Genomic DNA, 72,089 nt, shown 5'->3' on the forward strand with positions numbered 1-72,089 from the left:
GTGCATTTTGCCCCCCCCCCTTAGTATTCTGTACCTGACTGTCAGCATTAATACCTCATATACAAACAGAAGTTGAAGAAGTTGTTGATGCCCAAGATCATATGGCCAGTTTTAAATTTTATAAAAAGATAAGATAACTGCTTGAAGGTAAACCTGATATTTTGGAAGAAGTTTTCCAATATTTTGTTGTTCTCTTTGAATTTTGTTGCAGTTACAGCTGGAGATTTTTAGAGTTATTTAGATGAGGCATTGGAATTTGAATGCAGTGTTTTTGCTGCCTATGCGTAATACAGTGTATAATATGAATTGTTTGGTGGGAGGAAATACCACATCGGTAAACAAAGGCTCGCAGAGCTGAACTCCTTGCTCAAAACACATTTCCTGTCAGTGCTGAAAGGCACCTTATGTCAGGAAGGGGTACCAAGTATAGCTCAGTTTAAAGTCAGCTTTAAGAGACCCCCAGGGTTACTGTGTGCGTAAGCATTTTGTGCCTCTCAAATTTAAGTAATTATAAAGTTAACCTGTGTGGTCCAAATAGGGATTGAACATGAGGCCCATCTCCCCCTGTTGCACACTGACAAGTGGTTCTAAACTGTTCTGTAATATGTCAGAACTCAGTGATTTATGGATGAGCGCAAGGTGCTAAAGAGATGGCAACCACTGCCCTGGGAATCAGATATTTCAGTTGTGAGGCTCAGCCATTAAAAACTACACAACCCCACTGATGGCCAGCATTGATATAGGGAGAGCTGATCGGAGAAGATCAACAGATGAGAAGGAGTGACACACCCGCACGCAAAGCAGATGGAAAATGGTGGCCTCTGAAAATGGCAGCTGCACAAAGAGGAGCAACTCAGCAGTTCTGCCCAAAACCGCATGCATTACCCTAATGAGATTTTGGATTCTATTTATTCCAGATATCTAGCGAGCAATTTAGACTTCAGGATTCAGGATCCACAAGGCAGGTTCTGTAGTCCCCAAAAAATGCTTGGGGAGCAATTTCCCAAATTGTGTCATAAATTTTAATGATGTGGGGAGGCTGAAATTGGATTTTCTTCAAGACAGATTCCTGTTTAATATTAACCACAAGTATTCACTATTTGGCTGCCCTATTGAAAGAGCTGAGGACAAAATTTTTTAAGCACCTAAAGTTTCTCTGTGTGTTTTCTGGGGGCGTTTGATGTCAGCGCACAATGTAAGAGGATTTGATTACTGGTAGTTGTGTGATTCATGAGCCATGGTCACTGAAGTGTGCAAAAATGTTTGGTAACAAAGGGCGCTGAGGTATAATTGTGTGCCTCTTTAAAAATGTGCTCGTAAACTTTTAAAACATTTTATTGTAATGGAAGTTTGAGTGTTTCAGAAATCTTCTTAACGGGAGTACTGTTAATTGCTATTTGTGCCCTGTCGTCTGCCTCTGTCTTTAATTAGTCAGTGGTCTTTAACTTAGGTGAAACAAAGAGTTGTGGAAGTGTAGTGTTTTCCATGTTTTTGATGATGTACCTGCCAAAATAGTGCTATAGTGTTCAGGTACCCTACGTTCTCACTACTCAGTTCTGCATGCACGTCAGATTGATTGACGCAATATAGATTTATTTCTTCCACAGAAAAAACACTACATCATGCTGAGGAATTAATATCACATTAATGTTCAAACTCATGATCAAATCGAAGAAGGTGAAAAACCAAAGTATTCTTTTTTTGGTGAACAATTTCTAAATCAATGTCTATGTCTCCTTCCTTTTTTTGCTGTCAATGTTCACAATTAATGTGACATCAGCATTTCAAGATTGCTTATTTCTTTTGGGAAACTCATAGTCCAATCAACAGGAAGTTCTACACACAGCTCAGCAACCATATGTGGTTGTGGATGCCTAAACAAAACTTTCATCACGCTGTAAAACATGTAATCCTTTCCAAAACGACCAGAGATTTACACAGTACACTGTAAAATACATTGGTGTACGCAGAGCTAAGGCAGTCAGATTAGCAGATAAATAAGCAGTGCCCTCTAGGTGTCAGCTGCAGTGGGCTGTGTGGCTATTTCTGGGGATGTGCCTGACAGCCAAGTCGTCTGCCCTAGAGGACATGAACTTTGTGTTTTATCACATACAGGACAGCAGACCTCACTGTCCCCGCAGTGCATTCCAAAGAAAGGGCCTGTACCCCCACAAAAGAGGATGCATTATGTTTAGAAATCCATGCCTTCATGTTCATGCTTTCATTAAAAAAAGCATCAAAAAAACATATGCATGTTGTTTGTGCAGACTCTGCTCTTTTCTCCTCTTTCTCCCCAAACAAGCATGCTTGTGTTGTTCAACAAGAAAGGTTACATCCTATTTAGTGGCACTGCATGTCATTTCTGTGGAACATACAGATAAACTGCTGTGGCTGTTCGCATCACAGGAAAGCATACAGTACACGATACAGTTTGTGCACTTTCTGTTCTGTCCTATGAAGTCATTTTACGCTCAGAGAGAAGCCGCTTCCACCCCTCCACATACTGTTGTCTGGAAAGAATGAGAAAAAGGTAACTGTCAATAAACCACTCTGATGTTTAATTTTATTTTTGATTATTATGGTTTTTTCCCCCTCATCTGGAAAGTTCCCCTGATCTCAGCACAGCTCTGGAGCCCTCTGAAGCTGGGCGCTAAATTAATGATCTGTTTGTGTTGGAAGCTCTTTCGGAACACACACACAAAAAAAAGAGGTGAAAGGACCTGGGCAGGATGTGAATCAGATCATGGTCTATTGCCCTCGCCTGCACGCGTGCACATGTGCATAATCGCTTTGTTTTATGGCGAGTGAGTGAGAAGACGTTCCCGTAAAGCATCGCCTCTGGAGTAGGTGTGAAACGGAATGTTTGATTATGCCAGCATTCTACCATGAGATCACAAGTCAGTTACCTGGATCGATATTCAAATGTTTTTGAATTAACAGAAAACTGAGGAACAATCTAATTGTGTTTCTTTCTCATCAGTATTCATGCAGGATGCACCTAAGAACCGTGCATAAACAAACTAGGAATTCCTGGATAGTACTAATTTTCTTGTCTGAAAGTGTGAGTGTATGCAGATCTGTTTGTAGTGAGTTATTATTTGCACAGAAGGAAGTTTTATACAGTTTTATAAAGTGCATAGAGTTAAAAAACAGAGTTTTAATATTTGAATGTTGACCATAGGAAGTATAGATTGTCACAGTATCAAATCAGCTAAAATCGTATCTTTTCTCTGGAGGCCTATGGTTAGGGATGACAGTGGAACAAATATAGATACCCCAAGATGAAGTTAATATTTGAAATCCCAATAAGTGTGAAAGTTAAGTGAACTGAGATATAAATTTGAAAGAGGAGAAGGAACTGAGAATCAGTTCCTGTTTCGATTAATTCAGTAAACATTGCCTCTGCACAGAAAGAGAAATGCTTTCTATATTATATTATATCCATGTACATCTATGGATTGCAAAATTAACATGAACCGTGGGCAGTGTCACTACTCCAGGTCCAAGGCCTCCTTGTCAATAGAGTGAATCCATACGTTTAGGAGAACCACAGTACAGGAGATGGCAACATTATGGTTCCCCCAAATCCACTCAAAGCTTCTTGTCCTTGATAGTGTATTTGAAGTATGTCTGGTAAGGACGTCCTCTCCACTCTTCAGTAAACACATTGTAACTGAAACGGTCACCAATCTGTCCACCAGGTGGAATTTACAAGTATTTTTAAGCAGAGAGGTTTCATCTAAGGAAGACGCATACAAGAAAAACAAGAAGCCATTTTTTTCAATGCCTGTATGCATTTCCTTAAGCTTTTTCAGTCCCGCTGCCTGTTTGTCTTGGCTTCCGTTAGCAATGCCAGAGAATGCAGCACAATGGAGCAGCTGGGGGAAGCCAGACTGATGTCCCACATCTGTTAAAAAGCACAAAACGTCTATTTTTGGGGGGCTCCTACATTAGCAGGGTAGTCAAGAGACATGTATACACATGACCCCCTGTTGGAGATAGTAAAAATCCAACTATAAAGAAAGTCTTTCATACCACATTGAAATTATTATTACTGATCATTAGAATTATTGTACTGTTTTACTGTTCACTTCAGTCCCTTGGATTTGCTCGAGAGGGAAAGAATGATCTATTCCCAAAATTTTGGGCAGTTCAGTAAAAGGAAATAAAACTGGCTGACCACATTTATAGTTTACTGTACTAGTGATTTACACTTGTGGTGCCCATGAAGTATTATGGCTGTCCACTGCTGGCCTTGCACATTGTGTGTCCAAAATGGTTACTGTCCGGTGGCCGCCAAAATCCTACTTCAGTAATAGTGAGCTGTTGGCGTCATGGGTCTATGCATTATGTAATCCCCCAGTTGGCTTCCACAAATGGAAAAGATGTCAGGAAGTTTCAAAGACCTACGCCATTACATACTACTGTCCGTGCGCTGCTTTGAGCTGAGGGATTACAGGATGGTTTGTTTTACCACTGGGCGGGGGCTATGTCACCCTGCCTCCTGAAAGTCTCACGCCCCTCCCACAGCAATGATGGCGGTGGCCAGAGGGGCCACACAGTGTCCTCTGAAGTTAGTTACACAAACACAGACGCACATTGTGGACACCGTAGAACTAAATTGGAGGCATGCAGTTATACAGCATGCGATTGTGTGTATGAGACTAAAGTTTCTCATATGCATTTTTTAGAGAAATAATATACCCCCTCCCAAAAAACGGACTTCAGCTGAACACAGAATATATAACATCAGCTTCAACTCCAATTCCTCTCCTTCCTAAAAACACATCTACTTTCACTGATATGATTTCCACCTTGGTTCCTGAGAAAATGGCCCAACCTACTTGTAGCAGCAAAAGGCTTACATGTATGTGCATACATTTGCAAAATGCATCTGTACTCCTATCTTCTTTTTCCATCAGCTGACATGTATGTTTATTTGCACTCTGCCTTGAGACAGTGTTAGGTTATGCCCAACCGCAAAGCATTGCTGCATTAACACCCATTATGGTGAGGTCACCAACCTGAGGTGGATTGCACTTCAAGACCACTGCTCTGAAGCAGTGGTGTCATTCCTAAATAAAACTGCACGTGAAACAAAAAAAATAAGTCCTGGATGGTGATCTGTTATTGAGCTGTCTAGTGCCTCTGTTTTCCTCAATGTTTACGTTCCTAACTGGCAAAAAGTGAAGTTCTGTAAAATATTTATGATAAGTTGCTGTTTTACAATCAGCTGATCAGATATTGACAACTTCAAAACATCTGTGTGATGATCATGAGTTGGGATATTTTAGGACGTGTATTTGTGTTTTCTCCAAGCTTCATTTGGACACACATAACAAAAAATAGAGAAAACGTGTCTTATAGGCCTCACATTGATGCCAACCATATGGAAATTCACTGTTCTCATGCTCTTTCTCCACTATTATGTAGGAACAAGATATTTCTTACATACTTCTCATTTAACAATGATCTGCCATGTAAAGGTGTTCTAAAAATACCACATTTACAAATGTTACTTAAGCTGAGTCTGGGAAGCTCAGCTTTTGTTTCCAGAACACACTTGAATGAACATATGGACTAACAATTCTTCTAAATGGCTTTATAATTTCATATGCTTTCATCTCATGGTGAATAAGAATAAATTTGACCCCATCTTTGTCAAGGTTGGCTCCGTTGAAGCAATCTCTTTCATTAAATGTTATAGCTTGTGGAGTTGTTTATACGGATATAGGTACATCCTTGTATATCATGCGTGTTGAATTCCTCTGAGTTAACTATATATAGTTAATTGATATGTTATTTTTATGAAGTGTAATGTGTATCTTTTAGTTCACTAAAAGTACACTGCCACTGTACTTATCTGTGAAGTGCTTCACTTGAATTGATTCAAGAAATGTCTGTAAATGGGGGTATATGTAAAATGTAAGCTGTAAGTTGCCCTGAACATGATCATCTGCTTAACAAATATATTCTGTGTTGTATTATGCTGTGCACATGTCTTTCCCTCTGCACAGACCACCATCACTCCAGTGTCTGAGGCTCAGAGGATTTAGGAAATCAGTACTGTCTGAGGGGCACATTGCAGATGGCAAGAATTTCCCTTCAAATGACTCCAATTAAAAGCAAATGCTGCAGAGCTTGGCTTCGGTGAAGACCTGGGTTTGCCCAAAACACTGAAATCAACAACTTTATTTCATTATTAAGATGCTGCATGCCAGTGGAGGGCAGTTTGACAGAACAGATCTGCTGACACTCAGCCATTTGTCATAACAGCACTTCACGACTCAAACGTAATATAAAATCCAGTGTTTTTCTAAAGGGCCCTTGTGTTTTGCATGCAAGAGACTTGTTTTCTAGTGGTAGAACTGGCAGGAACTGAGGTATCAACATGCTCAAAAACTAATAAGTGAGAATTAGTATTTTTATTGTTAGTCATTGTTACATGATTTTAATAAATGACATGCTTCCTGGCAGTACTCATGACAAAATGCTTTGAGTTCATGCATTTTGAATAATACATCATAGGGTAGGATTAATGCAGGCATAAATATATGTAACTTGCTTGTGAAGCATCTAGGATTTTATTGCCTTTGCATTCCTCATTTCCACAAGTTTGTCCGGCTATTGTTGTTACATATATTTATCAGTCATTAATGCTGCAGTCTGTACAGAGAACATGTGGTATGTTGCATGTCTTCTGGCAGTAATGAAGATTTATTGAGGCTCTTGATTTTACATGCATACTGCCAAGTGATCACAGTGACAGTTCTATATATATATCAAAGGAAGATAAATGCAAAGATGGCAGACACTCAGGAGAGGGAAGGGAAGGGTCTCCTCTGTTGAAGCAAAGGGACCGTGTTGCAGCTCTGTCAGAGATCTTGCAAGAAAAGCTCGCAAGCCTTCCCCTCTTTTTTTCCAGGCTTTGTAGTCATTCATTTGCATTTTCGTGGTGCTCTTGAGCTGGTGAGCATGACTCACTTCATCGGATCCGTGAGTGCGGTTTGGACCGCGTCTCCCAGCTGCCGAGACGACCACATGCCGCCCCCCGCTCAAAAAAAGGGCCATCTGCTTAACATTTCTAGAGCGCCCCAGAATCTGGGAGGGAATTAAAACACTGCAAATGTAACACCTCACAGTCCAGGGATCATTCATTCTACCGCATGGCAACAATTTCCTTGCTGTACGCCAACACTGGACTGGACTGGGAGAGAAAGCAGACTTTCGGATAATACTACACCTTCCTATGACAAAAAAGACCACAGACCACAAAAAATAATAACCAAAAAAAGTGTGATTTTTGTATCCCTGAGTTTGGACTAATTTGAATGACAGTCATTTTCTGTAGCCCTTGGCGTGGTCATGGGGCTAAAATAGGGCTGGGTGATATAGCCATCGCAATATATTGAATAACTATTTTTTGTGCAATAACAGCGATCCCCAGTATGTGGCATTAGGTTTCTTCCCGTATTGTTTTCCCCTTAGTGACTCCCTGATGGGGGAGCACACCTCCAGTTTTCCGATGCCATGTGAAATGCTTCCACCACTCGTATATTCAGTGTTGATATCATAGCAACCGCACTATGCTGCTTCCATGTGGCATTTTGCAAACATAATCATTTATTCTAATTACACGATTGGTGTCGATTATTCTGTGAATTATTTGTTTTATTGTTAATCAAGGAGGATAAAGGGGAACAGGTTGAAAGTAATGATAGATTTAAAGGTAGTGTTCGGGCTTCACCTGTTTCCAGCTCACCCGCCCCCACTGCCGGAAGCATTTCACTGAACTTTGGAGGTGTGATCCTGCATCAGGTATGACTAAAGGGAAAAAAAACACGAGAAAGGGAAAAAAAACACGAGAAGAAACCTACCGCTAAAAATAGCTATTCGATATATCACGATGGCTATATTGCCCAAGCCCTAGGCTAAAATGTAGTATAATGTGTGTTAAATGGACAAGATTCCAAACATGATCTGTTATAGCCTGGCTTGCTGATAACCAATCAGATAAAACAATAATAGAAACACTCTGCGTTAGTCTGCTCATGATGGATGATTGTGTCCCTTAGAGACACAGCTGCAGCTGAAAAGCTTTGGATGGGGGGAGGTGGTGCGGGTTATCTGTCAAGGGAATCTAATTGCAGGCTTACAGTGAGGCTTGTACTTAATGAGCTTGTTCAGGCTGATTGAGGTGTAGAGATGACAAGTGTGTCTGCTCAGGGAGGATGATAAAGGCAAATATTAGAAGCGGTGATTGCATCACAGCTTGGGATACAGACTAGCTAAAGGTCAAGGGTAGTGTGCGTTTTGCTTCCACTTGTGGCAGTAAACACCATGGTTCATTACCTGTGCAGAAACCTTGCATTCTGATATGATTTGCCAGAGCTGTTGGACACCAAATACGTTCCTGTTTTAGATGTTCAAAGCTGACTTTAACTCCTGCCACCAAAATTAGAGCTGCATCACCCTCCATACCTAACCCTTCTGAATGCAACATCTAACACAGATGCCAAACCAGTATTCACCTGTGAGAGTTCAGTCACTGTATTTGTTACTAGGATCATGTTACACAAATCACTGCTCCGATTTATAGCTTTTTGTAAGTGTTTTGTATTATTAAGGTATTATTCCTGGATGCAGATTATGGCTAGCATCCATGAATCCCTAAACTTGTTGAAACTAATGTGAAAAGAATATGCATATTTCAAGACTTATATTTGTACAATGATCACTTCATCATACTTCCACATAGGTCATCATTGAAGACTAATGTGGAAAGTGAGGAACTCCCACTTACACTGCTCCCTAAATATCACAGCCTGGATACAGAGCGTCCAGACCAACAACAGCCCAAAAACTCTTTCTGCATTTATTATTGGATATGGATGTTAAAGATGTGAATTTGCTTGCTGTTTCAAAAGCTATTTTGCATTCAGATGGTTGCTACTGGTTGCTACCGAAGCACACAAGTGCACTTCAAGCAAACAGCTATTCACAAATGCTGAAGAATTAGCATCCTTCTCTGTGTCTGTACCAGGTGAGATACCTCTGAGATACCAGCTGAGATACCTCTGTGACCCATGAGGAAAATAGGGGAACAGCGTGCCACAGGGCAGATTTAAAACAGCAGCAGGTCAGCACATTAGGATGCGAAACGAAATAACCACTGTTGTTATGATGCGTCATCATTAGTCCGTTCTATCATTTCTATATTTTGAAGCAGCCTCGTTTTCAGAGATGAAGGACAGAATCACGGATTGATACTGCTGCCGTGAGTTTCACACAGAAGATCAACATTTGTGTTTGAATGCAGCTATGAGAGTATTCATACACTTTTTTTTCTTTTGAAAGTTGAGGCCCTGTCGCTCCACTGTGGCGCTGGTGTGGCTGAAACAGAGGGAGGGAGAAAGAGTGGGGCCAGGGATCCCTCCTCTCTTTTGGGCTTGGCGCAGTAGCTGGGGGCTGAAGCACTGAGAACATGTTGAGCTGGAAAGCCCATGTCAACAAGGCCCCCAAGTGTGCAAGCTGTAAAGCGAATGGCGCAGAGAACTTAGAGCTGCCAAGCTTTAGAGCATTAGTGGTAGGTTCTGGGGGATCCCCTTGGTGAGGAAAAAAAACCTCCTCCAACTACCATGGAAACAGGAACCCCACCAGAAGACAAATAAACGTCAGTGAGGCTCCAAGAGCAAAACGTACCCATTCCTGAAGAAAATGTAAAGAAAATGTAATACTTTAATCAAAGGAGTTTCTAATTATAGCCAGCCTTGCGGCAGTGCCCTGTGGATTTGGTTGGGGTTATTAATCTTGTGCTTGTCTTTCTCTTACTTAAGTTAACACTCTGTCTTCAATGCTCCAGAGGCATGATTTGCTCTCCTCAAATAGACCGACAAGGCAGGCTTGCATATATGGGACATGCACCACTTTTTTTCCTATGAGCCGGCCAAATTAGGAGCCAGCTGAAGCCTGTCTGTTGACAAAGGTGCTAACACAGAACCAATGCTTATTGTGGTGTGAAAGCACACAGTATTCAGTCAGAGTTTCAGATACAGATCAAGATTTGTGTGTGTGTGTGTGTATGTGTTTGTTATAGCACATTTTGTGTGCTCAGCTTGATTGCAGCATCCATCTTTGCCTCTCCCCTACTTCCTGCGTTAATCCCTGCCACCCTCCATCTTTTCCTGGGAACATGACATAGGAGTGCAGAAAGTCCACCATTGCTTCTAGGGGTTTTTTTTTCTTTCTCATAGCTCTTTACTGCCTTGTCTTCCTGAGAAACACAAACAACATTGAAACTGGAGAAACAAAACGGTTTTGTCACTGAGCTAAAATTAGCCAAGCCCCTCACTCCCACTCCCCCATCACGAGACCAGACTGGCTGCAGTGCCTTGTGGGACATGAGAAATGACCTTATTTCCACTGCGGACCAGCTTACTCTCGCCTCAGAGGATAACCGTGCATGTTTTGTTTTCTGTTTCCTTGTCTGAAGGCATCTCATACCATGAAAGTGAACTATTTTCTGGGGCAGATAAAATCAAAGTGATGATTATTGTTCAGAACACAAACAGGCACGCGGGGGAAAGGGAAGGGAGTATACTGGGCTTGGGGCGAGGCTGAGGGTGGGGGGGTAGGCTGGTTGGTGACGAGGATAAAATGAAATTGTTCTGAATTTTGGTGCCACTGTGAAGTGAGAGATCCAACTTAGAGATAGTATGGCGAGTTTCAAGTCATGAACAAGTCATGAACAAAGTATTAAATCAACATGGGTAAAACTACTTATGGTGGCCATATACTCATATCAGTCACCTCCCATGTCAAAGTGTTTAGCAACCATATTCATGATGATTTTGATTTAGTTTTTTTTTCCACAGAAATGCCATGTTCTAAAAAATCACTACAAGCCTACATATTCTGAATCCCAAATTCTACTCTTTATGTAACTCAGAATATAATAGAGGGATTTCTTATGGCTTCTATGAGGTTGTTCACACCACGTAGTCGTTTGCAGAACTATATTCTTTGGATCTATGAAGATCATACCTTTTGCTGTTCCACAGAAAAGCCTCAGCTTTTTTTAGACTTATTCAGGTATTAGTTCTTTTGCGACATCGTTTAAAATTGTGTTACATAACTTTGAGAGCGCAGTGACCTGAAGGTGCCGACAGAATTAATTTTCGTCCTTTGCTCTTTTGCGGTTGATTTATCGAACACTGCTTGGACACATCTTCCATACCATACAAGGTGGACTTTTAAACACAGAGACCCTGCTCCAATATTTCCACCCACGCTGTCACTTCATGATGTTGATTTACCTTATATACCAGCTCTTTTCATGTTTGGGGTGTCAAACGATATGGAGAAGTGCACTCGCTGTGATTTGTAAGTACTAACACCAAACAATATATCTCTGTTGCTTAATTTTTCTTCTGGACCTGCATAATCTCATGCTTCCTTTGTAAGTGCCTTGACTGTCCCCCATTGGCTGTGTCTAATGAATCTTGTGGTCACAGTTCTTTTGTCATCACCTTGCACCAGCCCAGTTCCATGTCCCCGTTTTCACACACATGACCTTCTTGGACAACTGTCAGTCGCTCCTCTTGCTGCAGTACACCTTCTTCTTCCTGGGATCCCCATGAGGGACTGAAGTTAGTATGATGTAGCTCATGCATGTTTCTCTTAACGAGTATTGGTAGGGATAGGCCTTTACAGTAGGCCTATATATGCTAAAAAAAAATTACTGTCAGATCTCATTATATTTAGCAATGTTTTCATGTTTATGCTCAGCTGTATTATTTGTTATTCTGCACTTACACTCTTGTTCTTCTTGTTGCTCATGTGCTAAGGATTTAAAGTATCTTGCCATAGTGGCATTGTTAGTTGCTCTAGATCTAGTATCTGCCAAATAAACAAGTAAATGAATGAATGAATAAATACAGTTTTCTCCAAGGACTTGGATCAACTAGGGAGGGCCTGAGCAGTGTTCTGCCCTGCTTATATCAAACTGGAATAGGGTCTAACATCTGACAATACTCTCTGGACACAGTTATAATGACCTGAATTTACTTACTTGCTGTTGATCAGGTAGTGGAAGCTCACATTGAGTTGTTAAATGCCATGAAAATGCCATGATTGTATAGCTGGTATGTAATAAATCCTGTCACTTGAGAAATGAGCTTTTATCGTTAGCCTGATCATGTCTTACACTTACAAATAAAAAATAAAACAAATAAAAATACAAATAAAAACGGAAGACATGCAAATTACATTGCAACTCTGAACTGATCATCACAAAGAGCAACTCCTCCACGGTTTTGTCCTGTGCTCATACTAGACATTAGATTTACTACAGAAAGTTTTGCTGAAAGCTTTTGCGTGTCAGTGCTGCTGCATGGTCTTTCATATGTCTGCAAGATTACTGCTGCAGTCACAGTGAAAAGGCCAGTATTTACACTGAAATCTAATGTATTTTTGTAAGAAGGTGTCACACAATGTTACGTAAGTGTTCAAGCTTACATAGCTGGACACCAGATATGCCCAATTAACCTTTTCAATGATGCTTTCTTCTGTTTTATCCATTGAAGTCATAGTTGGCTTCCCCACAATGCCATATATCCCTTCTGCAACACAAATGTGGTAAAGAACTTAAACACATCTGTCATTCTCCCCTCCCAAACAGACAAGACATTGACACTACAACTTCCAAGTAGTTTTTTTCAACTGGAAAATTCTCGCACAGCTGTTTTACAAAATAAAAAAGCTATAAAAATGATGTCGAAAATGCCAAAATGCCACTCATATTAAACAGCAGGAATGAGATCCAGCCAATCTGCTGCTCAGAAAATGAGACTCTCACTGGAGGGGATGATCTCATGGTAGCTCCAGTGTCGGCCAACATGGAACGGCTTCTTCAAAGAGTCGGCTTTTAAAAGGAAGAGTGAGTTGGGGACAGTTCCCCCTTCATGCTGGATTCAAACCCTTGGCTTTAAACCTATTGAAAACAAATCTTTCTTTGTGGAAAAAATACAAGTTTGAATCTGTACGTCCGCCTCTTAAAGTATATGTTGCTCTGTTGTGGCTCACCAGACACTCTTGAAAATTCCCTTTTTAAGTCCCAATGATTTCTGGGGATGGGGGGTGGGGGTGGGGGGATCAACAGACCAGACAGTTTCGAGGAAACACAAAGCAGTCTGAATACGGTGTCAGTCCCTCTGACAGCCATGTTTAGGAAAATTGTAAGTTTGCAGCCAAAAAAGTTAGGAGGTTTAAAGCTTTGCTCAAACTTGTGACAGCAGCTTTGTTTAAAAAGTCTGTCTGCTTCTTGAGAGATTGCATTACCAGGGGCCGTAATTCAGTCCAAGAAGCCCTAACACTAATCTGTCAAGAAGACAGCAGGTTATAGGCTCATTAAGAATGTGGTGCTGCTGAAAAACATGCAACGTAGCATTGTACAGTACAGAGTTCTGTACTTGCAAGGGGTGGCGCTAATGGGAACCCAGATGAGATATGCAAGATGCCTGATCACCTTTCTGCATAATTTGTCTCTCTTCATGAGTAGGGCTCTGCCAAAACCAGTGTTTTGGCCATGTGAGTTAAGGAAAAAAGAACTTTCTCAAACTTGACAAAAAGTTTGTTTCAGTGTGGTGCAAATCCCCCCTTGTGCTCTGTCTGACATTCCATCTGTAGAACGGCACCATTCCTTGCTGAGTCTGCAGGTGAAGCTATTGTCTCCTGGCTTCTCCCTTAGCAAGAATGGCTCACTGTGAGGATTAAGTGCTGTCCAGAGCCTGAAAGGCAGGTTTGCTATGGACAAAGACCAACAAGGGTGCGTGTGCTGCTGGGCTCAGAAAAATCAAGGAACATTTCCACATTTATTGTTCACTGGTGCGGGTCCAACCTCTGTAACTCGTATAACGATTAAATGCATTCAACACTGAACAATGACAGTGAAACTTCTTGATTCTGTTTTGCCGTTGACTTCTCAAATACCAATGAGGCAAAAACATTGGCACCCTGCACGAAGTCCCACAATAACTGCAGAATATGCAAATGACACCATACATGCTTTCACTGACTCTGATGGCAATGGGTACATAACTGTTGTATGTAGTTAAAGAATGGTAATTATGATGATCACTGCCTCCCCCCACCCCTGGGGGCACTCATTAATTCAGACCAACAATTCTAACATTCTAAACACTGTAGTATTATCAACATTATTTTGCCCACATCAACCTCTGAGGAAATCCTAATGCAATGTAAAGCATTTAGAGCTTTCATAATAAAAGTAACAGTGGAATAGGGAGGAGAATACAATGCGTGTAACAGCAGGCAAAGGGCCGTGCTGATTTTCAGCACTATATACCTCTGAGGTGGACAGGCTGGGGATTTGGCCCTCTCTTGGTTCTCCACTCTGATATTGTGTACAGACTTAAATGTCTGCTCTGCATTTGGACAGTGGAGCTGTGCACCCTGTACATGCAGCAGCTCCATCTTTACTGTGCTGTTTGTGTACAGTGTTTTTAAGTAGGGCAGGTTCGGCTCCATTTGTTTAATTTTATACGGACACATTTAATCACAGACTTACCATGTCCATATATTGTGACCTCTCTGTTCCATTCCAGTGTAGTCAGAAGACTTAGAGGAATCAATATACTCTTCAGTGTAGATGCATAAAGGGGTATTGTCTCCTAGAAGACTGCATAGCATGTTTTTTCCTTCAAGATATTGTGCCTTGTGAGTTTCTGTGGGAAATGGCAAGGAACGGCAGGACTACTGTCAACAGAATGGTTTAGATAATGGTCACAAACTTGCAAAAGAAGAACAGGGCCCTTCTTCTGCCTGTGTTCTCGAGCCTGAGTCGACCCTGCTGCCAGCAATGTTTACAGGAATCTCCTAGAGAATTTCAGGACTGTTGCTTGTGATTGTTATTTCATTGTGGAGGTTTAATTTTATTCTGTAGTTTTCCACAGTTTTACTCTAGGAAAGGTCCTTTTGATGCAATTTTAGATAATCAAGGATTTAGCTGGTGCATTCTTTTTGGTCTGAGGACAGACTCTGGGGTAAAAATGTTATTTTTAACATTATTTTGTTCATTTAATTTTCGTCCCCTTGTACCTTTTGTGACTATTGATAGGATGTTGGTCACTTGAAATTGAGTTTTAATGTCAATGTTACTGTGCTGATATTATTAACAAATTGGTTAGCTCATGAGCACGTATAAAGTCCGCTACTAAAATTCATTGTTGGTCACTGATAATCGCTACTACAAGCATCCATAAGAGTATGATGATGTAGGCGAAATATTTTGTCAAAATATGGTACATTTTGTGAGTTAAAAACTACTCCCTCCATTCAATTTCCATTCTCAAAGTACCCAAATCTTATTGGATTTTCATTATCTCAGTAGTAAGAATAATCCTTGAAAATGTCATTGAAAGGTCATGAAAAATATAAATCTGCTTTTCGGTTGGAAGTAGGAAACTTTATGTTTTTTCGCTAACCAAGTTGCACTGCATGCTTTCAAAACACTGCCTTCACAAATAAATGAAAAAGGAGCAGCATTTTTCACTAGGATGTGAATAATCTCCTTGGACACTTACGCGAGGAAGCTGTTCTCAGCCATTAAAAATGTCTGCGTGTTTCCAGTGGATGTCTTGACAGAAGCTGATTTAAAAAACGTGTGATGGCTGCAGACAGACCAAATGGCTATGGTTGGGTCCCAAAGCGTCTAGGGAAGAGCACGCAGCAGAATGGTGTGTGGTAACAGAGTGAGAGGAAGCGGCGCTGTATCAGTAAGGTGGCACAACGTGTCAGTCTGCATTACTGCTTTTCCTCCTTTGGCAGCTGGCTTCATCAGCAGGCGACCAGGGGGGCCTGCGCTGGGACTAAGGCATTTCACTCCACCAGAGTTCCTGGAAGGCTGCCGAATGTTCGGAAAACCAGGTCTTCCTGCTCACAGATCGTGCCCCCCCTGAGCTTAGATAGCGCTATCAGAAGTGGGACTCCAGGAAGGCATACGGCGCAGTCCTTTTTTTTCACAACATTGCTGGGACTGGGCCGCTGAGGGTCAGCCAATGCAGCAATTTAAATGCAAACCTTAGACTGGAGCAGTGAAATGACAAACAGTGCTAAATGACCTATGTGAGTTTGCTGGCTAAAATTCAACCTAGAGTTCACATTGAAAGATGGCCTTTGTTTTGTTATGTGATAATCAGTGCTGTTATGAGCCTGTTGGCTCAGGGTCCATGGGGATGACCAGCTGGCCCATGCTGCTTTGCCTGGGTATATGGCAGAATACTCAGGGAGGGGACCTTATTTGTGGGCTCTCAGGGCAAAAAGTGGTGGTGTGGTCAGGGCAGTTTGTATCGAGTGTGGGGGTGGTGCATGGAGCTGCTGTAGTCATAGGGTGGGGGTGCTGCAGCCCAGCGAGCTAGTAGGCGTAGGGTGGGGGGATCTGGGGGTCAGCGTCTGACTGAGAAGGGAGGGCTACATCAGGCTGTTTGGTTGATACTGTGGGGCCTCAGCCTGCAAAATGTCAGGGAGTTGCTATACAAATTCCATTATATCCAGTGGGGGAGTTAAGTCAACATTTCATTCATTTTAAAAACATCTACAGCTCTTACGATTATTCAGTCAGAAAAGGCACTGGCACTGTTTACAGTGTAAGTCATTTGAAATTTTAAGAGCAAATAGTTCAATAAATTGTCCAGTATTTGACAGAAAGGTTTGCACTGATGAAAATGCTGATGTATTTGTGTTGTCTTTTTCACAAAAACTACGATAATGATTTTTTTCACCAGTTTGAATGCAAAGCTGGTTCAAAGTTAAACTATATCATGACACTCCTTATGCTGTAATTACATTATGCACTCTTTCTGTTCAATCAAAAAAAATACATATACACCTATATTCCATGTGCTTTGTACATAGAAAAGGATCTCTGTCATATGAATTCTATGAAACGTGGCACATCTATTTCAAACGCTGGTGTTGACTTAGTTGACAGCAAGTGGAACAGCTCCTCCATATTTGCAAACAAATACTGGACATTATATACCAACCTGATCACTCCACTATACAAATAACACCTAGTCACCCCCTCCCTATGGTCTTGTATGTTCTGGTCAAGCCCCCATCTGGTTAAGAACCCATCCCATAGTGGACAGTGGAGTTGCTGGACATCTCTTATCACACACGTCACATTAAGGCACACATTAAGTCATTCTGTTTCTTGTGTATTACTGTATTATAAACACTCTAGATAAGAGTTTCTGTTTCCCACGTGACAGTCCCAGTTTACAGCCCTCACTGGTCAGTTTAATGTGAGAACTGTGATAATTCTCCATGATTAGTGTGTGTGCTGGACGTATCATAGGGTTGATCATGCCTTAATTTTATAGACGGCCTTTGCAGCGCGACTGTTTTGTGTCTGATTTTGGTTAATCACATGTTAACATTGTCTGCCCTTAATCTATCAATTGATCATTGATCATCATATGACTGTCCTGGGGGGAGTGTGATCCAGCTTCTTTTGTGAGATGACCTTTGAAGTTGAAGGATTTTTTAAATACTCATGATTAAAGGCAGATACACAATCCCAACAATGCACTAGTATGTGTCGTGCAACTCCTTAAGGGGTTGATATCTAATAAAGAACAATGGTCATATTTTAAAACGTTTGGGGAGGTCTTTCTTGGGATTTTCCCCCTTGGCAGTGATGCCCTGGTTCTTATCATCTTACTGTAAAACAATCAAGACACACAAACAATTCAGAAGCCAAAAAGGAAAGGTCTGTGACGTGTCACCATGTGTTTATCTTTGTCCAGTGATTTTAAAAGAGCCTCTTTCCCACTCGAAACCACCCTTGCGTGTGCTTAATTGGGGTAGCAAAGGAAAAGTGCCGATAAATTGCAAAAGAGCCAGATGATATCTCTTTTCTGCCTTTTGCTAAGGCTGTCAGCTCCTGCTTGTGACTCATAGTGTCTGCTGCTGCTCCATCAGTATGTTTTCACTTTTCATCACACTTGTTTTCCAAAACTTCCTCTGCACACTGTTACTGGAGAGTGCCATTTTTGTGTGTGCTGTTTGAAGCTGGACAGTGGATTTCTTTGAGGAGGGAAGTTAGCTGTCCTCCACTGTGTGATTTCACTTTCCTTTGTGTGCACAAGCTGCATCATGTGTGTCATTTTGTGGGTCATAAATTCTTTTGGACTCTTTAACACAGTAAGCTCTGCCCAAGAGTAGGACAGTTGGCAGTACTTTTTTGCAGCTGGATGCTAAGCTGTCCTCCCATCATAAATCTGGCTCATGAGATGACATCACCTGAGGGTCTTCCGTTGGCTTTTCCTCGGCGGGCATCGGAAATTCGCCAAAAAAAGACACATACATCTTTCCTACCACCACCCAGGGTCAAGCGTCCAAAAAAGACACAATAGCCGAGCCTCACACAGAGCACGCATTTGCTGTCCCCTCCCGGAGGCAATCAGGCCAAGAAGTCCGAAGATGCTGGTGATGATGGGTCCGGTGCAGTCTGCCAAGCCTCCTCAGACACAGCCCAGGTTCAGAAGGCAGGAAACAGATTGAGAGGATCCCGGCGGTCAAGGTTGAGCGTAGCGGAGAACTTCCTCTTACATACGCACGCACACACACACACACACACACACAAACACATACGCGCGTGCACACACACATGCACACGTACACACACACACACACACACACACACACACACACACACAAACACAAAGAGTCGTTCCTCTCATGACATGTCCCTAAAGGCAACAAACATTGAATTTATCCCCATGCTTTCTTAATCTTGCCCTCACTTGATCCTTAATAAACTCGCCTGTAACTACTAAGAGATTACATGTGCATACTGATGATATTCAGTGGCAACATCAAGGGGATTTGAGTTCCACCCTAAAAATCAGAATAATTGGTTCAGTGGCCTTGAGCCTGACTCATATGTCCTGATGTTGGAGGGTTCAGTGTTTTCCTCCCAAAAATGGTATTCCAACAACAATTTTAAAGAAGAATTCTGCTGCATCCATGTTTGGTATTCAGCGTTTTGGAGCAGCACTGGGTCATTGACCCTGCAGTGTACTGGTGGTCCTCTGCAGTGTTTATGTTTTTAAGCCTCATGTCATGCAAATCAGGGCTATTTCTGACCTGGATACACCTCATGTATTTGTTGTGCTGATAGTGAATTAGTTTCAAGAAACTAGTAAACAAAATGTATTACAATTGTGGTCATAATAAAAGTGCTGTGTGTGTGTGTGTGTGTGTGTGTGTGTGCGTGCGTGCGTGCGTGTGCGTGTGCGTGTGCGTGTGCGTGTGTGTGTGTGTGTGTGTGTGTGCGTGTGTGTGTATGCACGCTGGCTTGCTGGAAAGTGGCTCTGTGGGAAGCTAAAAACACCTCACCCATGTCAGAGTTTCCTCTTTTCTGCTTGTACTGATGTTTTCAAAGAACCCTTCCTGCTTTGATGCTTGATAATTGAGTCTCAAAACTTAAATATTTTCTTTGAGAGACAAGTCTGACAGGATTTCTTTTCACAATACACATAAGACTCACTTCCTATTTTATTTTCCTTATTGCGACAAAGTGAAGATAAGACGTTTTGAGATAACAGCTGCCTAACTGAGTTGGAAGGGGGCACCGGATGGCTTGTTGTAGTGTCCGTAAAATCTGCATGAAGCATTTAAGCCACTCTCAAGCCAAAACCAGATACGGATAACTGTAGTACCATAGCGTTTCCATTGTGGTTGTTTAGTTTTGCAGGAAGAAGTGGAGAAACCAGTGAATGGTGACAACAAGGCAGACCCTGCCTGACTCCATGCTTATGAACACAGAGAAGATAGTTAAGGGAGGGGCATTGGCTTGTCAGCAATATGGATCACGCAGAAGTAGATTGCACAGAATTCTGGGATAAACCGATTAAAGCTTAATTTTCAGATTGCGATTTCAGTTAATTTCATCTCAAAGCATTTTGATTTTGAATAATGTAATGAAATTAACAAAACTAATAACGGAAAAGGTGAACTATAAAATATACATTGCACATGGCACATGGCACTATCAAGCAGGCAAGTAGGTAGCCATGTTATCAAAAATGTTCATAACATATGGCACTTGACCAAACAGCTGTGCACATCACCTGTCATACTTGGAGGGAGCTGTTTTCTAGGGTAGCTTACACATCTTATGTGTCTCATGTCCAGTTCAGATTAATTGTCCTGGTCAAATTCCCAGTCTGGATCTTACAATCTGGCTGTCTAGTCATCAGTGTGTTTCCTTGGCTGCTGTTGAATTTTTGTCTCTCCATCTCAGTTGATGTGTGGTGAGTGTTCTGCTACAGAATTGCTGCCACATCTCATATAGATTGTGTGTGTGTGTGTGTGGGGGGGGGGGGGGGGGGGGTATTGGTGGTGGTTGAGGTCAGCTAGAAACCACTCAATATAAGGCACTTTAGGACTCCTGAAGAGATTGGAAGGCACATTGGCAGAATTCATTCTCATTAAAGCTCAGTGGAATTCCAGGTGGAATACTAATTTGAAAACACTGGTTAGGATCTACTCATGAAAATGTATGCTAGAACATTCAGCAGACAGTGTCACCTAAAATCAAGCAGGGCTTAATTCAACGAGTTTGGTCAGGCTGCGGATAAGCCCCCATCCAATTGTGTGCAATAGACAGACGCGTCGTATCTCGCTATTGATTGCTGCCGTGTGATTTACGACACAGAGGGTAAATGGTAGAGCACAGTATAAACATGGGACAGACATTGACCCAGGCTTGCATCCATCCAGCTGCTGCGCACCCGTAAATCATAACCGAGTGGAGGGCGTCTTTCATCCGTGTCCATATGCGCTATATAAATAAGTTGCTTTAGTTAAATTAATACTGTATAAATATACTGGTTGATAACCACGGTTATGTATCTTAGGAAACAGACTTTTTTCATCAGCACTGTGATATTGTCAGTCTAGTTTCTAGTTCGTCTAGTAGTCTAGTTCGTTCTAGTAGTCTAGTTCGCTTAACCTATGCATGTACGCAGCTTGGAGGAACTCAATAAAACGACGGCGCAGAGTGTAAAAAAGCAATTTATCCAAAATAACATTTCTGTAGTACTGAACCTGTTTATCAACATATATAGTTACAGGGACACGATAATTATGATGAGAAGGGCAATTGCCCATTTATGAAGGGAACGAGCGGTCGTCGATACTGGGGTTGTCAACGCGAAACATCAGCTTCGTGTAAAGCTGCGTTATCCTCGGGGTTGGGGGCAGGCTGTTGCTTTAACGACGTCTGGGAGCGAGAAGATACTAAAGGAAGAAGGGGGTGGCTCTGTACCAGCAAGGGCGAATCGCTGGGAGAGCTGTTGCGATTTGGGTAGAGATGGGATTAGTATATTTGAATTTCTCTACTTTTAAGATATTTCACTCTGCTCCAATCGACAAGGCGTTTGGACGTGTCGCGGCATAACTCCGATAAATAACATTTCTAAAGACTCAATGGAGGCAAGACGGGGTTTTACATTTGGAATTCACTTGTCAGAAAAGGAGACGAAATACTGGAAATAATGGGGAACACTACACCCAAACCACTGATAGGTAGGCTATGTTTTTGAATGATGTATTTGACATTTACTTATCCAAGGGTTGCATAAATGGCTGGCTTGCGTTTCAGAAAATGTGCGCAATTTTATGTAATTCCTGCTTATATTACAGTGGATATTAAGACGGGTTGTCCTATTTTCCTGACTTGCTTAGCATTACATGCTTTGCGTTATCTCCCCGAGGACTGTTGGGTTGCTGGAGAACCAGAGCTCCGTGCGCTGTGCGATGCGTGGGAGGGACGAACCCTGGTACCCGAGTTTCAGGGAGAGCTTCTTCTCATGAATAAAATAAAGGATTCGGCATACTTTTAATGCAGTCACGGCACCGTTACTTTGAAAGAGAAATGTTTCTCTGTTACCAAAGCTTGACATCCATGCACCATGTAGTCTATCATTACACTAGCCTGTCTGTCCGTATAAAAATAGGAATTCGTGTTTGAAACAAGTGATGTCTCACACTGACTTAATAGCACGCGTTTAATTTTCTAGAACTTAGAAGGCATAAACATTTATTTTGGAGGATTTAATAGATATCATTGTTATTGGCATTTCGCATTGAAGTCGTTTCTGAACATCCCTAGGAGCCTATGGCTTTTACGCAGATAACTCTAGGCAGTTATAAATGGCTAATATTTCTATTTTCACAGTCAGTGAAATCCACTTTATGTAGCGTCACATTTGGTGTATAGCTTTGGCGCTCGACTCAAAGTTTTTTTTTTTTTGCATCGGCTATTGTTCAAGTCTTATTGATTACTCTCAATGCGATCAAGAACCGAAACGTCCATTAAACGCCGGTGCAAAGTACGAAGCGAAGCCTGTCTCCTCGTACCTCGTACATGTCACCGTGCTGATTTACTGTAACACTGTTTAAGCTAAAATGCATTCTCCTGTGTTATGCTGCAGTGCTTCAATTTATAGACAAAAAGCACACTGATTGTGTTGTTTTGCAATGATAGTCGCCGATATTGACTGTTCACCACCTATGATTACGGGTAATGGGGTCGAGCCGAATAACAGTAGCATTGAATGTAGTGGTGGCAGCTTTGTGCTGTCTGCACTGTCCTTTCACTTAATTGTCTGTCATCGTGTAGGCAGGTGTTTGTATTTATAGGGCTGCTGTATTATTTGCTTCAACACAATGGGGATTTTGCATTTTACAGAAAGTAAGGAATGAATTCACTGATGTAGCTACTTACACACTGTAGCTACTTCTAACTTCTTACTCCTGCATGCACTGTGCATGAAATATAGGCAGGGCCAGCCGTCCAGCGCGTCTTGATTTGTACCCCTATAGAATGAGGATGATTTGACCGGTTCATGACTACACCACACACGACACTTTAGTCAGACGCATTTACACACGAATACAGACACTTCACCACACCCAGATCAAAGATGTTGTCAAGCACTGATTTTAATTCCTGTTTGAGTGGGCGGTGGCGAATCCGAAATCAAAACGTAAAATCATGGAAGCGCACCATCAGGAATGAAATGGGTTAAGTCTGGGCTTTTACCATACATTGCCTGTTCGAATCCCCACTGGAAATGTGGCCGCTGAAACCCAAATTGAAGTGGGTCTTATTATAAAAATGTATTACCATGTATTACCATTATTTATTATGTTTAAAAGTTGCTTGAATTTAAATATCTATTTAGTGAGTTTGACTTGCAACAGAAGTGTAATGTTCTATTTCGGTGATGAAGAAAAATAGAAAAGTTGTTTTCTTGTCATGCGGTATTTCCCCAGCTATCAAGTGTTATACAGCGGATGAATGTACTGTGAATGAAATCTTTGTGTTAGATTTCCTAGAATTGAAACGCAGAACTATAACTGGTATTAATTACTATGCATTGTTTCTCCGGTCCCCCACCCTCTGGTAATCGGTCATGCATGGAGTAGTCACGGTCCCACGAATGCTTCACTAATGAGAAAGAAAAATCCTTCATCACACTTCACAACACAGCGCGCTCGTAAAATCACTTAGTCTAGCTCTCTTTGCGCGGAACGGGTTAGGCTGGATTAAGGAATTATACACAGATGTGTGTTACCAAGGACACAAGGGTCCTTTCGCTAATGCAGTAAATCAAGGTTTATTTTCGACACAGGAACTGGCTCGATAAACTTGTGTGAAGAAAGGTGTAAATCGGCTAGACCCTTCTGGAAACTCGCGCAGCGCTAGAATGTGGGGTTGCATTTTGGGATGGGTTTGTGACCCAGAAGTTTCAGTTTGGTCAGCAGGTGGGGCACTGCTTGACATCTTACCCTTGAATTAAGTAATTAATTGGCATTTTCCGGTAAATATTAAGCCTGTGCTTTCCAGCGAACCCAGGAGAAGGGTGTCTGTTATTGTCATAAATAAAGGGCATTTTAAAACCAACAATACATTTCATTATGGATGGACAACACTTTATTTGTAGGCAGTTTAAAATGGTTTGGTGTTCAAGAAACATCCTTGATTAAGAACAGTGTCCAACTGACTTTGCAGTCAGCCTTCTAGAGTCCTCAAGTGGACGTTAGCATGGCATTTGTGTTGCTACCTTGTACTCTGGCACATAATGTGTGAAATTGAATATGATGTCTTTTTGGTTGGATAGTTTTCAATAGTCTTGCAGTTTTCAACTGCAAGCAGGGCATAGTTAATTGTATTGAATTTAACTGGTTTAACTTAGTCTCCCAGTTACTGTAAATTTACAAAATGGAGAGATAAACCCTAACCTGAACCTGACCAGATTACCATACATCAGAAACAGCTGGTGGGCTAAAAGTGTGCACTTGACATGAGAACATTTTAACTACAACAGAAAAAACAACAATTGGTGACATACAAAAAGTTACAATTTCTTTACTGTAGTCATGAGTGTTTAATATTTAACTAATGTAACCCATCTTTTGTTAAAATTGAAAGTTGGAGATAAAAGGTAATGATACCACATTAGACACAAGTAAAATTAAATCTTCTGTTGATGAGTGATCATTAACCAAGATTGGCAAGCTTTTTATCATGCAAAGCATGATAGGTTCATCAACATTAACAGGGAAGTTCTACGCCTCCCCTGAAGCTCTCCAGCTACCACTGCAGTAGATTTTCCTAAGTGTATTGCAGTAGCTCAGCTCTTAGATCATGTGACAGGAGGCCAATCTGTTTGCATGAAGGTATTGGTATCAGACCAGGATCCACTGATCTTTATTTCATCTGGTTGCCTTGATATTAGATGCTAAAGATTGGTGGTGCATCCATACAGTGTAAAGATTAGGTGGTCCGTTCAAATTACTCTAAGTCAATGACCAGGTTATAGACAGGCTTTACCAGATGTATTCTGCTGTTCGTGTGTCATGGTCCTGTTGAGCAAAGGTCAGAAATCAAGAAGCAGCGGTGAATGATCAATTGTTCATGTTGTGACAGCCTTGTGAAAAATGTAGGTCAGGTGTTATCATTTGTTAATTATTTTGAAAACACGTTTAACTGTAATAAAAAAATCTCTTCTGCTGTGGAAAAAAGATAAAAAGTACCATTTATTCAGCTCTGAGAAGAGGGATCCTCTGCTAAAACAGATTTACAGTATCTTGCATGAATTTGGTTATAGCTGATCATGTGAAAGAAAAAATTGATTTTGCAGTGGATTTACAGTACCTTTTGAGAAAACCTTTTGCAAAAAATTTCATAGTGAACAATGTCAAGAGATCCTACCAGTTCCATTCTTTCCTAGTATATCTCATGTGGTTAGGCTAGTGGGTCCCGCTGTCGTGGCTCTGAACGGAAGCCGGCGGATTTGTGTTGCTCCTTTCCTCTCCCTCACTCTGTCCTCCTCTGGTGAAATCTGATTTCCTGAGTTTTAGCCCAGCCTGACCTGACATGAATCCAGGTGGAAAGCGTACTGAGACTTGGTCTCTGCACATAGCTTAGCCTTGCATAACAGCCATTTTTCAGGCCTTACAAGGTGCTGGCTGTCAGCTTTGCTCTAAGCCAGGGGTCCCCAAGCTTTCCAAAGTCAATGACCCACTTATTGTGCGGAATTATTTTCTCTGACCATCCCTTGTGGAAATTAAGTCCATAAGGGGTTCATACTTGTATGTGTTTAGCACACGGTCGTCCGCAGACATATCTGAAGCTTGCTGAATTAGGCAGAACCATGGTGAGGCAACACACAGGCTCTCCAAATACTCTGAAAAGAGAAAAGCTGAGAGACAGAGAGGTAGTGAGAAGCAGGCAGGTAGGGACTTTACATACAGACACATATTGTGATACTTTCTACAGAATTTCCTTGGGGTAAATCTGTTGTTCCTTATGATAGCAGTAAGTCTTCTTACCACTGGTGAATGAAAAACCCTTTCCTGAATGCAAACTGAGCTGAAACTGTACATTTCTTTAAAAATTGGGTTTGGTCATTCCTTTTTTTACATACTCACTGATTGTTGTTTTAGATATTGGTACATTTTGAGGATCCATCTTAAGTTCCATAATAATAACTTGCTAGTAATAGATCTATTCAATAAGTTTCATCTGAAACTGTTTTGTGGTAATTGTAATTGTAGTTGCCTTGAATGTGTGAGAAGAAAGGGCGTTAACTAGACAACAGTCCTCACCTGCCTTTGTAATGTGTAAAAACAGGTATGTGACCATAGGAGTTGAGCAAGCAGTTGTTTGGTATGTGAATCAGCCAGTATTCCTGCTCCTGGTTTTGTGGTTGAATTCATTGCAATAAATTAAATACTATTATGGAAATGTCTGTGGTTTTGGAGGAGCAACTACCAGCATCATCACACTGCACTTTAAAACTCTAAGTTTATTCTTCTATTCACTCATTTATCCAATAGTTTAACTAGGGTGGTTTAGATAGTCGTTGACAGTACCAGCTACCAGTTTACCATGCTAATATACACTAATCTGTTGTCCAAATGTCAGAGAATATACCTTTTCATCAGTAGCATGGGGTAGTAAACAGGCAGGAAGATATTTTCAGGTATAACTTTGGGGACGGTATGTTCAACGAATGCTGATGGGCTCGTTCTGTCGACAATATCAGTGAGCATGGAACTGCATGAAGCAAGAAGTTTTCAGGTAAAAGCTATATACGTAAAGGTATGACTGTCTCTTTGTCATTATTTATGAACACTAATTCTGTGATTACATGTTCTTATACATTTTTATATCTAGACTGAGTGTTACTCAGTTGTTGTGTAAGCTATATGGGCAACTGTGCATCAATGGAGTAGTAAACCACATTAAATATTCATGGATTGATATATGATTCATAACATCTACAGTGTTTATTTGCCTTTTGATACATTACACATTTAAGCTGGTTTTAAGGTGCAGTTTAGAGTAAAAAAATGTATGTACAAGTCTGTTTATTATTATTATTATTCTGTTTTCTGCTTCTGGCAAGCTGGTTGCGTCTTTATTGAAAGCACATAAGACAAGAGGCCATGTCTTTGGCCGTAGCACCCGTGACCCTCAACAAAGGGATGGAACGTGTACCAAAGCCGCACCCTGAATCGACCGCCTCCCCTGCTGGTCCCTTTCTCTCAAGCATGTGATGTCATCACATGTTCTTTAAACCCGCAGGCAGGCCTAATGAACTGGAAGACATTCGCATAACACACTGAAGGGTATTGGCCATGGATTGTAGATAAGTCATTTGGGGTCGGCACACTGCGCTGTAACAGAGTGACCCATAAGGGCCCTGCAAACTGTACGGAAGACGTACAGTATAGCTCCTTTCCTGTTGGTCAACCCTATGAGGAAGCCCACGTCAGTGTCACAAGCTGTCACGATATCCTGTCTTACTGGAAATCATACAGCTGGCTTTGTTTAGGGATGGGATCACAATTTTTTTGCGAAGGATTATGACTCAAATGCATATTTAATGAACAAAAAATATAGAAAAATCTAGGGAAGTGTGGAAAAGTTTATTGTCTCTTGTAATCAGGACAGAAAGCCTAAGCATCCTGTACAAAAATAACAGATAAATCAATCATCAGAACTTTCTTGCCTTAAAGTTCATGCAAATGAGTCATTATTTACACAGATATAACTGGAGTTTGAGGGAGACAAAAACTGGTTCTACTGTTGAAATATTGGGATCTTGGGAGCCAGGGAATATTCAAATATAAAATGAATCTGAAAAGCATACGCCTGCTTTTATTCTGAGTTGTCATAGGATGAGCCTGATTTGTGGGAGTGACTTGGAGTGTGACAGACTATGTAGACTGTGCGACTCTCTGGTGACGCGGTTCTGTTCAGAGTTGTCATGGGGGATCCCTGCTTCATGTGGGGGATCTGTTCAGGACAGAGACGATACAGGATATAACTCCAAGCCGCAGCGTTTAGGTCATCCTGTGGTCTGTGCCCTGCTGAGAGAACATACCCCGGTTTGTCTGAGGCACAGTGCTGGAGGAGAGGTGGAAGTTTCAGGCGGCTGGCTGCCTTCTGCTCCACCGTTCTGATGTGATGCATTCTGAAGCGTGATGAGATCAGGCGGATCTATATTTGGAATCCAGGGGAAACCTTGTTCACGGTTCACAGGTGGAGCATCAGACTTCGCCATTCCCACCCTTTCCCACAGAGGATTCCCCGTGGCCTGGAAAGGGTTTAACCATGACTGTGAGAGGGACCGACCCCTGATGTCTCACCACTTCCTGCTGTATTTATGGAGCCCCCCCGGGCTCTCCTATTCCACATCACCAGAAGTGCTTGTGTGCTTTCTGACCTGTGTGCCAATGGGAGTCTCCCTCCCCATTTACGTGAATGATCCAATGAGATAATCCTCTAATTGCCTGGAATTTCCAGAGTCCATCTCTCTCTCTCTCTCTCTCTCTCTCTCTCTCTCTTTCTTGCACATACACACACACACACGCACACATATATTCTTTTTGTGTGTGTGTGTGTGTCCATTCTAGCTATGACTCACTCCATAGCAAGGGTCAGTTCAGGGTCATTCGTCACTAGAAAAATACTGAAGTCCACAGGAGGAGAGAACAATTTAAGGATATCAGACAGCAGACAGCGAAGATGTTTCTCTGAATGTTGACTCAGTTTATTGTTTATTTATTTATTATTGAAATTCTGAGAAGGTAAAGGAGCCCTCTTCTCACCGTTATCTCTTGTTCCATATGTGCTGGTTCTCCAGCAGCGTTTATATGGACAGGATATCTCCCACTAACATCAGGACGGTGGCCAGCGGAAAATCGGGCCCCAGTCTCTGGTGCGCTATTCATCCGCCACAGTTCTGTCACCGTATACACAGGCAGTCTCCAGCATGTGTCCGGGGGTCTCTCCTATGGATGCAGTGTTTGTGGAAAGGATTACTTTCCACAAACCCACTGCTGGCCTAGTGAGAGATAGCATCTGTCTTGCACTCTCTCTTCTCCGATATCTTTTTTCAATCTGAAAACACTGACAAAGCCCCCACCCACCCAACAAACGCACACACACGCGCACGCGCGCACACACACACACACACACATATATATGCACACACTATCAGAATATGAGGGACACAGGTCCCAAAGTTGTATAGGTTGCTAACAAGAGCTGATTTGCTTTTGCTATTAACCAAGTGAGATATCACAGTGTATTGGAAATGTAGACACACTTCATGGTTCATCTTTACCCCAGAATCTGTTTTGGTGGGGGGGTGCATGGAGCAGATACATCCTAAGAAAGTAGCTGAGATGTTCCAGATGTTTCGCTTGTCAGACACAGTTGCCCTCGCTGCTACATTGTAGTTTGGGGCATAATTAGGGCTAATGGCTAATTTAGGAAATGTGCTGTGGTACATTACTCTGAGTGATCCTCAGGGTGCTGATCAGAGCGTGTAAGTGACCGATGTTCACGCAGTAATGCAATCACACTAAATCAGAGCCATAATGGGGTGAACGAACCCATCCTCAAAGCATGCCTCTGTTGGGGCCCGCACCACAGCGGCGCTCTGTTTAAACAGCTAGAAAACCTCAGATTTTTACACGGTAGGCCCCTACAACAGGAACTGAAAAAACATTGAGCTGTATGCGCACTGTGGGTCCTGGAGCTGCCTCACAGCATCTACAGCTCCGGATTTACTCTTGAGTCCTCAGCGGATTTGTAGAGTCGCTAGCTTTGCTTACCAGCTGTGTTAGGCCTGTTCAGTACACATTTGTCACTTGACATAAATAAGGCTGGGTGGACCAGGCAGGTCTGACATATGACTGGTGAGCTGGGGTTGTCCGTGTAGTCCTACCATTAAGTGTTGACTGCGTTGTTGCTAGGTATAGAGGCTTTACAAGAGAAAGGTCACTGATTCCACTGTGCTGCTTTTCAGTATGCTTCCGTTCCCTAATGGTGCACCTCAGTGGCTTGTGATGTTGCCCCAAAAAATGTAACCAACCCACTTTGCTGCCCACAGCTTCACCAAACCCATTTCATGATTTTTGCCAGCACTAGTGGAGGAGGAGGAGGAGAAGAAGAAGAAGAAGAAGAAGAAGAAAAGAGGAAGAAGAAGAAACATGTAATGAAATTAAAGCACATCTGATTGAAATACAACAACACTAATAGTTTTTTATGGCAGCCCCTTTTGAAGGAGCGGAGTGCTATTATGGACATCTGGTCTCTATCAGACAGGAGAAACCTCTTGCCACAGCCTGTAATGGTTATGGACTAGGCTTTCCAATAAAATTTTTCACCACTTACAAAACAGGATTTGGCTTTTTCTGAGAAAACCCATCTGCGTGCATCCAGAGAGAGCCCCAGACCTCAGTATCTGCCATGAAGAAGTAATCTAGTGAGATTGGTGGAAATGCCTTTCAGACAGTGGATGTGCCATAAAGGATGTTATATATCCTAGAGGCTTATAGAGATGACAGAACTGAATTTTTTTGCTATTTTTATTTAGTTTTGCAGTGGTAAGTAGCATGGTTCATAACCGAAAAGGCTTTGGTTCAAATCTCTCCTGGGGCAACTGATGTTGTACCCTTGGGCAAGGTACATTAACCCAGAATTGCCTCTGTAAATATCCAGCTGCACAAATGGAGAAAATTGTCCCCTATGTGAATCACTCTGGTTAAGAGTATCTGCTAAATGACACTATTGTAATGTAATGTAAAACTGGGATACTATTTGGGCCACTCCAAATGGACACCGCCGGTTTTGCTAAACCGCTTGTTTAGCATCCTAAGAAATGAGCGCCTGTACATGTTTTTGACTTGCACTTAGCTGAAACATGACATGAGCTTGTTTTGTGTCACAGTTCATTTTGTCTATTTTAGCCACAGGTTCACTGAAGTCAGAAATCCAGAAACAGGATTTGAATTAATGTTCCTCAGAGATGGTAACACACCAGACAGTGATAAATTAGAGACTTATTCTAGAAGGAGCAATACAATCAAGGCTACTCTTCCGGTGGAAAAATTGGAAAGCTTTCAACTAGATTCATCATTTTCATGATTATTTCAAATTAATTTGCAAAACAACTCTGAGGACACTGAAATATCCTTCCATTTCAGTATTCCACAGGAGTCCAGCAAAATATTCCTTTCATATTTTGTGTATTTGTTTTGCAGCAGCCAAATGAATAAGTAAAAATAGTGAGACTGCAGACTGATCATAAAGGATAGTCCAGTTCAGAAGAATCCTGAGTGATAAGTGATCATAATTTAGATTCCTTTATTTATTCTTACTTCACATTAGTATGTAATTTTATCCAGCATGTTTTCTCATTGATGAGATTAAGATGCTTAGACAAGAGTGAGCTTTTTCTTTGAACCCTTAAATACCATTCCTGAAAATGAAATGGCATTGCTAAATTATGATAAGGAAGGTGGAAAAGTCTGGGAGTAGAAAGTAATACATGCAAGTACTGCTACTTTTGAAGACTGGAGTTTTACACTTGCGATTTGCAGTAAACACCGTCAAAAGGTGTGATATGACAGGTAGGGCTCATGGATGGTTACCTACATCTGGGTCTACACCTGTCCTTTAGTCTCACTTTAAGTTTCTGGAGGCAGTGTTTCACAACTATGGCCCTGGAATACATGTGTGTATACTGGTTTTGTACCAAATGACCTCTTAATTTAATAGATTTTTATTGAGCCCTTAGTTGAGTAGTAATCTGGATCTGGCAAATAGATTTCATAAGTGGAAAATTTATCTTGGTTGAAAGCCCTCAGAAGCGCTGGTCCAACATAAGCTTGGTTATCACTCTCATAATTGTCATGGTCAGGACTGATGATATAGGCTTATAGTCACTCTTTCTTCAGTGCAGATAATTATTCTCTCCCAGGATCTTCTTGGAGGGTGTGTGAGGATGTGGGGAGGAGAAAGGGAGGGAGTGAAAACAGTGTGGGAAAATTTCACTTTTCTGGCAGTCTGGGGTTACAGGCTCAGGTCCTTGAAGAGCAGAGACTCTGACTGTGCTGGACAGTCTAATGTAGTCACTGTGGGAAAGGAAGTCTCTATATAGCTGCAGAGCCCTCTGAGGAATAGCTGAGCTCCATGGGGCATTGAGTGGTCACAGGCGAGGAGCTATTCAGTCAAACTTCTGTCCTGTATTAAAAGCAGCTGGTATCAACAAGGCTCCTTACGGGTGCCAATCTCATTCTCAGGGAAATTTTATTTGGGAGTGTGGGTGGGTTTTTTTGTATTCTTCTATGCGTGCACTTTGGGTCACTGTCAACAATTTGAGGAATTTAGCTTGTGGCTTGGAATTGCAATAAATAATTCAGGGCGCCATCCCCAAGATAGGTTTTGGCTTGGTTTTAACCCTGATAGGCAGTTTGATGTGCAGTTTTATGGAGTATCAAAACAATAGTGGTTAGCGCTGTTATACCACTGCATTTAGTACAGTGCACCTGTAAATAATCCATTCTCCCAGGCAGGAGCAGGAAGCAACAGTGCGTATGACAGGAGCCACATCTGCTGTAGTTTCAACTAAAATGATTTTATTTATTTGTGTGTGTGTGTGTGTGTGTGTGTGTGTGTGTGTTTGCGCATATGGGTGAAATCTTTTTGGAGGTTTAGTTCGATTTTGATATTACCTGTGTAAGCAAACAGCATATTAACACCATCATTTTCAACAACACCTGGATTAACTGGTAAAGTGACATATGAATTAAACCTTAAGTTTTAGCCATTGTCCAGCTCTCTGGCCTCTACCCAGTGACCACTGTTGTGTTTGTGGAGAGCAGATGAGAGTGTCACTATGTGTAGGGAGTGGCCTTTACATTATTGTATCAGAGCATGTTGTACAGCTGCCACTTGCTGTAAAATAGGAGGAAATACTTGAGTGTTTCTAAACATCATATGAACAGTGCTGTGGTCCTTCGTGAGGTGCGGTGTTGGACGTCACAGGATGGTGCTGGGAGAGAGCAGGACAATGCTGCCACCCAAGTCTATGTGAACACACCCCTGGTAGCTATTTGCTGTTAGTTACAATGAAAAAATGGTTGCCAAGTAGAAACCCATCTCCAGTGTGTTAGTTGCAATCAAAAGTGTTTAATGTAATCTGATCTCTCTGGCATAATTTGGATGATCTAATGTGCACAGAGGTAATGCACAGTAGCAAAATTTAGCAAAAGGGAATCCGTTTCTTGTGATTGATAATCCTCAATAAAAATGAGCAGGCTTGTTATTTAGGAAAAACAGAGTCAGCATCATTATCTGTTAAGGGAAAGTTTTCTGCACCTCTTCTCCATGGCTGTGTCTGACAAATCTTTTTTTTCCCAACTGTTGTGACCTGACAGGTGTCATAGATTGCAAAGCTTCCTGTGCTATAGTTAGCCGGCACACGCTCCAGAAACATCCACAGCTGAAGTACGCAGAGAAACAGCTCTTTCTCCTGAGAGGGTGCTGTGACTGCGTAGGTGAGGCTGGGAGAATAGAATATATGCTGATTGGGATGCACATATTGCCATGCCCCCCTAGTAGCCATTTCCGAAATGTAAGATTGGGTAGTTTCTTTTTGAGAAGCAACATAATTCATTCCATATATGGCCCTTTATATGGAGGTCCTTCGATTGCAGCCCTATAGCTAAATGTTTAAATAATCTAGTTCTCCCAAGAGTCAATGCAGCCTCTGTACACTTGTGATGGTTTGGCCTACGTTTTTTACAGATCCACCCAGATTGCCCTGAAATACCCAAATCAAAGACAGAAATCCACAATGTGACAGTTACCTTTCTTTCAAAAAAGGGAAATTACTCCAGTTAACAGCTGTGATGATTGTTTGTAACTGCGCTTAGTCTTTTGGGGCTGTACTGCTGTTTAAAACTATTTGGGAGCATATCATAGAATTACATTTGAATAGGTTGTAAATACGAACAAAATGCCCACCTCCCCTTCCAAGCAGAGAGATGCTGAAAATGAGGCTTGTGTGCATGGCAGGGTGGAAGTCATTGCAGTGATGTATCTCCTTCATTGCACGCTGGTCATCATTCTGAAAGAGCTGTTTACCAAAACACAAACCTTTTTTCAATTTCCTTTCTCATTGTTGCAAATGCATGTGGCAGCATGTCAGTTAAAATCCTTTCATTCGCCCCCATTCGTCCTTTTTATGTTGACACGGGTCACCTCTTGTTTTACAATGAATGATAAAATCCAAATGCCATTCAAATGCCATTGTTTCACATAATTAGATTGTTGTAATATAAAAATTGCAGAAATGTAAACAGAGGTAAGGCTGTGTCTGTTCTGTTCATTTCATCTAAATGTCCAAACAATCCGCTCCCTTCCCTTTTGTCCGTAAAAGGGCTGCCACTGAGCAGATGGAGAATGTGAGCGTTTCACACCCCTGTAACTATTGGTAACGAAGCTTAGGGGAAAAAAGAGAAACGTCAAGTCGATCAAGCAGTTTTACACAGTCCCCGGGATTAGCCATTTAACACTTAACCCCGTTTTAAACCGTTTAAATCAAATCTCCTGTTTTCCAGGCATACTGGAAAACCACATTTTCATGCACGTTTTTTTTTTTTTCCCAAGCAGATAAACACGTTTCTAAATGGACAGATGCCAGATTTGGCTTAATTGAGTGCTGTCAATTGGGTAGAGGGGTCAACAGTGTTCCTTATTGGAAAGAGCATGATGTTTTTACAGTCAACACAAAACCTCCCGCTGTGTAACGTCAAAGCACTTTGAGTTTGGCACTGCCAAACGCAAACCTATTGAACACCCACAGAGTCACACACTTAATAATACTGAGCTGCACCCTTTCTGTTTCCGCTCTGTTTCAATGTTTGGAACGGGAACTTGACAGACAAGAACATCCATGGTGACCTTATCATCTCATCGTGCTTCTTTGAACGCACCCGTGAAGCCAGTATATTTTCCGTTGGGGTCACATGATCGCGTGTGTACGGCAGGCCAGCATTTTGCGCCCTGTAAATAAAAATAAACAGTTTGTTCCCTATTGTTCTTGCCGGTGCAAATATGTCATCAAGTCTCTTTGAGAGGAATACAAAAGGACTGCTGTCAGTTCCATTGGTATGAATCATACTCTGCTCTGATCTAAAATAGGAACAGTTTTGAAGGGGTTACAATCTGTCTAGGCAGTCATCCATGTGTCTAGTTAGAGTCATTATTTTAGTGTGCTGTTCTTACTTCTTAAAAAAGTCTCAGAATTTTGAATTAATTTTTAGCAATTAAAGCCAGCTGTGCTCTCCTACAGATAGCCTGCTGTCTCAGAGGTATGTTTTTTTGATGGAGGCACCCTTGTTTTGAACATTACTGTATATGAAAGATATTAGGCTCTGCTTTAACGCAGAAGCATATCAGTCCCTAATGGTAAATATTTCAACACATGTTAAGGCACAGTTGCGTGAATGTGAGAATGTGTGAAGGCAACTGTTTGAGTGGATTCAATGCTTACTGTGTGACCTGTAAAGGAGAGGCCATGCGGAATAACCATATCTGCCAAGCATGTGTGACTGTGTGGTGTTAATTATAATCGTTCCACAAAGGAATTCATGTTGTTTAATGTAACACAGACCCGATTCACAAAAGTATAAAGTTTAATGGCGTGTGTGTGTGTCTTTTGTTCTTTGTCAGTAAAGGGTGGTGAAATTGACCTTTCATTAATGTGTTTATAATGTTGTATATAATGCAGAATTTTTTTATATCCTGCAGCTTTCTTTCTGAGTCTCGAGTTAATGGGTGTCTCAAAATTGAACATGTGTGGGTGTGTGCCTGCATGCATGCCTTCTTGTGCTTGTGTGTGTGTGTGTGTGTGTGCGTGTCACACCTCTGCCTGCTGGGTTCTGCTCACTGTGACTCAGCTCTAAAAGATGATGTAAGAACGGATTAATGTCATAAATAATCTAATGGTTTTTTGTGAATTTTTTGCCCCCCTGCAGATGCTAACCTGCAGCACCGTCCCGTTACCAGCAGGCAGTACTACACACTGCCAAACAATGGCGTGGATCGGCGGACATCAGCCCCACCCCTCAGCCTCAGCATTGAGTCGCCCCGCTTCCACCCCCACGCCAAGGGCAAGAACATCCGCCTGGACTCCCAGCTGCGCCGCGCCACGCGCAAGAACAGCTTCTGCAATGGCGTCACCTTCAGCCAGCGTCCCGTGCAGCTGTACCAGAAAGTCCGGCTCCGGCTGTCCGGCGTCCACAGCGGCTGGAGCGGGGCGCTCCGCTTCGGCTTCACCAGCCTGGACCCCGGCGAGCTGGGCGCCACCGACATCCCCAAGTATGCCTGCCCGGACCTGGTGACCCGGCCGGGCTACTGGGCCAAGGCCCTGCCAGAGAGGCTGGCCCTGCGGGACAACGTGCTGGCCTTCTGGGCCGACCGCCATGGCCGGGTGTTCTACAGCGTCAACGACGGTGACCCTGTCCTCTTCCACTGCGGCCTCAGCATGGGCTGCCCCCTCTGGGCCATCATCGACATCTACGGCATCACGCAGGAAGTCACCCTGCTCGGTGAGTCACTGTCACTGAGTCAACCTGTCCGAGATGTCCTCTGTTTCATTCCAGCCGGCACCCAAAACCCGCGAGGCTCTCGGGATTGTGCTGTAATTAGTCGTCTTCACAGCCCTTTGTATCACTCATGCAAAGACCTGATTAACTGAGCACTATGGCCCTCGAGAGATGCCCGTGTAAGAAATATGAGGGTAGCATGCGTCAGTTTTTGTTTTAGTAGTCAGTAAGAGGACTGATGGCTCTTGGAGGAATCTTAAACTCGCCTCTGATTGTGCTGCACAAAAAGGCCGTCCGGATCGTTGCACCGAAAGTAGCATTGAGTGCCCCTTTCATGGTGGCACTGTGGCCCCTCTTCCAAGAGAGCCATGAATAGCAGTCTGAAGTAACGCGGGGGGGGGGCGTTGATTAGGAGTGGGAGGGGGGGTACGAGAGGTGGTGGAGGTCACTATCTTGCTCCCTTTGATGAATCCTGCTCTGTGTCAGCAAGCGGTAACTCCCCACATTGCATTTCGGAGAGGCCAGAGCCTCTGGAACAGAGCTGATAACTCTCTACCCTGGGAAATGGAGTCTAGGGGCCCCAGCTCTGGGTCTTTGCACTTTTGTTTATCTTCTGTGTAATGGGAGGCCTGACCATTTTTGGTAAAGTCTGCCTCAGATCCCCCGATAGCCCATACGTGGCAAGGGAATTTGAGCGTCCCTGGAAAGGGGTCGGCAGAGAACTCAAGCCACCCAGAAGTAGCCCAGGAGCCCAACCTGTGTCTGTAGCCTGTGTTTCTGTTGGTCACATCACACTGTGTCCTTTGAGCACAAATGCTGCTCACTTTCTTGAGCTGTACATTTTTAATATGCCCTTCAAAACAATAATGACAATCAGCTTTCTTTCAGAGCAGTCAGTAGTGAAGTGAGGATTAAGAAATGTTAGTATTTTTGTTTTCTTATTCGATGTTTACAGCAGTCATCTGTAGTCAGAAGGCAAGGACACATTGAGAGATGGAAAACTATGAGCTGTTTATTTCTGAATGCACCAGAAGTAAGTTGGGGTGGAGGTGAAACATGGCCATGTATTATCAGTCTTTGAGGAGTTCAGACATATGGCGAAGACTTGAGAAGACTTTAGTTGCCATTGTTTATCACTAGACTTCATGATACACAGAAAGAATGTGCAAGGGAACAGGCAAGCAGCTTGTGTAAGAATATTACTCCAGTGCTGGAGTAAGAGTTTGAGGAGTCGGAATGGAATTAGCTCAAGCTTCCTGAAAGCACATGAATGAGCTGCATGACACACGTAGAAAGTAACAGCAGTAGTGTGGTGAAGTGGTAAGGAGCAGGGCTTATAACCGAAAGGTTGCTGAAGCCAGAATTGCCTCAGTAAACATCCAGCTGTATAACTGTATGTAAAAATTGTAACCTATGTAACTTTCTCTGGCTAAGAGCGTGTGCTAAGTGATAATAATGTAATGTAAATTATGTGTATGTGTTCCTATCTATAGATTTTTTTCTGTACCTACAGCTAATATAAGTAAATACACGTAACTCAGTATTTATAATGTGGAGAGCACTTTTAAGTCCCACTGTTGGAGAAATTAAGTTGGAGAAATGAGATAATCATGCTTGTTCAGGCTAACAGTTTTCTACCTGCGCCCCGCAGAGAGCACCTTCGCTGAGAGCATGGGTTCCAGCCGTCTCAGTGCGGCCCGTCTCAGCGCCTACCTGCCACAGAGCAACCACGACTCGGCCAACTACAGCAACAACCAGCTGGAGACCAATCAGGCGGCCGCCGCCAAAATCGCCACCATGCAGCTGAACAGCTGCAACCAGCTTATCCCCTGCTGCTCTTCCTCTTCCCCTTCCTCTTCCACCTCGTCCTCCAGCGGCGCGCGGCTCGCACGGGGCCTGCCCGCGCTCCTGGACTCTGACCTGCACTTTCACCCCGTGCGCGGGCCCGACGTCATCCTCTCGGCCGACCGCTCGGCCGCCTGCATCCACTTCCTGGACGGCAGCCGGACTCTGGTGTTCAGCGACCGGCCCCTGCAGGTGGGCGAGACCGTCTTCGTGGAAGTGGGCCACCTGGGCCTGCCCTACTTCGGGGCCCTGCTCTTCGGCGTGACCTCCTGTGACCCGGGCACCCTGCGGGCCAGCGAGCTGCCCTCCGACCCGGACGTCCTGCTGGACCGCAAGGAGTACTGGGTGGTATACCGTGGGTTCCCCGCGCCCAGCTCGGGGGACGTGCTGAGCTTCACGTTGCTGGCCAGCGGCGAGGTCCACCACGGCGTGAACGGGGTGGCGCGCGGGCGCCTCCTCTGCGTCGACTCCTCCCAGGTGCTCTGGGTTTTCTTCAGCCTCCACGGTGCTGTCAACCGTCTCAGGATCCTGGGTATGTGGCACCTCAAAGACCCTCAATTCTCAGCCACCTGTTGTTTCTTGTAACAATATAGTCAACACGTTACATTAAGTTACATTACATTACATGCATTTAGCAGACGCTCTTATCCAGAGCGACTTCCATCACAAGAGAACATGAGTGTATGCATTCAATTTTAAAGGAGCAACAGTGTCAGACCAGGCTTTGCTCACAACACACATTGATAATACCAATTCTGTGGAGCTGGCAGATTTGATCCCCAGTGATAACCATAATTGTGCTCCAACTGGCATCAAAAGTTTGATCAAAGTGACCTTTTCATGATATCCCTTAGCCAGTGTGGGTTTACATTATATTACATTCATTTAGCAGGCACTCTTATCTAGAGCGACTTCCAGCACATTAGAACATAAGTGTACCCATTCAAGTTGAATGAGCAATAGTTTCAGACCAGGCTAACAACACTCCCAGACCAGTGAGTGTGACCATAACGCTGTTCAATTCTTACCACAAGTTAACTTGTGCAACCTGAACAGAAAAGGGAAGCCAAGTATATTACCATAATTATTGAAAGGCTTACATATTAACCATGTTTATATACAGTACATGTGTACACACACACACACACACACACGCACCCTCACACATATACTGTACATATCACAGCAACAGTGCCCTGACCACAACTATACTGCTGTTCATGGGTTTTCAGTAGTAGTTCTTCTCATTCCTTCTGACAGGCTCCCAGGGGTGTGTGTGGCTGGGTGTCTTAGGGGCCTGTCCCATGTTTATTTTAAGATACGGTGCATCTGCCCTGTCCCATGACTCCCACATAAGCCTCCTGTCATTTTGGGTTTAATCATGTGACAAATTGCAGAACAACTGGCCTTGTAAGGGATTTATAAATAGCCAAAACAAAGCCAATGGAGAGAGAGAAAAAAGAGAGAGAGAGTGCATGTCTTACTTTAGCCTATTGTGAGGCTGACTTGTTGCATAATAATTTTGAGGTGGAGCCTCCTACATAACATTACTCTGCAATTGAGGTGGCTTGTATAAAATTCTTTTGTCATGCACAGGGATTAAGATTTTTGTTATATTTTGTTTTTGATAATATTAATAATAATAATAACAATAATAATAATAATAAATTATTGTTGTTATTATTATTATTAGTAGTAGTAATAGTAGTATAATCTATTGTATTATAAACAGTTGCAGGTAATTCAATACAGTACTTGGAAGGGCACTGGGTCAAAGAGATGCATATGACTGGGCTCCCAAGCAGCTCAGTGGTTAAGGTATTTGCCTTGAGCACACGCTGAGCTCTACATCACAGGTTCAATCCCAGTAGTTTTATCAGCTGATGATGACTGGGAGCCCATAGCTCTTTGCTCTGCAAAGGATAGCAGTGGGTAGGTCTACCAAGATCCCCTTGTTTCACCATCAGCAGGCTGTAGTGCACTGTGTAGCTTTGCAGTGTGAAAAATTTCTGCATGCGTATGTATCACAGGATTGCTTCAGTACTTCCAAGCCATGGCTCTGCAAAAGAGAAAAACATTTTAAAGGTATGATGAATGTCATTGTCTCTTCTGTACAGGGACAGTGCAGTCCATCCCACCCTCCACCTCTCCCTCAGGGTCGCCAGGGGACACTCCGGATGACAGTGATTCAGACCTGGCCTTCAGTGTTAACCGCTCATCCTCTGCCTCAGAGTCCTCTCTGGGTGAGTATCCGCAAACTGCCATGAGATGAACAAATGCCAACTCTAATCCCGTGTAAAACAACATACCCTAGCAACACTTGAGCATAGCCTGTTGTGTCCTTGAAATTATTATGCCCTGGGAAGTCACAGAAAGGTCATGGAAAGTGGACAAATATCCTGCTGTCATTTAAAAATCATGGAACACTGGAACAAGTCATGGAAATCTATAAATAAATTAATTATGACTTTTTTAGAAAGAGATAAATATATCTATTTCCCTACCAAAGGTCATTAAAGATGGGTATCTGCAGCCAAAACCATGTGTCCACACTGACAAAATATTCCATTTTCAGAATTGCCCTATGCGACTGATGATATGACTATATGACTGATTTGACTATTGCAAAATCAGTAATGGTAACTGTATGATTACGATAAGTAATTGAAACTATAAATCAAATTTTATCAGGAACACTGGCAGTATTAATTCTAAAAGAAACAAACATCAGGTGAACATGCAGTTCATCAGAATTTTACTAGCAGCCAGTATCAAGCTTATGAGATGTTCTTAATGATCTGTGTTTTGTCGTCCTTTATGCTGCTGAACAACACTTAGCCTCTAAAAGAATAAATATTACAGCATTTGATGATTTCTCATATTTTGCATTGGTACGGAAAGGTGTAGCATGCGGGCACTGTATATAATTTAATACCCACTAAAATACATACCGGGAATGCATGCTCAGTGGAGTCTGATTATTATTATATATTATGAAATATTAGATAAGGAGGATAAAATATGAGAAAGGGAAAAGTGAGAAAACACATTCTCATAGCTTTTTGAAGATTTTGGGTCTGCTATGTGTTGAGTTAAGTTAATTGTATTTGCCTCCTCATTTTTTTTTTTATGTCATTCTAGTGACGGCTCCGAGCTCGCCCCTTAGCCCCCCTCTCTCGCCAGCCTTCCCACCCCCCGAACTGCCTCTGGGTAGCAAAAATGGTGAGTGCACCGTGTGCTTCGACCAGGAGGTGGACACGGTCATCTACACCTGCGGCCACATGTGTCTCTGCAACGACTGCGGCCTGAAGCTGAAGAGGCAGATCAACGCCTGTTGCCCCATCTGCCGCCGGCCGATCAAGGACGTCATTAAAACTTACCGCCCGTGAGGCCGAGGGCCTGCTCAGGAGCTCCGACTGCCGAAATTGTACGCCCGTTTCACTGCTGAAAGCGGACTGCAAAATCGCCACACGTCTCCATCCCCTGGCCTGCTTCTCAGTATCCTCCTCCCTTTCTGTGTCCCTACAATAATTGACAGTGACTCGGAAATCAAATCAAAACTTGTTCTGGCGGTGAAATGGGTAAAGCAGTCTCTGTTGCTCTCTCTCCTTCTCCTCTCTGCATCGGGTCACCTGACAGTGAAGCGGCAAACTCTCAAGCCTGTCTCCCCCTACAGGGTCAGAGGTCATTCACTCTGTGATGTAGGACTAATGGAGCGAGGGGTGGGGAGGCTTTTTTTGTATCAGGGTCCCCTCTGCACTCCTATCAGAGTGATAGAACTGCCAGTGCCTTTGACAATAAGATCAACAATGTCTACTTTGACCTAGGAGTTAACCATATGACAATCATGTTTGGCATACTTTGATTGGAAAGTCTTGAAAGATATTGCTGATTGTAGCCCCTTTAATATGTAAGAACAATGAAGAACTGGATTTTGAACTGAAGGAGGCTTGTAGGTAAGGCAAGGACAGAGTAATCCTGGATGTATGGATGCAAAGGGAAGAGATTTTTTGAAAGTGCAAAAGGATCTTAGGGCAATCGTCTTTGAGGGAAAATCATTACACAATGTTATTAAGTGTTGGAAAGACTAGATGTTTCATGAAAGTCTGTTTCCTTGAAGTTTACCATAACAAGATAAGGTTGAAGACTGCCATCTGCAATCTCATACATTCTGATTAGTATGAGCAATGTGTGTGAGGGGAATATAATTCCTGATTTCTCGCAACACATATTTTTTGATTCCGAAAATATTTCTTTTTCATAAGGACACTCACAAACAGCCTTTCAAATCTGAGCAACGAGGGAATGATGTAACACATTATAACTATAATGGTTATGAGAAGTTTCCTTTGATAGCCATAATACAGTCAAGGAATAATCGGAATCAAAAGGAAACACTAAAACTCTTGTGTGACTCAAGTAAAGCAGAGGTGGATGATACAGGTACAAAGCAGATACAGTCAACACATGGAAAGATTAAATGCTAACCTGCAAAGTGATCCCATGTGTTTGCCAAAAATCACATGCTTACTTACTTCCTTAAACCATAGCTAATTGTTAAAAACGTATTGAAAATTCAACAGGAAAAGAAAATATTCCCCCCCCCCACAATCGTTTTGATGAAGATGTGAAACTTTTAATGTGGTGTCCGTCTCTCTTGTGCAGTTTATAGAAGATTTCAGAAGTAGTGAAAGCTTGTCTTGTTAATTTAAATGAGATGAATATTGGTCCTAGCATCTCAGGACTCAGAGTGACAAGCTATAGCTATATACAGCAGACATTAACCTGTACTGCATGTAACAAGTGGACAGCACAGAGAGATATCCCTTCAGCTGTCTGTACTAAATATACCTATGGTCCTGCACATTGTTCACTATTGTATGTGGTGCTGATAAGGGAACTATCGCACAATGATAGCCCACTGGCCATTTAAGTGGATACTTTACTTTCAGTTCTGGCAGGAAGGCTCACTCAAACCCTTTTTAAAATTACAGTTAAAGAAAGAACAGAAAAATGTATGAGTTGCTTTCCTAATGCTGTGCACTTTTGAATGAGCAAATTCGAACCCAGGGGTAACCCCTTCCGCAGGACACGCCTAAATGAAGGCTTAGATCTTAAATGATCTCTTAAGCCATGTCCAAGATATTTATCCCAAATGTCTGTTTATTTCACTTATGACATAAGATCTTTCATAATTACTTCCCATACATTTATTGTTGATAGAATATGACAAGAGGATGGGTAATGTCATATAAGAACGTGTTTTTCATTGCTTGAATGCACAATTTTCAAAATGTCCACACATGACATTACATTACATTTCTGTCACTTAGCAGACATCCTTATCCAGAGTGACCTACATAGACATACATATTTGTAATGACATGAAATCAGCCCATTCACCAGTTAAAATTAAAAATGCACATTTTGGGTTAGGTTCTGTGGTTGAGCATTGAGGACTCTCGAGGAAGTAACTTCTACTCAATCAAGGCGTGAGCACTGTTGGTTTTGTTACATTTATTGGTGAAACGACCAAACGTTCCCAGGCTATACATCATTCCTGGTTCTTTGTTCATCACATATGTGTCTGTATAGATCATATTTTCTCTGCAGCTACTTTATGCAAAGATATGTACCTGTAACTAGTCAAACTATAAAATTCTAACCACCACAGTAAAAAGAGCAAATATTTGGCTGAGGTTACATTTTGCTTATGAGACACCCCTATCCAGGGTGATTTACATAGCCTACAGTTTTTACATAATACACATTTGTCCAGCTGGATATTTACTGCGGCAAATCAGGTTAAGTACCTTGCCCAGGGGTACAGCAGCAGCGTACCTGGGAATTGAATGGGAAGTATTCTCAATATGAACCCTGCTCCTTACCACTATCCCACAGTACCCCCACAATGCTAGACACAAACAAAAAGAGCCAGGAACAATGTTTGATAGCCCAAGAACATCTGGTCAGTACACTGGCCACAGTACGTCAACCGTGGTCTTGTACCCAGACTCAAGTCACAGGGATGTCGTAGAAGTGGACAGGAACACAGGGAGACTGGACACTGTCCAGACAGAGGTCGCCCGCTCGCCTTGCGCGGCCAAGCGGGGGCTACTTTTGCAGGACCTGTTTGTCTGTGCCTTTAGTGTCTCCTCCACGGGGCGGAGATTATTTAACACCACTGTGCCTTATCAGGGGAAGCTTTTGCACTAATTTCCTACAGAAATGACAGGTTTCTTTCCTCTTTTCCTCTGTTTTATATGCTATTATACATACATAAATACACACACACACATATATATACACAGACACACATACACACATCACTAGAGCTACTTAGCTACTTCAGCTGGATAGGATATCTCAGCTGCTTTAAATGTACCTTAAAATATCATTACTGGAACTTAATGTTGTGCATTGGTTGTGTTTCCTAGTTGCTGGCAATGTCACTCTTTCCATCATCTGACACACCCAAAAGTCTCCAAAGAGCGCCCTCTAGCACGCCCGTGCAATCCCAGGTTTTCAGATAGGGTCCTGTCAAAGGGCTGGGCTGAGTGAATTCCCAGAATAAACCTAATCAAAAACTTTCAAACAAAAAAACTACAAAAACAAAAACTCACAACCAAAGCTGCTTTGTAGATGATGAGAGAACACATTCTCAGGAAAGAGTTTGCAAGTGAAACGAAAATTTGAAAAAGAGACAATTATCATGAATGTAAATGTTATGTACATGCTGTTCACTGTACACAAAGCACCCTCCCGCAGATTTACTATGATTTTTCAAGCTCCAAACACTGGAGGGCAGTATTGACTTAGATCTCTGATGTTTCATTGCCGTCCCCTGTATATTTGCTATTTGGAGGTGCAATTTCTAAATTTTACCCTTAGAAAAAAAAAAAAATCTTTTTTCAGTGTGTGGTTTTTGCCTGTAATGTTTTATTAATGTAATTTGCATCTTAAACCTCATTGAATATATTGCTGTTCTGCAAAACTGTTATAATTAAACAACATTTATGTACTTTCTTGTATAAATGTAAGATGATTTCACCAAATGATTTGTTTTAATTTAGGAACATTTTATTCTTTAATACTGTGTGTATGTGTGTGTACATATGTTCATGGAAACTTTGTCAGCGTTTGCATTTACATAATTTTATTCTATCTATATTCAGAATTTCCTGTTACGTTCCTCGTGTTTCAGAGGGTGTCCAGCCTTGATTTACTCAGAATATACAGATATTTGAAGATTTTAAGAATTAAAAAAAAACTAATTCATGTTTAAAACTATTTTTTTGGATAAAGGTATTTTGGTCAACATTAAAAGGTACAAAAGAAATTCAAAATTTAAGTCCAGTAATATGTCTATATGTTGGCATTTTTCTTTCAGTTTGGAATGGGAATTGTTCAGTACCTGATTTTTGCCTGTGTGATGCATACATGTATTGGACAGACATTATATATTTGACCCTATAGTCTATCCCCTCATAGACGTGGTTATTGTATGTGTTTTGCATTCATTTAGTGTGACATGTCAGACTCAGGTCTGATCGTGTTGGGTTGCTTCCTGCTTTGCGGATGAAAACATTCATGCAGTTTGAACTTTGCAATGGAAGTATGGCTGCCTAATAATGCGGTGGCTTGTTTTCTGTCACTGTGTGGCTTCATAGAGATCGATTTACTATTTAGTGAGTATGAAGATTAATCCACTTTCCCTTAAATGACTTGAAATTCAAGTTAATCTGCTGTTCTGAATTATTTGCACTTTGTCAACATCTGTGTTTGTTGTCCTTTTCTTTTTTAATAAACAGATGCCAGCCCACATAGAAGTCATGTCATGTTATTAGTTCCTTTGGCTTTTCACCTTTACCCACACTTCAAATAAAACCTGAAGGACCAAATAAACAAAGGTCCCATGATAGGAATCAACACTGGAGTCTTTTCAGACATTCCATGTACCTTTTAAGACTTTATTCAAAAAAGTTCAAGGAAAATAGCAAGATAAAAAGAAACATTTTCACTCTTATATTAATGTATCTGATCGACTAAAAAAATGTGAAAAAATGCCCCTTACTCCCTTGGCCAAAACAAAGGCTGCAAGTGACGCAGAGTTTAAAAATGCTCAATGGGATATATTGCGATCTCTACACACAGGCAGTGGACTCTTCAGCATTCAGTCCCTTAGCATTCTCCTTTCCGGCTGACGCCAACTCTGTTACCCGACTCACTGGAAAATAAGCACACATCAATATTACATTCATGCAGAAGATATAAGAAACGAAATGGCTCCCTGCATGTTAACCTTTATGAGGTGATAACACTTACATGGAAACTCATGCCACTGATGCTGACCAAACCCTCCTCAATATCCATATTAGCTTAAACTGTGCTATACCATGCCTTTGATCAATACATTGAATATATACACCTTACCACTAGATATAATGAAGTTGAAAAATGTCCCGTATATCACGGAAGTGGAGGAAAGGCCTTTCAATCAAAATTAAGATGCCTTATGACGAAATTCAATTTACAATAAATTTGTTTCATGTGCCGTTGATACACCGTACCATAGGAGGTTAGGGGATTCATGTCGACGAATGCGACTGCATTCTCATGATTAACAGTTCAATTGTAAAAGAACTAGTCTTGAGCCAAATACATAGCACTCACTAAATAGCAAGGCACAGCATGCATTCGTTGGAGTAAGTCTGGCCATCATCCCCACAGACCGGGGCATACTCGCGTGTGCAGACGGGTATCCCATTTGAGTTGCAGTTCGCCTATTTAACAAATGAGAGTCAGGGTAAGTTTTGACCAGAGCGAACTACAATTACAGCTGTAAGTCTACAGAAACATTTTCTTACCGATCTTGAACCATCAGAAACGGCGGCTGCTCCCACCAATGCTGTAAAAAAGAAATCATTTAGTATGTTGCGTGTCAGCCGGTAATAAAGTTGCTTAGTAGTGGGAACGATAAAATCTAGGCTATATTTTAAGCGTCTTCAATGGTGCGTCCATTTTCACCTCAAAGTTATTGCAAACTCCTCCGATTAAATCATAAATAACTTGATTTTCCCCGAACACGTCCTTTTTCCACATTATTATCGCTACATATTATGATTACATTTTGTAACTTCCCTGCTGACATGTAATCTATAAGTAACGCTATGAAACACTATTATTTTTAAATAAAGCTCTTAAAACTCACCAACGACGCAGGAGAGAAGAAGTAGACGCGTGACGGTCTGCATTTCCGATTTAGTAGATTCCAGCAAATGGAGAGCCGAGCGGAACACGTCGTTTTTATAGCAAGATCTTCCTGTCTCCACCCCCGCAGGTAACATGGGTGAGTTTTGACGACAAACTGTATTGTGGGTATAGATGGGAGGAACTTACTTTTTGTAATGTATATGGTGAAGGCTACTTGTTCAGTTTGCTCTACATATAGCATTCCCCGTAAACAATTGTCCTTATTAAATATTCGCCAATATCTTGTGTCATAACCTACATTATGCATCGTCGTTTGGTTCCGACTGCTTTTTAAGAAATTGGGGGTTGGTAGAAAAGCTTTAAAAACGCATGCTAGGTTCATTAATTCATTAATTCGGTTGATTCAATACGTTAATACCTCACAGGAGTCAGAAGTCCATGTAAGTACACGTTATTGCAGCTACTTCTTTAGTTTCTCTTCTGTCTAGTCCTAGTGGTAGCTTATCACAACATCACCTAACGTCCTTGCTCAATACCACTCTCATGATCTTCGAGACACCTGTGTGTTTTTTTCCACCGGTACTAAGTTGTCTAAATAAAATGCTGCTACTTTGACTTACTGTGGCAATTTGGTCAGTTTCCTAGCAACCTGAATCGAGTGCAGAATTCCGAATAAATTGAAATCTGTGTGATAAAAGAGAATGTAAGTACTTTGGGGGATGGTTTAATTCAGGGCTTCCATGGTACCCAAAAAGATCACTGCCCTCTCATGACAGGTGACAGGTGACAGAGGTACAAATCAATTAAACCAGATGGAACATTTAATTTTTTAAGTCTGTCTAGATGCTTGTGAAGCCACCTTCCTCTTTGTACCTAAAATTACTGGTAGGTCTCCTAATAATCAAACATCCCTGTCACATAACTGTTATGTATTTCTGAATTTATATGGCTATGCATCAGTTTGTCTTTCAACTGTAGTAGATCACTTATATTTGATTTTAAAAAAGAGATTGAGATGCTATAGTGAACAATATGTGCTGCAGCTAGGTTTCGGGGTTCTTATATTTAAAGACATTATTCTAATTTAAAAGCATATGTAGGTTGTACAAGTGGATAAACGGCCACATTGGGATATGACCATGTAGACCAAATTTATTGCAGATGATCACTTCTTTGCCACCTGCCTTCCAATTTTCAGGTGGTGTTACTTTTGGAAGTGAACCACATTGAATTTCCATTGCATGGCCTTGTGTACATTATGTGGGGAGGTTCTTTGAAGATGAAATAGCTTTAATCATGTGATAGTGGTAGTTTTGTAAATATGTTTCCAAAGTCCTTCTACATTTCCATGTTCTTCATTGTACCCAACACTCAAAAGGCTCAAACGGGTCATTTTGACTAGAGTTTCTGACTCTGTAACAGTATATTCATGTTAATTTGGCAGTGATGCATGACGTTACATTAGTAGACCCAGCAATGATTTAATTGGCAGACAATCATGTCGCTGCCTCTTCAAGTCCACAAATGAAATCCCTCCCTCACTACCTGATGGGCTACTGCCCATCTCCAGCAATAAGAACAATACTGAAAATATCTCACTCCAAGTCTGTTTAAATATAAAGTGCTCTAATTGCACATCAGAACAGGCATGGCAGTATGGTGTAGTAAGAATGGGGTAGGACAGAGCATGCAATACAAAGCTTGCAAATTTAATTCCCAAGTGGGCTAGTACCATCTTACCCTGAAAATACTTCATAGTATCAATCTTCAATCTTCATAGTATCAGTAATCGGCCTGCTGTACAAATGTACATTGTTTGAAAATGTAGGCTAAGTAAGTTGTCTTGTAAAAAGGTATATACTAAGCATAAAAGAAATGTAATAAACAATCAAGTATTATCTACATTTTATGTAACTGACTGAAAAGAAGGGTATAGGATAAAAACAATATTCAGTAAATTGTTTTTTTTTATATATGTAACTGAGCACCGACGGTTTTTCCTCCAACTTCATTTATCATATTTATTCTGTCCCAAATAGATATTCATCTGCCAAGTATCAGATGGTTCAAGGCAGCCGTGTTTACATTACAAAGTTACAAAAGAGTGAGATAGACAGAGAGGGGGGGAGGAGCGTTTATGCCAGAAACAGCTAATATGACGATGCAAGTATCTGTGACTTTTGGACAAGTGCAAAGCCGGTTAGACAGGATTTAAGTGATTATGCTAGTATTGCTTGAAAACACCTCCCCTTTTTCTTAAAACAAATCTCAGATTTAAGTGTTGCTTGGTTTATTTTAGAACACTGATGTGAGGGGGAGCTAGTATTTTTCCAGTCAGGGTGGAATAATAGGGCGTATGGCCTGTTGATGTTTGAATGGAGGTGATTTAAACAGTCTTCCCCCATCAAATATCACTCCTCCATGAACATTGGTCTCCAGAAACAATGGCATTTCCAGGATGGATTTCCTTAGAAGTTTCCTTAGAAGCCTTATTAATTGTTATGAGACTTTTTGTAAAAGCCTCCCTTGAGTTGTTCTGCAAGATGGTTCTCTGTGTGCTAGGCCTCTTGCAAACCCCACAAGTGGTGACTCAGCTTCATGCAGTTTCCTCATAGTATTGTGCAGTAAAGTATTTAGCCATGATGTGTATTAGAGGTTACCTTTGACATGCTGCCATTGTCAATGTAATTACGTATTGCTCAAGGTGTTTTGAGTGCAGAGAGATGTTACACTAGTTCCTGTCCATCCTGTAAGCTCTAAATAGAGTGCATTCCTTTCATTGCGAAGATCTAGAGGGTAAAATGTCACAAAGTAAAGGACATTCCAACTGTGTTATTGAGTTTTTCTGTATCCGAGAAATGCTCTGTACAAGAATGCCTTTGTACAAATCAGACCTCTTGAAAGGAGGAGAGAGGAGGGTATAAACTTAGGGAAATGCTTTTTTTCCTCATGAAGGCATAAAAGGCTGAAGAAAAACTGTAATGTAAAATAAAAAACATATAAAATATTGAAAGGCTGTATAATTTAGGTTACTGGGCAGCATTCAATGAAAATCCTTGGTGCTTTACCCTGAGCTTTGAGTTAAAAAGTTGAGCACATATTCATTTTATTATTATTATACATCCTCACGAGCACTGAAATGCTTCACTCAAATCACATTTTCTCTCCGATGGAATGGCTGGTTAAATGTTGTGTGTTTACTGGCTGTCTGTTGTTTTAGGAAGCAGTGTCCTGAAGACACAAGGAAACTGAGCGCTCATATCAGAGAAAAACAAAATTCCACCCCCCTTCTCCAGCCACTCGCATGCCGCTAAGAACAGCTCATGCTTGCTGTGTCAGGCCTGGACTGGATGGGGAGCAAAAACACATTGCATAAGAGAAGGGATCGCCGGTCCAGTTGTGGCAGGCCGCTTGTACTCTGCAGGGCGATTACTCAAGACGTCACCGAATCCACTGGAATCCATTTTCTCTGGAATTGTGGAATCTAAAGGAATAAGTCTGGACAGGATTGGGAAGCCTCCCTTAAAGCATGACCCAATCAGGGATGGGGTAGGAGATTATGAATGTGTGGAGGAGGGGCATTGTTACGCTAGCAAGTGGGTGTGCAATCACGTCACTGAACAAATGGAGATGGGTATAACACAAACTTGCTACAGGAGTAAAATATCTCCAGACGGTTTGTTCTGACATGTGTAGGTAACGTGGCTACAACCCTGTTATTCAGAAAGGATTTCTGGCTGTATTGTTTTGTCATGTAAACACAGGCATTTGCTACTCAAAATAGAGATTAAAAATGTCTGTTTGATATGCTGTTAACTATTTTACTTGACAGTGGTGTAATTCACTAGGTGGCAGCAATGCTCTCTAGTAGAAATGAAAGTTATTCTCACTACAAGTTTTCTTTACTATATATCCCATATGGGTAGAGTTGTAAATGATTTAATTCAAATAAATTCCTTGTGGTATGAAGAAGGTAAGACTATAGGACTACACTGTGTGCCGTTGCAGGTTCCTCTCCTCTGGATATTTCACTACTAGTTTCTATTAGTAGTTTCATTACTTTCACTGGTGTGCTATTTTGCACAACTGGAACATTGACTGCGGACCACTGTAAGTTACTATGATTACAATATTTGGTTGGCAGACATACTTATTCAGTCAGTTGCATGGCTCACATCCGTTTATAAAACTGGATTTACTGAAGCATCTCAGATCACATACCTTAATCAAGGGTGCGATAACAAGGCCACACATATTAGAATTTAAATTCATCTTTTGCTTACAGATGCTGTTGAGTATGACTAAACTACACATCTGCAATGATCCATACACAATGAATATCTGTATCTTTTCTTTACACTGAATGTATGTGGGGGTATGATTGTAAACAGTTACATTCTGTCATTTTTCATCATACAAACATCTGTATCCTTGCAATAAAGAGGCTATATGAGTTTAAAGACATTTTGAGTGGTTTCAGTGGAAATGCAGAATCAAAAATGCTCAGACAACGTTTGATGTGAAAATGGCAGCCAAGCAATCAGATGATTCTTTATGAAAATATTTAAGAATATTTTTAATTAGTTTGCTCTGACAACACTGAAAGCATTTGGACAATGATGTGGACGATATCATCCTCTTAGCAATGCCCTTTTTTCCGTAACCTTAGCCTGGGATTGGAAACCCTGTGAAAGAAATCACAGCCCCCATTCAGAACTGGATGGAAATACTTCCATTTGCTCTTTCATTCAACACAATCATACAGGGAATTATTCATGGAATATTTACAACTAATTCATTCCCTTTTTTGTGAACTAATTAGTTTTTGTTATGACATAGCCTTTATGTTTTAATTCACTAATTCAGAAGTGTAATTACACTTAATATGCAGAGCCTTTATATCCATTTAGTGGTGCTTCAGTGAACAATGCTTTGTCTTGAAATTGGAGAACAGTAGGTGAGGCCTGCAATTTGGTACAATAATTTGTTTCCATACAGTCAATAGGAATAACCAAAAGAAAATCCTCATCTAATATCTAATAGATTAATTTTCTGTTCACGTGGGATCAAGAATTTGTTACAGGTTACAATAATTCAAGTAAAATTATTTTGAATTCTGGCCTTGTCCTCTTTAAAAAATTGTTGGACACATTTATCTTTGACTAATAGGAAAATTATAAGAGCAAAAACAACTCTCCACAGATAATTTTCACAAGTGAAGATTGACAGTCCAAACATGTCCAAACAGTCCAAACCAAGTCATAGTGAGTAGTGCAGACACCATCCCTTTGTGCACCATAACACTCAGGCTGAAAGCACAAAGGATACAGGAATACGTCTCAGAACAGGCAGCTACATGGCAGCTCTATTAACTTTCCACACAGAAAGCTGTCTGTTACCATTTGTTCCACACAAGGTACACAGCTGACAAATCTCAGGCTGGGATTCCTGGTCCTGCCAAAGACATTAATATTAGACATTGAATGCTGTTCAAACAGTCTGCTTTCATTTGCAGACAGTTGATTAGACTGCACTGATGTGGTATAGGATCAAGTTCATTGTGTAAAATTTCACACTTTATTGGTGTCTGTGATGATAACGTGACCTGACCCGTTACAAGGACTTGGACTGGATTGACCCCCACTGTTTGATGGTACAGTTAAAGTGGTGTGTGAATGCTCATGAACAAGACTTTATTTTTTTTTTTTTGACCCAACGCACAAACATCCACTCATAAAATATCTTCATGAAATAAAACAGAATGAGTGTGCCTAGTGAGTACATGGCCAGGCTGCCATGTAAATAAAGTGCAATGGTACCACACCTCTGTATATTCTTAATCATGCCTCTCCATTTAACGATGCCCTCCCCGCCATTAGATGTGTCTGGTAGCACAGTAACTGCAAAGTTAGCCATGTGTCTGTTAGCAAGGTAACTGCCTGTACATGTGTCATGCATTTTGTAGCATCTAAACAATGTGACCCTTGAATAAATGTTTCTATCAACATGGCAGATGTTTCCTGATAAAACAGTTTGGGATTGAATATATTGCAGTTTTGTTGAGAGATGGATATTTTCCATCAAGGTTGAAAGAATACTGTCAACTCCAGTCAAAATCCAGTTAGATAATGTTGTATGCATCTTCCCACCTCTATTCCAAATATGTGAAATGCAAAAAGTATATAGTTTTAAAAGGTTTTGAATGTGTGACTTTTATTTTTGTACATTGTTATGTAAGTTCACTTATTCTAACCCCTGGCACATTAATTAAAGAAATATCTGCAGGAAACAAAAGACTGGTAAACCTCTGGGGAACATAAGCGATTTTCATGATTGAATCAAAATTGTCAGCCAGTATGTCACCCTCCAATGAGAGATGACTTACCCCTGTTTCAACACAATCACCATAATATTGAAATTTGATGCTGGAATTCCTGGCCCTGATGGCAGTAAACAATCAATCAATAAATAATGTAAAAATGTACATTACCTTATTAGTGAAATGTTATTTGCAGTGTTTTGAAAAGTGGGCTGCTGAATAGTTTGATGTATTTGATGTCAGCCTTTTTGTAAACATTGGGAGTATTTATTGTATTTAAAAATTCACAATGTATTGTTGATTGTATGACTACCAATCAAATTAAATCGCCTACAATTAATATGCCTACAGAGAAGACAGGTTGAATTGTCACTTATTGAATGTTAACAGGTATCAATTCTATTTCACTCTTTTTGTTCTGTTTCTTTTATACCAGATACGATGGTACAACTACATGGTAAAACCTTATTCTTTAAGTTTCCCTTTTTTTGCCCAGAAACCATAACCATAAATAATTCTGCATAGAACAGATTATTAATTCATAGATTATTAATTAATAATTCTGCGTAGAACATGCATTAATTTCCATGTGTAATGTCATCACTGGCACAAAAAAAAATGCATGGAACATAATGCTTTATGGGTGGTGTATCCTTTCCAGTCAGGCTGGTGAAAGAGGAGACCATCATCATCATCATCATCATTCCTGTTATTTAACAAAAGATAGAATTTACACAGGAAATATATTTTTTCCTACTTTTAAAATATTCTAATTATATAATTTGGTTTGCCTGTGATATGCCTTTACACAAGAACACATTTAAGATTTTGCTGAAGATGAACAATAATTGTTTTATAACCTGTCTCCTGGACTATTTTAGTTCCCCAATAATTGGAGCATCAGCCAGAACTCTCAGCAAATTCTAGTGACTGGTTGTTAACTTCAGCATCTGCACATGAGTTGTACAGCATGTAAAAAAGCCATAGTTTGACTCACCTGATAAGTAGGATTGTGAAGGAAACAGAACAAAGTATCCAGTCTGTGGTTAGGCAAGTAATATCATTCAGGTCTTACATAAAGTTAGCCCAGTTTAAATAGGGACCTCCTATTCCAAAATACTTGCCAGAGGCTATAGTTATACTGACCCCTAACTGACTAGACATGATCAAGAATACATTCAAAAATACAAATACTGACAAATGCCTGCATACATGCATGTACACATGTACATACACGAATCTTTGGCACTTTTGCATAATATCATAAACTATGACTTCATCATAACAAATTTTCATTTTGAAGGGAGCCGGGCATAATATAAAGGTTATCTTTTAAATTAGCAGGCTGAAGATTTCAATGAATGAGCTTAGCCAGTATTTTAAAGAAAACGGTTTTATGTGTCTGGAGGATAGTATTTACAATGATTCTAGAATGTTGCTGATAGTAGAGTCTCTGTGTACTCCTGTCATCTTTTGTCAAGTAGTAAGGGAAGTGGGATAAAATGGCCCAAGGCTCACATTTTAAAATGTGGACAAAGTGACTTTTTGTTTTTAGTAGAGTAGTGGATTTCACTAAAATGAAGTGTGTAAAAGATTGCATAATTAACTTTGGAATATTTTAAGACAAGCTTACTCTGAATGCAGAGGCTAAATATATGAGAATCATGCTAAGTGTTACTACAGGATAACCACTGATGCTGCATGTGGCCAAGCAATAATGGCCTCAGTGGCAATACTCAGCAGTGTACCCTACAGTGTCCCTGTCTGAGACTGAGCAAACATTTGCCATTCTGAAGATCCTCAGGTCCGCTGTGGAAGCATGGGCTGGTCACAGATGAAGCTCAACTTATACAAAGCCAAATATTTTTTAATTGGGGGATGAACAATTTTGTATAAGAACAGGTTACATAAGTTATTTAATATGGAAAAAAAGCCTTCAGGAAGTGAGAGCCCAATAAACAGCTAAGCGCATGCCATGTCATAATGTACCTTTCCACACAGACCTCATTCTATGGTAAAATAGTCTCCATTACCTGCGTTTGCTCTTACGTTTTTCTCTGTGTTGTCTTTTTTCAACATGTCCCAATGAAAAAAATATCCATTATTTCATCAGGATTACTTTCTGCTTCTGATTAAATCTCACACATTCACCTAGAATTCAAAAAGAGAAATGTATCAAAGATATTTGGAGAATAACTGTAGCTGCTTTGAAAAAAAAAAAAAAACTCATTTTTTTCTTCTTTATATGTCTGGCTCAGTATTTTGCTACAAAATATTAAACTCTCCCTTTCATCAATCACTACCTGATGCAGGAAGGAAAACAACCCCTAAATGTAATGTGAGTCCTCTATCAGCTCTCTGTTCTGGTATTATTGACATAGCAGTTGCACAGGGCTCCTGTATTGTGTGCCCCATTCTTCATTTGTCCAATATGAGGAGAGGCGTTTTTGTTTGTCTTGGATACCAGTCTGTCATCTGCCCAGCACAGAACATTATTACTGCACAACAGCATTGAAGACACATTGTTATGACTGTGCTTCAACAGAATGTACATGACATTGTGTTCTTCTCTTTGTTTCCGGAAAATATTAACATTTATCGTGGTGAAGGATGTGAAATCCAGGAGGTCTTTTCCCAGTCATCACAGTTTCCACCTATACATTTGGTGAAATAGAGGAAGATAACAAAGGCAAATTGCCAGTTAGAGGAAATTTAAATAATGTGTGTAATAGATAGAGACAGCAGTGCAGAAGCCATACATCTTGTAAGAAGACAGGGAAAAGGAAACAACGCTAAAAAAAGAAAGATGGAAGTAAGCAGAGACAGACAAAAGAAATAAGGCCTGGCACAAGGACAGATTGCTCCCTCATAAAACTCCATTCTGTTCACAATCTGTATTTCACTAAGTACTGATGAGGTGGGCAGCTCATTGCTTCTTTGCATGTACTTTGACTACCACTACAGCTTATTATTATTATTATTATTATTAGCCAGACAAGGAAACCTAAAGAAAGTAATTACAACAGTGCTTTCAATAGGTGGGAGATTTCTGAAGCCTGCAAGTGGTAAACTGAGAGGACACTAATATATTATGGCACAGAGGATGTTTGTTCTTTTTGTCACAAAAACAGGACAGGATGTACAAGTGTTTTTTTTTTAGAAACAAGTGTTTTTATTACAGCATAATATTAAAGCAATATTTCTTTGCTTTGGTAATTTTCTTGTGGTTTTCATGTGCCCTTTCTCCAATTGGATGATGTCTTGTAGTGCTTTAGTTCAAGTGGATTCTGCAAATGCAATCCATCTACCATACAGCTGACATCTGTCTCCTCCCCTTCCTCCACCTGATTGGTCAATATTGAGTTAGCTCTGACTCCCCCTCCTACTTCCAGGCTTTCCTAGCCTGGGACTGTAGCTGACAAACATTGGCTCACACTCAAGTGCTTCGTGTTGGATAGCATACTGTCTTTGCCTTTTGTTCCACTGTCCCCCAGTGACCTCAATGAAGAAGATCTGCTACTGGCATGCATCCCTTTGACAGGGGCTACTGATTAATGAAGTACTTATTAAATAATTAATCAGTATCTTTCTTTTGTTTGTTTGTTCTATCTTTCTGTTGCTTTGATACAAGCCTCATCAAGACCTGTGTGTTTCATTATAGTGGTAAGTGCTTTTAAAATTCTTGTTATTTCTCATGGTACTGTGAATTGGTGAATTTGTTTTGATGTATTGATGTCTGAGAAGTGAACCTGAGCCAACATTACACCTAGAATGAATAGAATAACCTAGCAGTCAATCTGGACATCAACATTTTAGAGATTTTTTTTTTCTCCCTATTTACAATATTCACACATAAACACACATATGTAAGTATGTTACAGATGTTGCTTTAAAAAGTACAATTATTTCATCTGCATCTGAATGAAATGGCCGTAGTCAGTCCACCTTTCCAATTATACAATTATTATTTCAATTATTCAATAACCCCCCCCCCAAAAAAAAACATCAAGATATTCATTAAGAGAATTTACAACTCAATTCTGTCCTCAATAAAATGTTCACAGTAAATAAAGAACTGTTAATTATTTGATTTATTTCCTGACATTCTATGTAATTCATAACTGTACTTTTCCTATTCTCCTGCATGGTAAATGCAATGTAACTAACTGTCATACTGTTCTGGGTACAGCTGTTCAATGGCATTGTATTGTGTTGTATAATAACTATATTAAGATGGTGTTCCCACAGCATAAGTAATTTTTTTGTCTTTCTTCATTTTGTCACCAGTAGTTTTTACAGTGTTGCACAGGCAAGCATTAAGTCACTGACCACAGCCATTGAGCAGTGTACAGCGAGGATATGAGAAAGTCAGTGAATCATATAATGGCAAACAAACAGTTATTAATTTCACTATCACCTAAATGACTGGTACTTCGTCATGAGCTGCCTTATCAGTTATTAAATTCACTAAATGAGGAGGTACCTCGCAAAGGCATGGCTAATTCCACCTCACAGGCTAATGGGAATATCCCCAACGTGACATCTCCTTTGCCCAGCAGTGGTGACAATAGCAGCACCTCAAAGCCCAACTTTTTAGATTACGACTGTTATCCTTCCTCCCACATCCTGCTCGCACTGGTGGGGGGCTACACTGCTATCAGCCTGGTAGGGCTCTTCGGGAACATCAGTCTAATTCGCATCATCAGACGACAGAAGGAGACTCAGAACGTCACGAACCTCCTGATCGGGAACCTCTCTGTGTCGGATGTGCTGGTCTGTATTATGTGCATCCCTTTCACAGTGGTCTACACTCTCATGGACCACTGGATCTTCGGGGAGACCATGTGCAAGGTCACCAATTACGTGCAGTGCCTGTCCGTCTCTGTCTCCAGCTTCTCATTGGTCCTTATCGCCATCGAGCGCTACCAGTTGATTGTTAATCCCCGTGGCTGGAAGCCCAATATCTCACAGGCTTATTGGGGTATTGCCTTCATCTGGCTAGGCTCCGCCATGCTGTCCGTGCCTTTCCTGGCGTTCTATCAGCTCACCGATGAGCCCTTCAGGAACATCTCCCAGAGTTTCTACCACGACAAGTATGCCTGCATGGACAGCTGGCCGTCCGAGCGGGACAGACTGGGCTTCAACACGTGTCTGCTAGGGGTGCAGTACTTCGCCCCCCTCTGCTTTATCTTCGTCTGCTACGTCCGGGTGTTCCTGTGCCTGCGGCGGCGGGGCGGCCTGGTCGACCGCCTGCGCGAGAGCGAGGCCCGGCTGAGCGAGAGCAAGCGCATCAACGCCATGCTGGTCTCCATCGTGGTGGCCTTCGCCGTCTGCTGGCTTCCGCTCAACGTCTTCAACCTCATCTTCGACTGGCACCACGAGGCACTGCTCAACTGCCACCACAACCTGCTCTTCACCCTCTGCCACCTGGTGGCCATGATCTCCACCTGCGTCAACCCCGTCTTCTATGGCTTCCTCAACAAGAACTTCCAGAAGGACCTCCACGGCATGGTGCACCACTGCAGGTGCCAGCCCAGCCCGGAGGAGTACGAGAACATCGGGATGTCCGCCATGCAGACGGACGTCTCCAAGGGCTCCCTGAAGCTCAACAACATGGCCAACAACAGCTGCTAAGGGAGGCCATTTGCAGTCAGCTGGAAGAGAGGGTGATAGGCTGACAGGGTACACACACCCTCGTTTGAAATTAACTGACGTGTGACTGACAGGGAGAAGTGATGTGGGTTATTCACATTCGGCTCCTCATCATTCTGTCAGCCCCCAAAATCTCCTCACAGGAGAACAGACGGAATAACAATGTGAGATACTGCCAAACAGAAACAAACAGGTTTATTGAATTTTCAAGACTAAAAAGAAGGACAGATATTCAGATATTATTTCTGGAGTAATGAACAACCTCTACATTTCAGCAACAAATATAAAATATCATATGTAATATTGATATATGTCTTTTCAGTGTTTTTAACCTCTTAAAATGCTTTTAATATTTTTGCATGTATGTTAAATAATTAATAGATTTACTCAAGTCCAAATTAATCACAAAGGGACACCTATGTGCCAATGGCTGGAAAACCATGAGCCAAAACCAAAGTTTGTTTCACATATCATGAATGAGATGATAATGAGAACAAACATGATTTTGTAAGTTTTTATGAAGCTTTTTATTTCTTTTTGCCTTCTGCGCATTTGTTTGTGAAATACTCTTCATCATAATTTCTTGACTATAGTCACTGCCCATTTGGCTTAAATGCATTTTGGGTGTGTGCAACCACAAATTTGACTTCAGTGTCTTATTCTTATTCTTATTCCTATTGTTGCTGTTGTTGTTGTTGTTTTTATTTCTGCTGCTAATACTGATACTAATAAGAATGATGGTTTTCATCCTACTTGTAACACCAGTGCAAATCCATGTAAGAATAAGGATAGGCTCAATGTTTGATGTCCAAGTGGAACTCATCTTAAAGTGGTGAAAGACATCATACTGAGATACACATGCACACTTAACTACAGGGTAATGAACTGGGGCAAAAACAACGCAAACGGAAATGGGAGGTTAGACTGAAGTCACTGAAGGCTCAGTCTTTGACAGTTTATCATTGACTAGCAAAAAAAGGAGCTGATTAATTTTAGCTGATGAGACATTGTGATTGTATTGAGAAGTGCAGCTACACATGTCCCCAGTGCCTTCTGCTCCCTCCCAGTACAAAGTCTCAAAGGGCTAAGGAGAGAAGTGTTATTTTATTCAAGCACATCCATTTTAAATTGTTCTGCGGAGTACTGAAGTTTCATGTTTCATACATGTTAGATTAACCACATGCAACAGATTTCATCATCTTCACCTGTATCTTCCAGCCAACAACACACTCCAATACTGCTACGGTATATTGTTATAGCCTGATCAGACTTCTTTGATTATTCTCTATCAGATGTACTGAGCAAACATTCTCAATTTTGAGCTGTTGCTAGAAACACTATGTCATTTCTTTTCTGTCACAGAATCTTCTTTCTTTCATTGATGAAGGGTACAATATGCATGAGTTCATGAAGACAAGTATATATACATATGTATATAGTTTTATTTTGTAACATATTTCTTCGGTTGTGTGTGTATTTATTGATTTATGTTCACTAAATCGTGATTGAGTCTGAATTTCATAAAAATGTTTTTGACTGCATAACTGTGAACACATCCAGAACAACCAGTTTTGCTCCGAACTTTCAGGTGTTGTGGTCCAGAAATGCTTTGTAATGAGAGTGGTCATTTTGTAAACTTCTTTGTTGCATAGAAAAAACATGATTATACTGTAATTGTACTGCTTAGTACAAGACCCTTTGTCACCACCAAAAGTAATTTTACAGCAAAATTGCTGTAAATTTTATAGCACTGTTTATTGCCTTGTATTTATTCTAAGCTCTTAATTAAAATATGTTTGAATAAATGTATGCACACAGGCTACCATTAAGATGGAGCCTGTACAGACCATACAGCTTCACAATGTGCTATTGTTATAAAGTACTGCAGCTATTGGCATTAGATAGAAATATTTTATTGTGCCTTGTTGAATGTAAATCTATGTATCAGTTTAATTGTTTATGTAATATCTGTAATATTGATTGTGCTATCTGAATTTCTGAACTGTTATATGATGAAAAATGATGTTTTATTCTTTGTGATGTGCATCTGTGTTGTATAGGATGTACTATGTGGGGTGTGCTTAAGATTCAATCTAACTGCAACGCGCTTTGTCTTTAAATTATAGCGATAAACTGAAACGCTACTTCAGTTGAACTGCTACATTTTCCCATTCCTTACTCTAACCTTTTTCTTTAGAAGTAACCACCGGCAGAACGATGTTGTGCAAGAAACAAGAAAATAAGATGGCTGCTTACTGTCCAGTAAATTGTTTACAGCATTGCCCAGTAGGCTAATTAGGTTTAGGTATGGCCTTGGTAACCTCTTGATTTGCTGCAACTACACGCAGAGCCATAGAATGTACCATATATTCCATATTTCTCTTGTCACTGTTGAAATAAAAAAAGCACTGCCACTGCACTTGGGAGCTCTTGGCCTTTTGTGATTAAAGAGCAATTACAAGACTGTTTTAACTGTGTAGTTGAATGCCAAATGTCATTTGTTTCCTCACGCTAAGGTTTTACACGACATTGATGGGACATAACATTGTGGAATTGCCATTAATGGTTCAGTTCCCTTGTACAGTTTTGCTTCCAGAGGTCCAACAGTGCAGGAGTACATGGCATTTGTTTTTTGTGATTTATAAGACTTATTTGCATTAATGAGAATCGAGCCAACAAAAGCGCCAGGCTTTGATGTACAAACCAGTGTACTGTAATAAAAGCATAATCACATGCCTATTCTGTGTGTTCTTTTGTCGCAATTTCTTTGACATTTCCAGACTGGCTGTCAGCAGGAGGTGGGAAAATACTCTCTGCCAAACAGTCCTCAGAGAATCCTACAACTATATATGTGGTATTAAGATCCAGACTACAGAAGTATTCAGTGTGAATCTGATTCTTTCAATGTCTGAATACATAAAGGGTGTAGAGAGGAAAGAGGAAACAGAGATGCCTAATCCCAGTCTTTTTGACTGAAAACTCTTCAGCAATTATGGGATTTGTGCCAGTAGTAATTGTTCATCTTAATTTCTCCTGGCACTAGGGCCCTGTCAGTATGTGATTGAATTTCAGTGTGACCAGATTAGACATCTCCAACTGTTATGAAAAATGGTGGAAAAACTAAATATGCACAGGTAAAACAACAGCATGATTTTCAGACTCAGATTTCAGATTTTCATACTAATAGCAATAACTTGGCGAAAGTGCCATTCTGTGAAAAGAGAAAAGATTTCCCAGAGGTATCTGACACTGTAGTACAACAGTATCCACAGAGATAACTTGCCAGTTTTGATTGAATCCATGAGTTACTATGTTGTAATCTAGTGCTGAATTAAACTGGCAGTGTTTTTGTATTATTGAATTGCACTTAAAATACATCTGATAATATCTAGGAGAAAATATACTACATATTAAATTAACATATACAGTGATAATGAACACTGATAGACGTCTCTCCTCTATTTCACCAGAAAGACATAAAGAGAGCCCTTGCACTATGGCCCCAGTAGCGTCCCACTTAAGAGTTCTCCAGGCTTTCTCTGCCTCTGTGCACCACTCTTAGTTTCTTCAATCAGAGCATCTTTCATACAGCTGTGCAGACAGTCGGTTCAATCACAGTTGAGACTTTCATTTTTGGCTTGCATCTCCATCTCTGTCGTTCATGATCATCACATCCAGACTGTCTCAATCCCACCGAGAGAAGAACAAGAATGCAAAGCAACCCCCTGCAGAATGTGCATTTTGGTTCGTGGAAGGCACTGACTCAAGCATAGTAAATTAGATATAATTGTTGGTCTCAGAGAGCGCTACAGCTGTCCGTGGAATTGTAATATCTTTCTGCCTCCCTTTTTTAATTAGCAGCTGCCGTGACTGTGCTCTTGACAGCAGGCCTTAATTTCCCACTGTCAAATTGAATTTACTAAGGCTCAAAACATCCTCAGGGTTAGAAAAGTAAGCAAATCCTTCACCAAACATACAATCAGTGATGCTCTCTTGCTTAAAACTAATGAAAGTCATTAGACTGGAAAGTGTTTCTTCCTTTTTTATGGAACAGCAAACAGATCAAAAGGCTGATGAACCACAGCCTGTCTAAGTTAACTGGCATAGCTCAACTAATCGGCACAAGATAGCCGACTGATACAGCCAAGTGAACTGAGCGAGATACCCAACTAAGACACATCCAACTGCGTGGCATGAGATAACCAAGTGAACTGTGACACACCAAGACGGCGTTCACGTTCCCCTTAATGCAACCCAATTTTGAAATCACCTATTGTACACAGCGGTAGGTTCATCTCACTGTGACAAAACAATCCTCCAATACACTCACACACAACCAACAGACTTGCACTGCAATTCATACAGCATGTAGGTACTCATCAGAGGATAGACACTACTCTGCTGTCGTCATTGTAGCAGCTCACAGGCAGGCACATGATGATTAGCAGTGTGCCTGGGAGTGGCGAGCCGACCAGCGCCTGCTGACATACCCGCTTCTATCCTAGGTGGAAACAAACCGATGTGTTTGTGTGTATGTTTGTGTGTGTGCACGTGTGTGTGCGTGCGTGTGTGTGTGTGTGTGTGTGTGTGTGTGTGTGTGTGTGTGTGTGTGCGCGCGTGCGCTTTATGCTGTTCTACATAGATGTGTTCACGTAAAAAGGGAGCAGAAAAGATGCCATCAGGAAAGACAATGGGGGAGCTGAAGAAACAGAAGCACTCATGGCAATAAGCTGTTGAATTGAAATTGGAGGCTAAAGATTCATTTTAACCAGGAGACCCTGGCTGACTTAACACAATTAAGCAGGCAGAGAAAAATATGATATGCAATTATGTACGTATGTATTACTCAGGTGTCTCGTGACATGTGTATGCAGGACAACTGCAACATACATATCCAAGCACTATTTCTGGGGAGAGGTGCAGTAAGGGCAACAGCATATGTCATGAATATGTCATTGATAAACTTATGACCTTATCTTTCAAAGGATCAGTGGTTTTAAAATGTTTTTTGTTTTTTCTCAGAGTATTAACTATAAGATCTGAACAACTGAAATCCTGCAACACTTCATAGGCAGATGCTACTGTGCTATTGTTTGAGTTAGAGAGAACCTTGAATATGACCTTTTCTTGGCAATAACACTGAAACCATAGCAACTGCCCTGGCCTGTTAATTCACTGCTCTCGTTGTTAGACTGTTATGATTTTATGGTTACAAGCTATTATACTGCTTGTAGGTAGGTTTTATAATTGTAAATATTTATTAACATCAATAAGTTACAAATGCTAAGATAACATAGTGTACAAAGCAAGACAGAAAAAAATGGATCATTTCCTCCATCCCCTTATGGGAACTAAAACCGAAACTATTTGCTTGGTCCATGTTGGTGCATGATATAAATGAGCTAACACGAGAGGAAAAGAGAAAAGAGATCATGTACAGATTGCTTATACATTAGAATCTCCCCTGAGCAGAGATATGTATTTCAGAGTTACACAAGATCACAAACAGTAACAGGATACATTCACAATACTTAATGTATCCTGCTCCATTATCTTTACAAACAAATAAAGTACCTGTATCAGTTTAAATATATCAGTTGTTATAAAGAGATGAACAATTGTTCCTGTGGAAACAGGACACAAGGAGAAACATCTCACAGAAAGCTCCTCTGGCAGGAAGAGATAGGAACATTTTACAGAGTATAACACTTGTATTCATATTATGTCATTATTGATTATCTCTATGCCGCTCACTGTGACCTCTGTTTGCCTCCCTGATAAATCTCATCAGTAACCATAATGGAAAGGCTTCAGTGAAAATTTGGGATGCCCACCTTTAGACTGTGTTATCATTTATATGTAGAGTAATTTCTAACTACTAAATTATTGGTAAGCACAATCTGCTTTTCTCAGATACAGACATTGATGGATTCACCACTCTTAAGGGTTCTCTCTGCAAATGTGGGAAGATTAATTAAAAAGAACACATTCAATAGCTTGCAGAGGGTAGAATATAATGCAGTGTATTCTTTGTGAAGCTGTGCAGCAAACAACTTCAATAGAATATCATAATGATACTGATCACGGGCTGTAAAAAAAAACTGAATGAGCTTTTTGCTGGTTGAAGAATCTGTCACTATGGTGTCCCACCTGTCGAATGCTTGTACCTTTACCATTTTGTCAAGAGGACAGAAAAACAAGACATGATGCAAACAAAATCGTATTCATACAACACTTAAAAATTCTTCAGTAGTGACACTGCCAGTTTAACCTTTTCTTCTATCTGGCATTATTAGAATTAGGCAATTCTTCAGTTTTCATTTTAGGAAATGGATCTTCGTTTGGAAAAGGGTACAACACAACACCTGTGAATACCATTGAGCTGAAAATTTTCCAAACTGTTGATTCAATGGTTCGCTCAAAATGTCCAAATATTGTAATCTCAGCATCGGTTTCTATTATTTTATTTGATTTGGCAATGAAATACACACTTTTATTTTTGTTTGTGACAAAAGTGATGATAGAATTTTTATTTTTCAGATAACGTGAGGCTGCTTTTCAGACCATTATAGAGTGGGGATTTTGAGGGTAAAAAAGGACTGTCGCTATGAGTATGTTAAGTCCTGTGATTAATTTAAAATGGATTAACACATTAATTTCATGCAATTAATTGTGTTTCTGTGCTTGGACCATAATTATGTCCCATAATTATTATCAATTACTGTGACTGATTACCAGACAGCACAGAATAACAATAAACAAATCTTCCTGCTGTTGATGTAGACTATAACTAGACCTGTAACTCTGCTTGGGAACTGTGGCCACTTCAATATTAAATCTTGCAAATTAAGATTGTACACCCTCTCCACTCCTATAATAGGTATACTTGGTAACAAATCCCTTGCAGAGAGGATAATTTTTTTGACTTAAATGAAGTGATAGGTTATGGTGATAGGATAGGTTAACAAAGCAAATTCCTGACTCCACTGACCGATCTGAAAATGGACACCATGTTATGGATTGTAAGTTCTTAGGTGAATAACTGAAGAATAAAGAGGTAGTGTAGCATAGTGGTAAGGAGCAGGCCTCATAACTGAAAGGTTTACCCTACTTCAAGGTACCCGCTGGCCCATGTTGTTGTACTCTTGGGCAAGGTACTTAACCCAGAATTGCCTTCGTAAATATCCAGCTGTATAAATAGGGAGCATTTAAAAAATTGTAACCTATGTAAGTTGCTCTGGATAAGAGCATCTGCTAATTGCCAATAACGTGATGTGTAATGTAAAAGGGAAAATAAGAACACTCCCACTCTCACAGTCCAAGGCAACCAATCGATATGAAGCCAGCAGTGCACCTAAAAGGACACCTGAATGAGGATGGGAACCCACAGTCCATGCCCTCTGAGAGTGATCTCTCATGCACTGTGCAGAGTGTTAAGACAGCTTTGGCCTCCCCTGACCCTCCTGCTCCCACCAGTGGGAGCCTTTATCTGTGACAGCAGCACTTACTGTGGGAGTAATGAAAGAGTTCAATCACCAGAACCACATGAGACAAACTGTCTATTCCCCTCTTTTCATCACCACTGCCGCAGAACAGCAGTATTAAACAATTTTGCCATTTGAGGCATTCATAGTAATGGTCATCTCTCCATGCTTTCAGACTTTCAGGAGTGAAATTTGCACCGTGTTTTTCCCAGCAACACATGCATGCGCACACCGTCCACACTGGCCGAGGTATAAAGCCTCACAGTCCCTCAGTTCACCGTTTTTCTTCCATTTCTCCCCTTTTTTTGTGGCTGCCATCTATTTTTCACTTACTGTCCATGGTACCTTGACGGCATTGTTCCTTTCCACCGGAGCCCTTTTTAGCTCCACAATAGCTGCTCCAGAAATGTGATGATGATGGCTTTCATGGTCCCACTGCTGCAAGAGAGAATCGGTAACACAGGGGAGAGCAGATAAAGGGAAATTACATTACAGTCATTATCTGGGGCTGCCTCCTTCTGCCAGTGAGTGCGGTGGAGTGCCATGTCTCTATACAAGCCATTCCCCTCTGTGGAACATGGAGCTATTTCTGTATTCTGTATCTGAGGGGTATGTACAGTGGTCCATTAAAAAGACTAACAGGTGTAACCTTTAAATCATTATGGTAGACATCCTGGAGCACCTGTTTTTTAAAGGGACAAACTAGGTTACTGTTGAACGCTATAGAAATATACTTTTATAAACACTTTTATATTTTCCATCACTGTAATTAGCATCCTGATAGTGTAACGTGTAAAGTGTAACAGTGTTCAGCATTTGTGGTGTTCATATTTGAAATGTAGATTGGAGAGCATAACTAAAATTGTGATTAAATCTCTTGTGTGGTGCCAAGTCCTTTACAAATAGGTTATATTCTACACGCTAAAAATGAAATAAACAAATGTGTGTCCACACAACTGAAAAAATCATAGTAGTACAAATCCGCACCCTAGCTAAAGAGCACTCACACATGAAGATGTTCAGCAGACAAACAATATTATCATTAAGGTCCACTTAAGATAGTGTAAGATATTTTTGATCAATTTTAACATAATATGACATAACATTGTATAAAAGGTGATATAGATTCTGAAAACAGGTGATAACAAATGTACAAACAAAGAGACCTCTGTAAGGCACTTGCTCTTAATATTTGAGAGGAGATTGGAGATTGGAGAAGTGGATTACAAAATGTTTTTCTAGTTAAATTCTATCCACAGAACAAGAGGGTATCTGTAATTGACACCAGACGTATGCTTTCATATAGAGTTATCGATGCATATTACAGCTTATAAGGACTTGTAGTGGAAGCAAGGACTCTTAGATTGCTCAAAATGAGACTAGATGTAGCGTAAGATGCACTCTACACTAAGAGAAAAATGACAATCTTAGATGGGCTCAATGGTCTGTTTTCGTTATTAGACTTTTTATGATCATGTAATCATGTATTAAGTGATTGACCCTGTGGCTTAAGAAGACAGAATAAATCAGCAAAGACCTTAGATAACTCCTTGGCCTGAAGAAATATGAGGAATATTTAATACAGTGAATAAAATATGAATCTGTCTTATCAACCAAACAGATTAACTTCATCTTGTTATTGCTGATTGCTTCTGGGTAGTTTTTTACTTACTTTCCTACTTTTGTCTCCATGGTGATTCGCATTTGAGATCATAATGAAGACATTGGTGATGACTGGTGAGGCCCTCGTCTGGATAATGTTCCAACATTTTTTTAAAATAAACCCTGTTAATTTGATACTCATTTGATATTTCTACCTCATACAGAATAATTCAATGGTAGGTAAATCCCCTCTGTCCCCCTCTTGCGCCAATGGTATGTTTCAGTTAGTTAACAGGCTGTGCTGATTTAAATCTATTTGTAATATATAATCTTAAAACAAGGCCTATAATTTACAGCGATGTAAAAAATAATTTAAAAATAATGTGCAATTGCTGTGATGTTTATGTAATATAGAGAAGAGGCCGGACAGCTCTGGTCTACAGAGGCTTGAGTGCTATCACTGTAGATAAATGGCAGAAGAAGCCTCATTGGCTTTCCTCCAGCTATGCAAATAGGAGAGATGCATGTTCATCAATCCCTCCATTAACTGAGACCAGGCTGACCAGTGACAGGCCCTGTTATGTTCTGTTTCGGGGGACCCCAGTAATGTCTTGCTGTGCTCCTCTAGCTAATGTTTGTCTCAAGTACAGTTCATTGTAACATGAGAGGGGGTATTGATGGCTCATTTGATTCAATATGAATAAACATGAATATCATGAACGTGTCCTGTCAGATTTTTTTCTCCAGCTTAGCAGGACTGAGCTGTGACTGTAAGGCCTTGCATGAGCACAGCCCTTCTTGTCTCTGCATTCACAGATACTGTGTAAGGTCCTGCTGACATCTCATTTATTTATGCCAAAAATACATTGGATTGGGACAGATGTATAATTGTCTATTAAGTTATTCTTTATTCTTTAATTTTTTTTAACTATCCATCCTGTTGACTGTTCCCATTTTTATGCACAGTTCTGATTAATGTATGGTCATGTGCAGTCCATTTGGATTTGTGCCAATTAGTTTTCCAGCATGCTTTGCAGTGTACGAGAGGGGCCTTCTGTGGGTGGCTGTAGACTTTGCTGCCCACAGTTGGTTTGGCTCTTTGCAGAGTCATTATAATGCAGGTCTCAGTGTAAAGCCTGGTCCTTACGGGGGGCAGTGATGCGTGTAATGAAAGCTCCCCACTGTGTGATGGTGTCAAAGGTGAGGGAAGCGAAGAAGATGACATCTGCACTCCTGTACGGCAATGTCTGTAGCTCCCCTTTTGAAATACTTGCCAGGTAATCACGCATTGTTGTGTCAGGTGTCATGGTGACGAAGTGCTGAGCAGACAGAGAGAAGGAAAGAAGGGCGTGTCAGCATCCGACGGCAGAATGAAACGGGGAGAAAATGACAGAACTGGACTTACATTTTGATCCTTACAATGAGAAATATTTCCAATGAAATACTCCACTCGGTGCTTTGGCAGTTGATTCTATTGTTACTATTTTAGCAGTCATTATCTAATCAAACCGCCCCACTCCCCACCCCAATTTCACTGACATGGAAGACGATCAATGGTACTGAAGTAACTACCAACAAAGAAGCCTTGCCGAAATGAAGTTTAATATACTGTAAAGTTTTTCAAAAAATCCATTTCCCTCAATCACCTCACCAAATGTGCTGCTTTCCTTGTACAAGGCAAGCCCACATTCCTTTAGTCAATTAAACATTAATTAACAACTCAAGGAAGAACAAAAATGTTTACTTTACAAAATATAGATACAGTAACTGGAGTTGAAAACCCTATGAATAAAGTGATATAAACATATAGGGGTCTGAGAAGGAGTGGCAGGCTAAAAATATAACACAGCAGTGAATGATTTTCAAGCAGCACACCCATACGAAAATGAAGTATATTGTAATATACTGATATACTGCAAAATATGATGTTCAAACAAAGAATATGCCTTTAAAAATACTTTTAATACTTTTTATCCACAGACCATTATTTTGATAGAAATCACTCCCTCATTACAAACCTATGTGATTGGCTTTCATGTACAGGTGAAAGGCGATGGATAGTAAATTTGAGAGTGAGAGTTTCATTCTTGTGTTTGTGTTAATTGAAGTAGCCACTGTTTTCCAACAACAGCTTCGTACTCTTGCCAGTGCAGCAATCTGGTACCATTCAATAAAGTCCTTGGATTACAAATTTACCCAGGGCCTGACAATGTGTGGGTTCTACTGAGTCACCAGGTTACACAGTGTGATTGGGACATTTGATTACACTCATGGTTCAATTAGTCTGCCTTGAGAAAAAGAAACACAAACGAATTAGCACAGTCTCAATATGTTGGTGATCTGTGATACAGGCCTGATTGCTAATGTCTACACCAAGAATTTGGGTTAGTCCACAACATCTTCAGTTTGAGGCACTCCTCCCATACAGAAGAAATGTTTCTCACAGAAAAATTTGAAGTCAGCCCCTACGCTTAAAGTTTTTTGTATTTTTTCTTTATTTTTATGTTATATTTAAAATACAGAGATATTATTTTATTTTTCTTTATTATTTCTATTGTGTCAAAGTTTTTTTTGTATGTATATACAAACACTGCTCCTATTTATGGGTTGACTTTTCACATGGAAAAAGCGTACAGAAAGAGTGTCAAACAGAACCCTCACCTTCAGAATCAGATTCAACTCAATACTTTGCTGTCAATACAATGTCACAGAGTGCAACACATTACAGACATATAATGTAAGTGAAGTTACAGAGACCTAATTGGACTGGCACAGTGACAACATGAACTGATGCAACACCTTACAAATGAAAGTGAAAAAACATAGGTTGGATATATCTCTCCACCTTCCTCCCTATACACATCACACAAGAGGATAGTGTTCCCTTAAGGCCAGCATCAGAAGGTTACAGTGAGATAAACCATCATTAGAATGGCAAAGAAGACACTCTAGCAGACTTGTTAAAAGAGAGACAGTGCTTTTGGAGTGCTGTATTTAATCTGTGAGTAACAATGGAGTCGGGAAGAGGATCACCTCATGTATCTCTTACCTATTATGGTCTATGTTCCCATGGCTGCCAAATTGCTATGGAAACATATGGTGAGCTAGAGAGTAAATTATGCTCACTGATTGGAAATTTGATTGTGTTCACCTCTGTGTCTGCCGTAAGCAGACGTCTGTAGAATAAACGAAGCAGGATGATAAATAAAAGACTGATTGCATCCTACAGGATGGCATGACATTGGCATCATTTGGGAAATGGCAAAGTCTAACACTATCTGATCAAAGTCCTTTTTAAACTTTCCTTCTCAGATTAGCATTTTAACAGTTGAATATGCATATGATCACTGTCATATTTTTATGTAAATGGATGCCTAGTGTTTTTTTGTCAATCTGCAACTTTAATGCAAAATGTAAGGAAAAGACCACCTCAACAAAAACTGTTATACTGAGCTGCAGTTGTA

The 72,089-nt window shown here is 40.9% G+C and overlaps 3 protein-coding genes across 3 annotated transcripts; 2 read left to right on the forward strand and 1 right to left on the reverse strand.

The window, feature by feature from the left end:
• The first annotated feature begins 21,352 nt into the window (after positions 1 to 21,352).
• Positions 21,353 to 41,921, forward strand: neurl1b (neuralized E3 ubiquitin protein ligase 1B). Its single transcript, XM_036548278.1, has 5 exons — positions 21,353 to 21,615; positions 35,941 to 36,513; positions 38,162 to 38,887; positions 40,473 to 40,598; positions 41,497 to 41,921. The coding sequence occupies exons 1-5, from the start codon at positions 21,585 to 21,587 to the stop codon at positions 41,742 to 41,744; spliced, it is 1,704 nt and encodes a 567-aa protein (XP_036404171.1). The 5' UTR covers positions 21,353 to 21,584; the 3' UTR covers positions 41,745 to 41,921.
• A 4,379-nt stretch (positions 41,922 to 46,300) lies between these two features.
• On the reverse strand, positions 46,301 to 47,666 carry LOC118791397 (ovomucoid-like). Its single transcript, XM_036548745.1, has 4 exons — positions 47,567 to 47,666; positions 47,223 to 47,263; positions 47,029 to 47,138; positions 46,301 to 46,582 (listed from the first exon to the last, which is right to left on the reverse strand). Exons 1-4 carry the CDS (start codon positions 47,607 to 47,609, stop codon positions 46,537 to 46,539), a joined length of 240 nt encoding a protein of 79 aa, XP_036404638.1. The 5' UTR covers positions 47,610 to 47,666; the 3' UTR covers positions 46,301 to 46,536.
• A 10,715-nt stretch (positions 47,667 to 58,381) lies between these two features.
• On the forward strand, positions 58,382 to 59,521 carry LOC118791220 (neuropeptide Y receptor type 6-like). The gene has a single exon (XM_036548515.1). The coding sequence runs from the start codon at positions 58,382 to 58,384 to the stop codon at positions 59,519 to 59,521; it is 1,140 nt and encodes a 379-aa protein (XP_036404408.1).
• Positions 59,522 to 72,089: the final 12,568 nt, after the last annotated feature.

The sequence above is a fragment of the Megalops cyprinoides genome, chromosome 16 (genome assembly GCF_013368585.1).
Source record: "Megalops cyprinoides isolate fMegCyp1 chromosome 16, fMegCyp1.pri, whole genome shotgun sequence".
Lineage (NCBI taxonomy): Eukaryota > Metazoa > Chordata > Actinopteri > Elopiformes > Megalopidae > Megalops > Megalops cyprinoides.

Bases quoted from the DNA above. Each gene is read 5' to 3' on its own strand.
- LOC118791397 (XM_036548745.1), bottom strand. From the start codon at position 47,609: ATGCAGACCGTCACGCGTCTACTTCTTCTCTCCTGCGTCGTTG. The intron at 47,264-47,566 runs GTGAGTTTTAAG...TCTTTTTTACAG, and splicing joins TCTTCTCTCCTGCGTCGTTG to CATTGGTGGGAGCAGCCGCC. The intron at 46,583-47,028 runs GTGAGTGCTATG...CTTATTTTCCAG, and splicing joins ATGCTGTGCCTTGCTATTTA to TGAGTCGGGTAACAGAGTTG.
- LOC118791220 (XM_036548515.1), top strand. From the start codon at position 58,382: ATGGCTAATTCCACCTCACAGGCTAATGGGAATATCCCCAACGTGACA.
- neurl1b (XM_036548278.1), top strand. From the start codon at position 21,585: ATGGGGAACACTACACCCAAACCACTGATAG. The intron at 21,616-35,940 runs GTAGGCTATGTT...GCCCCCCTGCAG, and splicing joins TACACCCAAACCACTGATAG to ATGCTAACCTGCAGCACCGT. The intron at 36,514-38,161 runs GTGAGTCACTGT...TGCGCCCCGCAG, and splicing joins GCAGGAAGTCACCCTGCTCG to AGAGCACCTTCGCTGAGAGC.